The sequence below is a fragment of the Wyeomyia smithii genome, chromosome 1 (assembly GCF_029784165.1).
Source record: "Wyeomyia smithii strain HCP4-BCI-WySm-NY-G18 chromosome 1, ASM2978416v1, whole genome shotgun sequence".
NCBI lineage: Eukaryota > Metazoa > Arthropoda > Insecta > Diptera > Culicidae > Wyeomyia > Wyeomyia smithii.
In genome coordinates, this window is record NC_073694.1 from 113,930,723 (window position 1) to 113,993,100 (window position 62,378).

The 62,378-nt window shown below is 38.0% G+C and overlaps 4 protein-coding genes across 4 annotated transcripts; 3 read left to right on the forward strand and 1 right to left on the reverse strand.

Annotated features, from left to right (window-relative positions):
• Positions 1-6,858: 6,858 nt before the first annotated feature.
• On the reverse strand, positions 6,859-8,457 carry LOC129717100 (uncharacterized). The gene is made up of 2 exons (XM_055666944.1): positions 7,851-8,457; positions 6,859-7,541 (listed from the first exon to the last, which is right to left on the reverse strand). Exons 1-2 carry the CDS (start codon positions 8,455-8,457, stop codon positions 6,859-6,861), a joined length of 1,290 nt encoding a protein of 429 aa, XP_055522919.1.
• Positions 8,458-29,661: 21,204 nt separating this feature from the next.
• On the forward strand, positions 29,662-30,537 carry LOC129717101 (uncharacterized). The gene has a single exon (XM_055666945.1). The coding sequence runs from the start codon at positions 29,662-29,664 to the stop codon at positions 30,535-30,537; it is 876 nt and encodes a 291-aa protein (XP_055522920.1).
• A 233-nt stretch (positions 30,538-30,770) lies between these two features.
• LOC129717102 (uncharacterized) lies at positions 30,771-31,865 on the forward strand. The gene has a single exon (XM_055666947.1). It carries the CDS (start codon positions 30,771-30,773, stop codon positions 31,863-31,865), a length of 1,095 nt encoding a protein of 364 aa, XP_055522922.1.
• A 2,351-nt stretch (positions 31,866-34,216) lies between these two features.
• Positions 34,217-34,855, forward strand: LOC129717103 (uncharacterized). Its single transcript, XM_055666948.1, has one exon. It carries the CDS (start codon positions 34,217-34,219, stop codon positions 34,853-34,855), a length of 639 nt encoding a protein of 212 aa, XP_055522923.1.
• The last annotated feature ends 27,523 nt before the right edge of the window (positions 34,856-62,378 follow it).

Sequence of the window (62,378 nt, forward strand, 5' to 3'; positions counted from 1 at the left end):
AAATTTTTTTTTATTATATTATAAAAGTTCTTTCCTTATTTCTCCGGGTTCAGTAACTTTTTATGTGGTCCTAATGTGTAGTTTTTGGAGATATTAAATTTATAATTATATTTCCGTGTTTTTTCGTGTATATATATATATATATATATATATATATATATATATATATATATATATATATACATATATATATATATATATATATATATATATATATATATATATATATATATATATATATATATATATATATATATATATATATATATATATATATATATATATATATATATATATATATATATATATATATATATATATATATATATATATATATATATATATATATATATATATATATATATATACATATACACGAAAAAAACACGGAAATATAATTATAAATTTAATATCTCCAAAAACTACACATACAAAAACTACACATTAGGACCACATAAAAAGTTACTGAACCCGGAGAAATAAGGAAAGAACTTTTATAATATAATAAAAAAAATTTAGCAACTAAACAATGATTGGTACGGTGTCTAAATAAGTTAGAATTTTTTTTATTTCTCTAAGTTCAGTAAACATTTTTTGGTTAGCTTATACTATATAGGTATGTAGTTTTCGAAGAAAAAAAAATCTGGTTAATGAAAAGTGAGTTTTATGAGATATTAAATTATAATTATATTTTTGTGTTTTTCCAAATGACCAAATGACCTATGCACACTGTTTCCAAAGCTGCAAAAACGTGATCGAAATTATTTTGACCCAAAAACATTGATTTTGAAGCCGTAACGTCTTCAGCAAAGTTGTTCCATTAATTATTCTCCATGTTAAAGAAGTTTCAATTACATGATTAATCCACTCAACAGTGAGCAACGAATTTTACTTTTCTCATTCTGGAATATAAAAATCCACTTTTTTCAGTAATGCTGTAGAAAATTTTAAAAGAAACAACTTTGTGGAAGACATCATACTTCTATCTATCTATTTAAATGGAGTTTTGTGGAGGTTTTCTATATATTACTACTAAAACTCTTTTTTTGCTATTTAACTTTTTATAGTGATTTTCTAAAATTTTCGAATGTTCTACAAAATTGTTTGCTGCAACGGAACAAATAATATCTCCGAAGAACGTTTATTTTTATCTCACATGTACTTTTGGGTGTTGACGATTTTTACTAGAATAATGTGCTAATTTACACTAATTACTCTTAAATCAAAAAAATAATGATTTTGGAGTTGTAGTGTCTTCAGTAAAGTTCTATAAATTATTTTTCACTTTATAAAAGTTAGAATTTTGTAATTAATCTACCTGAAAGTAAAAAATGAGTTTTATATTTTTCATTTTTGCATATAAAAATCGTAGCACGTTTTGTAAGAAACAACTTTGTCAAAGACACTATACTTGTATCTGCTAACTTAAATTAACTATTGTTAAGTTTTCTCTAGAATGCCCCTTAGAATCATTTTTTAATATAACTTTTTATAGTGATTTTTCTAAAATTTTTCAATGTTCTACAATGTTGTTGACTATTATAAAACACACAAGTTCACCGAAGGAAGTTTATTTTTATCTCTTAAGTTTATATAGTTATTAAAGATTTTTATTGAAGTAATGCACTTATTTATTTACAAATATCTGCTCAGGAGACAGCGAGAGACAAATGCCTATATCTGGATTAAATGATGTTTTACTTATACTTAAATATAGAAAAGGTATAGTCTGCAGATATTTGCAGATTTTAAAGATATCTGTTAGTAAATTAGTTCATTGTTTCAATAAAAATTGTCAATAACCGATGAAATATGCGAAATACAAATAAACTTTCTTCGATGAAATTGTTTGATTTGTGATAGCAAACAACAATGTAGAACATTGAAAAATTGTAGGAAATCACTACTCAATGTTATATTAAAAAAATTGATTTTCAGTGGCAATCTGTAGAAAACTCTACAAAAGTCCATTTCAAAAGGCAGATAGAGGTATGGTACCTTTGACAAATTTTTTTCTTATAGAATGTACAACAACTTTGCCGAACAAAGTGACGGTTTATATGCAAAAATGAAAAAAGTAAAAATTGCTTCTCACTGTTAAGGGGATTAATCACAAAATTGCAACTTCTACAAAATAAAGAATAAATAATGGATCAACTTTCCTTAAGGCACTATGGCTCTAAAATCTATTTTATTGGGTCAAAATAATTCCGATCACGTTTTTGCAGCTTTGGAAACAGTGTGCTATGGTCGAATATCGACCATTTTTGATTTGAATGAAACTTTGCACACGTAATTCGCTTAGCAAACTGAGCATTTTTCACATATGGAGAGATTTTTTACACCCATAAGTTATATTCTAAAAGGGCGTATGCCTTTTGGCATAGGTTTTATTCGAAGGATTGTAGCCCAGAAACCGTTGATTGCATAGAAAATTTGTCTGAGAATGAATTGTAGGGAATTGAAAATGCATCATGAAAAATTATACACAGTACAAAAAAAAATTAAATTTCAATTTAAAAAAAAAGAGTTGATTTTTTTTTTACTTAAATAAACTTGATGTTAATATGCAACTTTAAAAAAAAAGTCCAGGATGGAGAAATGAAAAATAATTTTTTATGGTAGATTCATTCCTTTATGAAAATTATAATTCAAACATTTTTCAAAATATTTGTATTCCGATGATTTTAAAAGATGCAGAGAATCATTTTGAATCAAAAAGCTCTTGGTAGTTAACATTCTAATGGCATCGGTTTCCGAGTTATTTTGAATTCAAGCTCGAAAAGTTATTAAAATTTAGGAGAATACACGTTTTTCTTAATTTGTCCGTGGTTCTCTAGCAAAAACCATACGTTCATTGGAATGCTTGATCAAAAATATACAATTCATTCTTTGACAACAAAACGATTGGATAAATAACTCAGGCGCTGTACCTTAGCCTACCTACACGTTCACCTTTGCCAAATGTTTTATAAAAAACCTAAATCAATCCACTTAGCGGTCAGACCCAGCCTTTGTCATTCAAACTTTTATTTATAAAAATAGATTGTGAAAATTTGTACGTAGGAATTTTTGGTCCCGATAAAGGTTCCTATGATAATTTGAGACCCCTCCCTCTTCTGGAAAGGAGGGGTCCAACACAAATGAAACATAAATTTCTGTACAACTTAAGAACAAACCAAGCAAATGAAACCGAATTTGGCATGTGGATGTTTTTCGAGGTAACAAATATGTCCATATTGGTTCGACGCCCCTCCCTCTTCTGGAAGCACATGTTTCTGCACAAACTTCTGCACATCTCGAGATCAAATCAACTAAATTAAGCCATATTTGGCAGGTGAATGTTTTTAGTGGTAACAAACATGTTCCATGATCGACCTCAGGCAACATTTTGGATTGTAAAATGGCAACTTCCGCTTTCCGGAAAACAGCCAAAAATGGCCGATTTCCACCCAATATAATAATATCCGGATAAAGAATGATACACAGGAGCTAAAACCGACCACAGATGCCATTTTGAATTCTAAGATGGCGACTTCCGGTTTCGGAAAAACAGCGGCAAACGGCCAAATATAACCCAATATGGGTATTTCCGGAATCGTAATGATGTACTGGAGCCACAAATCGACTTCAGACACCATTTTGAATTGTAGGATGGCAACTTCTGGTTTCTGGAAAACAGCCAAAAATGGCCGATTTCCGTCTAACATGAGTATCTCCGGATCTAGAATGATACACAGCAGCTAAAATCGACCACAGACCCCATTTTAGATTCTAGGTTGGCGACTTCCGGTTCCTGGGAAACAGCCGAAAATGATCGAATTACACCCAATATGGGTTTCTTCAACCAGAATGACGCTCAGAGGCCAGAAATTATCTTAAATACCATTCTGAAATCCAAGATGGCGACTTCCGGTTTGTGAAAAACAGCCTAAAATAACCAAATACCATCCAATTTGAGTATCTCCGGAACCAGAATGATGCAATGAGCTAACAATTGACCTCAGGCACCATTTTGAATCACTAAATGGCAACTTATAGGAAACAGTCGAAAATGACCACTATGGATTATTCCGTAACCGAGCTATTGTGCTATTGCTATGCATAGAAACTATATGCATAGAGCTATTGTGCTATTACTATGCATAGAAACCAAACATTGACCCTTGACACCATTTTGAATTTAAAGACGACCACTTTTAGTTTCTGGAAAACAACCAAAATAACTAAATACTGTTCGCCGGTAAGAATCGAACTATACGTATGGAAAATGTGGAATTAACCGCGGAAAGAAATAACTCGTCGAAGTAAACTTAATAACGTGTTTATTCAAGTACAGTCTTTAATAGAATGAAAGGTTAGTTTCTCGTGGTTTTATTCCGGCTGTCTCCTCACACATACATGTTTTCGAAGGGTGTATTCGCGCCCTATGTAACTCAGTTGCAGTATTGCCAACACTCCTCCTCGCGAATTCACTCTTTACTTTGTTGGTTGCGAATAAGACCAATGCGGGTGGCAAACTTTTGTATTTTTATTGATCCCAGTGGTTTGGTTAGGACATCTGCTAACATCTCATCCGATGTACAATATCGAAGCTCGATCACTCCTCTAGACACAAGTTCACGAGTGTAATGATACTTGGTATCGATGTGTTTTGACCGTTTCTTCTGCTGATCAAAACTAGCAAACTGCAGGCAACTCTTGTTGTCCTCATAAACCACAGTTGGTTGGGTTTGTTTTTCATTTAGCTCCCCCAATAAGCTTCTCAGCCACATCAACTCCTGCGCAGCCTCAGCTAGGGCAACGTATTCTGCCTCCATTGTCGAAGTTGTTACACAAGGTTGTTTCCTGCTGACCCAACTAATGGTAGCTCCTCCTATACGAAACACAAAACCGCTGCAAGATTTTCTATCACTGCTATCTCCGGCCCAATCGGCATCGCAGTAACCAATAAGCTTGAAATCTGCCCCGTTCTCACCTAATTGCAACTTGTATTCCACTGTGTACGCAAGGTAACGGACAATCCTCTTAGCTTCCGTCCAATCTGATTCTGATGGACAGCTGATTTTCCGACTCAAAATACCAACACACGCTGCGATGTCCGGACGGCTATTCGATGATACGTACAGTAGAGATCCGATGAGGCTATGATACTCACTGTTGTCCTCCATCCTTTTATTGTTTTTCAGCTTAAAGTACCCAGGATCAATCGGGTACTTAGACTTTTTCGAGTCTTCCAACCCGAAACGTTTTATGATTTTGCGTATGAAGTTCGCTTGACTTAAGTTGTAAAATCCGTTGCTGTCCTTTTGTACACAAATTCCCAAGAAACAGTTGATATTTCCAAGCTTCGTGATTTTCAACCTCTCTTGCAGTGCGATCTCAACAGCATCAATTTTCTCCTCCTGTTTGCATACTACGAGAATATCATCCACGTATATAAGTAGATAAACCCACGTTTCGCCATCAACGCGCTTTTTATATAAGCACGTATCCGCTTTGCATTGGCTGAACCCAAGTTCTGCCAGGATGCCTGTTATTGTCTGATGCCAAACTCTGGCCGCCTGTTTCAAGCCGTATATGCTTTTCACTAATTTACAAACTTGATTCGACCTTTTTTGCATGATGAAACCAGGGGGCTGGCGCATGTAGATCTCTTCGTTTAATGTCCCATACAAATAGGCGGTTTTTATGTCAAGATGCTTTACCATCATTTTATGATTTCCAGCTATTGCTAACATCAAACGAAATGTCGATTGCATCGCAACCGGGGCAAAAGTCTGGTCGTAATCTGACCCGAATCGTTGCGTATATCCTTGGGCTACCAATCGAGCCTTAAATCTTTGAACATTTCCATTTGCATCTAACTTTTTTCGAAAACCCATTTGCAACCAACAATGTTGCGATTTGTCGGCGGATTAACTAGCTCCCAGGTATTATTCGAGATCAACGATTTGTATTCTTCATTCATAGCTTGCAGCCACTGGTCCTTTTTATCACTTTCAATAGCCTCTCTGTATGTCGTCGGTTCATTCAGCTCCATCACCATTAGACCAAGAACGTAGTCATTGAATCTAACCGGCGGAACGCCTCTCGTCGCTCTCAACCGAGAAACCGGTTGCGTACCGCTAGCACTAGCTCTGTCACTATCACGTTCATCTGATTCTTCTTCGCCTAACTCAAGTTCTTCGGCGGTATCGTATTCCTGCATCTCGTCTTCTTGAGCAAGTTCGTCATTTTCATTTTCTGTCGGTTTTAAAACAATCACTGTTTCATCGTTCAATTCACTGTTGTTCATTCGTTTCTCCTGTTCTTCACTACCTTTATTCATTTGTATATCTTCTATAAATTTCACGTCACGACTGATCGTAATCCGATCATCGTCCTTATCAAGAAAACGATATGCTTTTTGTTGTTTTGAGTATCCCACGAACACTAATTTTTGAGCTTTCACTTCCATTTTCTTCCTTTTCTGTGCAGGAATCTGCACCCAAGCCTCACTGCCGAAAATCTTCAAATGTTGGTATGATGGTTTTCTGCCATACCACTTCTGAAACGGACTAATTCCAATTGACTTTGTTGGTAAACGGTTCTGAATATAGGTCGCTGCAGAAACCGCTTCACCCCAATATTTCTGCTCCAAACCGGCTTCCAGCAACATACACAATGTCATCTCTTTCAAATAACGGTTTTTTCTCTCTGCCAAGCCGTTTTGTTGAGGTGAATAGGGAACTGTAAAGTGGCTCACAATACCTTCACTCTTCAGATAAGCTTGTCCTTTCCTGTGTATTCACCTTTCCTGTGTATTCACCGCCATTGTCTGACTGGATAACACGAGGCGTCTTATCGAACTGCGTTCTACAAAACTGTACAAAATCTTTTAATTTTGCTGGCGGCCTCCGACTTCGCCTTCAACAAGTACAAAAACGCCATTCGGGTAAAATCGTCAATGAGAATAAGGAAGTATTTATTTCCGCTAGGGGTGCTTATCATAGGTCCACTCAAATCCGTATGTACTATATCTAACCTCTCTTTCGAACCTCGAGCGACTTGCTTCTTGAATGGAGCGCGAGCCATTTTTCCTTCTAAGCAACAGCGGCAGATTGTTTTTAAACCACAGTCGATAAGCTTCATTCCTTCGGCGTGACCATTGGCCGAAATTACTCGAATCACGTCGGGGTCACGATGACCGAGACGACGGTGCCAGGTATGCTGGCAATTCACGGTATGTTGCGACTGTACACTAATCATCGCTTGCTCCGGAGTGCACAATCCGTATAAATTACCGCGGCGAGTCGCCACCGCTGACACCTCCCCACGTTGGTTTCGAATTTCACAACGATTGTCAGTGAATACAACATGGAAATCTTTCGATGCAAGTGTACTCACCGAAATCAATCCACTCGTTAACTTCGGGACAAATAATACATCGCGCAACACAATTTCAACGGTGTCACCTGCACCATTAACACCAACAATCGATCCTTGGCCAGAGCCAATAGCCTCAGCTTTTACGCCATCCGCTAGCAACACGCTTACTCCTTCAATTTTTTTGAGCACTGAGAAAAAATTTCTGTCACCTGTCATATGACGGGACGCGCCGCTATCAACGCACCAACAATACTGTTCACCGTCACTGACAATTCAAGCAAGAGGGTTATTATCGACACTCATTTGTTTAACCTTTACTTCTTCCTTTTTCTTGGATTGACCCAATGTTTCCGTTTTCTTTGCCGAATATGAACTAGCCCCCCTTTTGAAACTATGACAATTTCGCTTAAAGTGTCCTGGCTTCTTACAATGGAAGCAAACTGGAGCTTCTTTATTCACATCACTAACGGTACTCCTACTTTTGCGAAACTCCGTTCGCAAAGCTTTTTCACCGCTTACACTTGCTGTTCCGTTCCGCTCTCGGCGTTTCTCAGCTTCGGCGAGCAACTTTGATTTTACCAAATCCAACGTTAATTCATCTCGCGGCCGCTGCTCCAATGCTGTCGTTAGAGGGTCGTACGTATCAGGCAACGAACACAAGAGCATCGCCACCTGCCATTTCACCGGGATCGCTTCACCGGCATCTGCAATACGTTGCAGCAAATCTGTAAATTGTTGTAGGTGCTGCTCCATATCGCCATTCTCCCCTAGCTCTAGCCGCGTAAGTTTCTTGAGCAGGTAAACATCAGAAACTTTGTCGTGATAGTCCTTTAATGCTTTCCAAGCATCTTGAGCATTGGTGCAGTTTCGGATCAGACTCGTTTGATTGTCTTCTATGCACAATCCAATCGTGGCTCGCGCTTTTAGATCTGCTTTGGTCCATGCTGCCGTTACGGGTTCCGGCTTCGGCTGCGAAATGACATGCCACAATTCATCGCGAATGAGCAGCATTTCGATCTTGAACTTCCAAGACTGATAATTTTGGTTGTTCAACTTCGGGAGTGAAAAACGTGGCTGGTCCGCCATCGCGAAAAAAAACTCACTCACGGGATCACGAAAAAAAAAACGAAAAAAGGGTAACCGACTTTCCGACACCGATTCTATTCGCGGTTTACTCGCTGGGCCAATAACCTGTTCGCCGGTAAGAATCGAACTATACGTAAGGAAAATGTGGAATTAACCGCGGAAAGAAATAACTCGTCGAAGTAAACTTAATAACGTGTTTATTCAAGTACAGTCTTTAATAGAATGAAAGGTTAGTTTTTCGTGGTTTTATTCCGGCTGTCTCCTCACACATACATGTTTTCGAAGGGTGTATTCGCGCCCTATGTAACTCAGTTGCAGTATTGCCAACAAATACTTCCCAATATGAGTATTTCTTGTGTAAGATTCATGTCAGAAAATTTGCTGGAAATGACCGAATACCACCCATTATGAATATATTCAGAATTGAAGTGATGTACAAAAACCAAAAGTCGAGGATGTTGTCATTTCGATAAAACCAATCATTTCGAACGATTTTTTATTTGACTTTGATCAAATCCTATGGCCGATTCGTCATGCATTTTCAGACTTTAAACACATCGCCAGGAATCAATGAATTTGGAACGTTCAAATAGTACGATACCACATTTCATTTATGTTGAGGCCACATATATCGATCAAAGCAGGTATAGTTTTAAATAGTCTTTGAATTTCTTTTCTTTCCATAACTTTTGAGCCCCATATCAAATTGTTATGAAGTTTGTTATTTGTAAGTTTGAGAGATGACTCGTTCGTATGACACTAGTTATGTTCAAATAATGTAATGTAATGTAATGTAATCATGTAATCTTTGAGATAATAGACTTTCGTTGTTTTATCAACAGTTTAATACCTAACGGTTGCTTAAGTTCGATTATAATCAAATGAATTTGGAACGTATAGGGCAGCCAAACTTTGACACCACGTGGTAAATCATAATTTATCAGTTAACCCTTAACTAGCCCGTTCATCTGATAATACTATTGATCAAATCGGTTGTGTACTTTCTGAGATAATAAAGTTTCGTGATTTTCACAATTCGGTACTTTACAGACGAAGTTACAGTCCGATTACAGTAAAATTCAATAGGTGTTACGAGGCAGCTAGACTTATTAGTTGACACTAATTTTGTGGAAATCGGGTCAGCCATCTCTGAGAAAAGTGAATGAGTTTAAGTAGTCTTCGGAATATGTTCCTTTTAATAGCTGGATTTCACATTTTCAAACATAACAGGCAAAGTAATAGTCTGATAGCAAAACAAATCAATAGGGTCTTATGGGGCAACTAGACCTTCCATTTGACACTGATTTTATGAAAATCGGTCCAGCCATCTCTGAGAAACATGAGTGAGATTAGGTAGTCTTCAAAACACGTTTCTTGTCATAACTTTTGAACCACAAATTCAATCTTTATAAAATTAAAAAGTTAAGGGTTTTTCAGGTAGCCCGTTCATTTGAAACCAATTTTTTTCAAATCGGTTGTGTAGTTTTCGAGATAATGATGTTTCTTGATTTTTACAGTTTGGTACATAACCTCTAAACTAAAAATCCGGTTACAATGAAATTGAATAGGGTCTTATGGGACAACGAGACCTTTCATTTGCAATTAACTTCATGAAAATCGGTCCAGCCATCTCTGAGAAAGAATAAAAAGTGAGTGAGAATAAAAATCTGCACATACACACACACATACAGAAAATGCTCAGCTCGTCGAGCTGAGTCGAGTGATATATGCCATTCGGCCCTTTGGAGCACTTTTATACTTTCGGTTTTGCAAGTGATTGCTATACCTTTCTAGGAGAAAGGCAAAAATATGTTTGTCGCGCAACACTACCTACTTGTTCACTAATAACAACTGTTTGTAAAATACGCTACCAATATCCTATAATATCTGTTTTCGTATATAAATACGATTGCACTTCTCTAGAAGGGTTAGTAACAGTTTGCATTTTAAATTATAAACTCTTTCCTGATCATCGGTGCTCATCAAGCTTTCGCAAATTAAACGAAAACGTTATTGCAAAATTAAAAATATTGAACTGTCAAGCTCATTTTAATACGTCTTTATCAATTTGTGATTCGTGTAGATTATATTGTATCGAAGTGAAAGATGAATTTGATCTCGAAGAGCATCCACACAATTCATTCATGGAACCATCAACATCAGGATGTGCAAGAAACATTCTACCGACGGAGTTGCAACCATCTGCATCTGTATACGAATTGGCGGAGATACCATGGGTGTAAAAAATCTCTCAATCTGTGAAAAATGCTTAGTTTGCTAAGGGGCCATCCACATACCACGTGGACAGATTTTGAACGATTATTACCCCCCCCCCCCCCCCACCGTGGACAAATGCTCATATAAATTCTTTTTGCCTTTCTCATAGAAAGGTATAGCAATCACTGAAAAAACCAAAGGTATAAAAGTGCTCCAAAGGGTCGAATCTCGTATATCACTCGACTTAGTTTGACGAGGTGAGCATTTTCTGTATGTGTGTGTGTGTGTGTGTGTGTGTGTGTGTGTGTGTGTGTGTGTGTGTGCATGTATGTATGTAACGGTCTCCCAATCTCACTAAATTTTCTCAGAGATGGCTGGACCGATTTTAATGAAACTAATTGCAAATAAAAGGTCCAGTTGCCCCATAAGACCCTATTAAATTTTATTGCAATCGGATTTTTAGTTTCGAGGTTATGTATCAAAATGTGAAAATCACAAAACTTCATTATCTCAGAAACTACACAACCGATTTGAACAAAATTGGTATCAAAAGAACGGGTTTGTCTTTTAAACCATTTGTAAGTTAATTTCATAAGGATCGGACATGTGGTTCAAAAGTTATGTAAAGAAACGTGTTTCAAAGACTGTTTAAACTCACTCACTTTTCTCAGAGATGGCCGGACCGATTTTCACAAAATTGGTGTCATACGGAAGGTCTTGTTGCCCCATAAGACCCTATTGAATTTTATTATTATTGGGCTTTAACCTTGTCCGTTATGTATGATAATGGGAAATCAGGCTATAAGAAACAGGTTTCTAAGACTGCTTGAACTCACTCACTTTTCTCAAAGATGGATGGACCGATTTTCACAAAATAAGTTGCAATAGAAAGGTCTAGTTGCCTGATAAGACCCTATTGAATTTTATTATAATCGGACTGTAACTTTGTCTGTTATGTATCAAAATGTAAAATTAATGAAACTCCATTATCTCAGAAACTACGCAACCGATTTGAACAGAATAGGTATCAAATGACCGGACTGTCTTCAAAACCTCTAAATAACGAATTTTATGGTGATTGAACATGTAGTTCGAAGGTTATGACAAGAAACGTGTTCAGAAAGCTTTTTTAAATTCACTCGTTTTGCCAAAGATGTCATGACTGATTTCAACAATCTTAGTTTTAAATTGAAGGTTCAGTTGCTGTATTGGTACCCATTACATTTGATTATAATACTGGTTGACAAAATCGAAAAAAATGCTGCTCTAAAGCTCACAATAGTTGCCCTAGAAAGAAAAAGATTCACAGGAAAAGCTATAATTTTCATTGCCTTTCTCCTAGAAAGGTATAGCAAACACTGTAAAAACCAAAGGTATAAAGGTGCTCCAAAAGGTCGAATCTCGTATATCAATCGACTTAGTTTGACGAGCTGAGCATTTTCTGTATGTGTGTGTGTATGTGTGTGTGTAACGCTCTCCCAATCTCACTCGATTTTCACAGAGATGGCTGGACCGATCTTCATGAAATTAATTGCAAATGAGAGGTCTAGTTGCCCCATAAGACCCCATTGAATTTCATTGCAATCGGATTTTTAGTTTAGAGGTTATGTTTAAAAATGTGAAAATCACGAAACATCATTATCTCAGAAACTTCTCAACCGATTTTAACAAAATTGGTTTCAAATGAACGGGCTACTTAAAAACATTTAACTTTTGAGTTTCATGAAGACTGAACGTGTGGTTCAGAAGTTATTTAAACAAACGTGTTCTGGAGACTGTTTAATCTCACCCATGTTTCTCAGAGATGGCTGAACCGATTTCCACAAAATCAGTGTCATTTGGAAGGTCTAATTACCCCTTAAGACCCTATCGATTTTTTTTGCAATCGGACTATTACTTTGCCTGTTATGTTTAAAAATGTGAAATCCAGCTTTGAAAAGAAACATATTCCGAAGACTGCTGCACTGCTTGCTCTGCACTCACTTTTCTCAGATATGGCTGAACCGATTTCAAGAAATTAGTGTCGAATGAAAGGTCTAGCTGCCTCATAACACCCTATTGAATTTCAATATAATCGGTCTGTTACTTTGTCTGTAATGTATCAAAATATGAAAATCACGAAACTTCATCATCTCAGAAAGTACACAACCGATTTGAACAACATTGGTATCTAATGAACGGGCTAGTTAAAGGTTATTTGATGAATTTCACAGTGATTAAACACGTGGTTCAAAAATTGTGAAAAGAAACATGTTCCGATGACTTTTCAAATTCACTCGTTTTCCCAAAAATGACTGGACTAAATTCAACAATCATAGTGTCAAATGAAATGTTTGACTTTCCTATAGGTTCCCATTTTATTTGACTATAATCGTATTTTTATTTCAACCGTTATGTATTAAATTATAAAAAACGAAAGTCTTTTATCTCAAAGATCACACGACTTATTTTAACATATCTAGTGTCATTTGAACAGGTTGTCTCTCAAACTCATAAGTAAGAAATTTCATAGCAATTTGATATGTGGTTCAAAAGTTATGAAAAGAAACGAAATTCAAAGACTATTCAAAACTGTAACTGCTTTGATCAAAACATATGGCCTCAACAAAATTTAAATTTAGTATTGTGCTATTCGTACGTTCCCGGTATTGTTCGTGATTGAAGTGTACGAAATTCAAAGTCATTTCTTTTATTTCGCTATTTCTTCAGCACGAATTTTTACTCCTAATTAATAATTTTTTTATCTTTTTGCCTTTCTCCTAGAAAGGTATAGCAATCACTTGCAAAACCAAAGATATGAAAGTGCTCCAAAGGGCCGAATGGCATATATCACTCGACCCAGTTCGACGAACTGAGCATTTTCTGTGTGTGTGTGTGTGTATGTGAAGATTTTTATTTTCACTCACTTTTCTCTAGGGTTTGCAATCCCGGGAACGATTTCCCGGGAATTGCCTTTTCCCGGGATTCCCGGATCCCGGGAATAGGAATATTGATTCCCGGGATCCCGGGATTCCCGAGCTCCTCGGAAAATTTTCCATACAATATTGCAATAAAACTAAATATCGTATCAAAACACGAAACTTACGTCGTAGAAGTGTAGAGTAGCTTCATAGTGTGCATCATACGAAGCATATATTTGCTTGAAACGACGATCAATATTTGCTTGCCGTGTAATATAAAATTATTTGCTTAATTTATTTGTCAAAAATACGTGCTGTCTTATTCAGTAAACGATAAATTAAGAAATATTTTCTTCGTTTCATGTCTTTTTTTGCTAGTGACTAAGCTACTACTACTAAGCGGATAGTTGCTTGATTTTTTCTTTGTTTATTGACAAAAAATTTTGAAACCTGGAAATTGATAAAAAAAATTAAAACCCGTGAATCAATGCGACCAGAAATAAATAAATAATGAAACTCAGTCAGTGTAACTTGGGTCGTGGCTGCGATTTCACATTAAGAGCCAGTTCGCGAGAGCCGCAACCGCCTTTCTGAGGGACGTTGTTTTGATATTCTCCGATTGGGCTGAAATTTTCAGCGTTTGTTTGTCTATTCAAAGTAGAAAGTTTTGCAAAATTTCAATTTTTTTCTTTGAGGTTAAGTGGGGTAAAACGGCCCTTGAAAATGTTATGTCCAAAAACGTCCAAATACTAAAAAGTGCAATAACTCCTGCTAGACTTGATGGATTTTTCTAAAAATTTGTGGTATTATTCTACACTAAAAGTACTTCAAAACGCATGGTAACAATACAGGGTAAAGAGGTAAATTGACGAAAAAAACGCATTTTTCTTTTGAAAATTGTCAATTTCAGGGTCATCCTACTCTTTTCAACATCGCTAGAAAAAAAAATTAATATGGCGTTTTGTAGAGCAACTCAAGAGCTTTGATGTCATGTATAAGCCAAGTGTGCCAAATGGGGTAAAACGGCCCTAGAAAGTTTTTTTTTTCAAAAAACCGTCAAAATCACTAAAATCACTGTAGTTTCTGCTAGACTTAAAATATTTTACTAAAAATTTGGATTATCACTGTACCTTACCAGAGCTACCTACTCTATCAGAAGATAGGCTATTTGAGGAAAAACGTTCCTTGAACTCGATAGATTTACTGAAAATTTAGATAATTACTCTAAGTTAATACGAACTTAAAGGCAAGATGACAAAAATGACAAATAGATTTACATAAGGGGCCATCCACATACCACGTGGACAGCTTTGGGGGGGGGGGGGGGTTGGCTAATGTCCACGGTCCATACAATTTTTTTAGAATTTATATGGACAGTTGTCCACGGAGGGGGAGGGGGGTCAAAATCGTTAAAAATCTGTCCACGTGGTATATGGATGGCCCCTAACGAAAATAAATATTTTTCTTGAGAAATACTTAGCGATTTTCGGGGTGCTATTTTCTTTACAGAAAAGGTACAGAACCAGAAGTTAGCATTTTATAAACAACTACAAAGCTTTTATTTGGCATAATATCCAGATGCATCTTTTAGGAAGTGACTAAAAAGGACTAAAGTTTTCCTTGACTTCACGAAAAGCTTCAAACAAGGTAAAAGATATTATCGACATTATGGTCGCTAAAATAAATAATTCCAACCGAGTACCTACTTATCCGTGGAGCAAATAAAATCGATATTTGCACGATTCTCTGCAATAGTTATGTATGCAAAACTTAGCGTAAAGGAAGATGGAGCTTTGATGAACGTTGAAGAACATCATGAGTAAAAATTGTTAAGCACTAATGTTCGAAGTCATGATTTTTCAAAATGATTGTTCATTTTTGTTGATACAACAGCAACCAGAGTAACATTTTTTTGGCCAACACTCAGGAAAAAGCGAAGAATGAGACCGATGACAATTAAGTTAAAAATAATCAAATTAAAAAGATTTAAATTAAATTTAAAAACAATCAAATTAAAAAGATGAACATGAAACTCAAACCAAAACTTACTTCATTTGCTTTAACAAAACTCGAAATATTGCAGTCTTTCAGCAAACGTCTCATCGATATTGTCTTTTACAGGGTTTGATGCTTTTCTGGAAACCTAGTGAAAAAGTCAAGAAAAAGTTCAGTCCTTTTTAGTCAGTTTCCAAATGATGCATCTGGAATTGATATCAAATAAAAGCTCTTTGGTTGTTTTATAAAATGCTAACTTCGGGTTTTGGACTGTTTTTTGTTGATACTTGTCGCCAAGTATTTTCGAAGAAAAATATTTTTTTTTCGTCATGTAAATCTATTTGTCACTTTTGTCATCTTACCCTTAAGTTCGTATCTAACTAGAGTTATAATCTAAAATTTCAGTAAATTTATCAAGTCTATCCCGAGTTATTGCAGTTTTGGTGATTTTGACGCCATTTTTCGAAAAAAAATCTTCAAGGAACGTTTTACCCCAAGTTGCATATCTTCTGGTAAAGTAGGTAGTTCTGGTGAGGTACAGTGATAATCCAAATTTTAAGTAAAATCTTTTAAGTCTAGCAGGAACTAAAGTGATTCTAGTGATTTTGACAGTTTTTTGAAAAAAAACCTTCTAGGGCCGTTTTACCCCATTTGGCACACTTGGCTTATACATGACATCAAAGCTCTTGAGCTGCTCTACAAAACGCCATATTCAGATATTTTTTCGTCAATTTACCTCTTTACCCTATATTGTTACCATGCGTTTTGAAGTACTCTTAGTGTAGAATAATACCACAAGTTTTTGGAAAAATCCATCAAGTCTAGCAGGAGTTATCGCACTTTTTAGAATTTGGACGTTTTTGGACATATCATTTTCAATGGCCGTTTTACCCCACTTAACCTCAATGAAAAAAATTGAAATTTTGCAAAACTTCCTACCTTGAATAGACAAACAAATGCTGAAAATTTCAGCCCAATCGGAGAACATCAAAACAACATGCGGTTGCGGCTCTCACGAACTGGCTCTTAATTACGACGGCATTCAAATGCTCTAAAATCTGGCTGCCAAACACTCAGCTTTATCTTCAACAAACTAAAAGTATTGGACTCTTCAGTTTCTAATGAAATGTAGCAAGAGCTGGAATCGGTGATTTAGAAGTATTTTAGAAATCAGACACCAGCGGTGATTCAGCGATTTTAAGCAAAGTTTTACAGAAGGGAACTACATTATTTGGGCCTAACGTAAAATTGTCAGCGGAACTGAGGCGATTGATAGACGATTGTTCGAGAATTTCTGGAATTAATTTGTATAAATTTTGGTCTTCAATTGATAATTAAATTGTAAACGATTGTTTGAAACTTTTTATTAATAAACTTTATTCGAAATCTCATTTTTGCTAAGGATTTTTTCCTTTCCCGGTTCCCGGGAAATGAGATTTTTCATTCCCGTTTCCCGGAAAATCTATTCTCGGGAATATTGCCAACCATACTTTTCTCAGAGATGGCTGGACCGATCTTAATGAAGTTAATTGCAAATAAAAGTTCTAGTTGCCCCATAAGACCCTATTAAATTTCATTGTAATTGAATTTTTATTTTAGAGGATATGTTTAAAAATGTAAAAATCACGAAACATCAATATCTCAGAAACCACACAACCGGTTTCAATAAAATTGGTATCAAATGAACGGGCTATCTTGAAAACTCTTAAACTTTGAATTTTATATAGATTGAACACGTGGTTCAAAAGTTATGACAAAAAACGTCTTCTGAAAACTGTTTAATTTCACCCATGTTTCTCAGAGATGGCTGGACCGATTTCCACGAAATCAGTGTCATTTGGAAGGTCTAATTACCCCTTAAGACCCTATTGATTTTTTTGCAATCGGACTATTACTTTGCCTGTTATGTTTAAAAATGTGAAATCTAGCTATGAAAAGAAACATATTCCGAAGACAACTTGAACTCACTCACTTTTCTCAGAGATGGCGGAACCGATTTTCACGAAATTAGTGTCAAATGAAAGGTCTAGCTAACTCATAACACCCTATTGAATTTTCCTGTAATCGAACTGTAACTTCGTCTGTAATGTACCGAATTGTGAAAATCCCGAAACTTCATTATCTCAGAAAGTACACAACCGATTTGATCAATAGTATTATCAGATGAACGGGCTAGTTAAGGGTTTACTGATGAATTATGATTTAACACGTGGTTTCAAAGTTTGGCTGCCCTATACGTTCCCAATTCATTTGATTATAATCGAACTAACCAACCGTTATGTATTAAATTGTTAATAAAACAACGAAAGTCTATTATCTCAAAGATTACACGACTTATTTGAACATAACTAGTGTCATACGAACGAGTCATCTCTCAAACTTAAAAATAACAAACTTCATAACAATTTTATATGTGGTTCAAAAGTTTTGGAAAGAAAAGAAATTCAAAGACTTTTTAAAACTATACCTGCTTTGATCAATATATGTGGCCTCAATATAATTTAAATGTGGTATCGTACCATTCGAATGTTCCCGGTATCGCTAGAGATTGTATTGTTCGAAATTAAGAGTCATTTCTTTTATTTAGCTATTTCTTGAGCATTTACATCACGTTAAATTTCATATTTTATACTTCAATTACAACATCATTATTTTAGAACCCAAAAAGTGAATACACATTTATTGGATTGAAGCGTTCATGTAAATCTACTTTTACAAATAATAAGCTTGAATGAGAAAGGCTGGGTCTGACCGCTAGGTGGATTAATTTAGTTTTTTTGTAAGGACCGTGGACATTCCACAACCGAACCCACCGCCCCCCCAGCTGTCCACGTGGTATGTGGATGGCCCCTAAAACAAATACGTGTGCAAAGTATCATTCAAATAAAAAATGGTCGATTAAATTTTCGCGTAATTCCAGGTCATTTGAAATGATTTTGCTCACTAAACAAACCAACATTCTAACTTTATTTTTTTATTGTTTCTGAAAAAAATAAGTTTTTGTTTCTCATTTCACCTTTTTTCCTGTAACTTTGCCAAAGACGTCACACCAATCAAACCGTTGTGGCTCTGAAAATATTTGTAATCACTAATATTTGTTGCTTGCGTATCGCGCTGCAACAAGAAATAGCCGAAAGATGGTTGCTTTCCGAATCCTTAACGGCCAGTTTATCCGTACGAAGTATGATCCGTTTATAATTCCTGCATGTGTACGCATGCATGAGTTTTAATTTAGGGTTAGGTTTTAATTAGTTAACAATATTTTTACGTTTTAGTGCTCGATTATCTTTACTGTCTCTGTATGTCGTTTATTTTGTCGCTAGTTGCTTCCACGTAAATTACTATCTGTATATTAAATTAATTTGTAAGAAATACAATAAATTCATTGAAACTCGCTTCTCACCGTAACCACTCTGCCGTATACACTTATTTCCATAAATTACTATCTCACTGTGTTAATATTTAGGTTTATATTTAGAATCCCTTCACCAGATTGAATATTTAAAATAATTTATAATTTTAGGATCTTCGAAAAATTAGCTCGTAACGCTATCGAGTTCGCTTAATTTCTATATCTGCAAGTCAGCAGATACGCTGACGTATCTATAATTTCTCTCTCGCTCTTTCCGCTCTACGGTCATTTTGACGTCTCTTTCTGCATGTGTGATGGTGCTAGCCAAAAAAGTAAGTAAAGTAAGATGGTGCTATGAGGAGGTGCACACAGAACCACCTAGCTTTGATGACACTCCCCCTAGTTCGCTGACTCCGCCTCTGAGTCAGCTTTATTTGTCTCATGCTCTATGTCAAGCACTGCACCCTTGACAGCTGGTCTCTCGTATGTACCAGTTGACGTTTTAATGGTCACGGTCCGTACCTGTCCATCGCGATTCACTGTACCAATGACCCGTCCCTTTGGCCAGCAGTTCCTTGGGGAGTTTGGATCGACGATTAGAACGATATCTCCTTCAGCGATTGGCGGCACCCTCTGATGCCATTTCGAGCGCCTGGTAATTTCTGGAAGGTATTCTCGAAGCCACCTAGTCCAGAATTGGATTGCGAATTTTTGGAACAAATGCCAACCACGTCTCAAAGCAAGAGAGTTCTCATTGAGAAGTGACCATGGCTTGGCTCCATCTGAGCTTCCCAAAAGCCAATGGTTTGGAGTGAGAGCTGGACTGGCTTCGTCTTCCATGGGTACGTGAGTGAGTGGTCGTGCATTCAAGATACCCTCTTCTTCGATCAACGCGTTCCTGAACCCTTCATCACCTGGGCGGGGAGACAGGTGTAGCTCAGATAAAGTTCGCTTAACAGACTGTATGAGTCGCTCCCAGCTCCCTCCCATATGGGGAGCTGCCGGAGGGTTGAAGCGCCAGGATATCTTTGAGGCCACGAACTCTTGGGCCTTTTTATGTTGGTCAACATTTTCCAATGCCTGCTTCAGGTCACGGTCCGAACCAATAATGTTTGTCCCCCGGTCACTATAGAATATGGCTGGAGTTCCTCGGCGCGCAATGAAATTTCTTATTGCCATTATGCAAGAGTTTGTGGTAAGTGAGCTAGCTACTTCAATGTAAACAGCACAGATAGATAGGCATATAAAAAGAACTCCCCATCTCTTCTCAACTCTCCTCCTCCCTATTGCTACTTCCATAGGACCAAAGTAATCTACCCCGGTGTGAGTGAACGGACGAACGAACGCTGCTAAACGACAGCGAGGCAGAACAGCCATTTGTGGCGTGGGCGAGCATCTCGCAGCATGCAGTGTAGGCAATCGGATCTTATTTTCGCATATACTCTGCGTAATCGACTGATGCAGAAACTCTGTCGGATCTCATTAATGACCGATTCATGATTTCGATGGTGAAACTTTTCGTGGTAGCTTTTAACAACAAGGTGTGTGACAAGATGTTCTCGAGGAAGTATTATGGGATTTACAGCATCCCGAGGCAGAAATTCGCACTGTCCGGTTCTGCCTCGCATACGAATCAAACCATGTTCATCGACAAAGGGATTAAGTTTATAAAGCGGGCTTCGTTTGGGAAGTAGCCTGGGGTCGTTTTTCATTAGAACAGAATGCTCTTCTCGGAAGCCGTCCTGTTGCGCAGCACGGAAATGGAAAACCTCAGCATTGCGGATTTCTTCGCTGGTTAGACCACCACTAATTTGAGTGAAGCATTTCGGACGTGCGTTCCTCAGAAACTGAATAGCGAGTGCTGTTGCTCGGACCATACCTCTCAGACTTCGAAGGTGTTAATCGGAACTGCCATCCCCTGAGTCTCGGTGTGCACGTGAATATTCGCTCGTAGTTCATCCATAGGTTCAACCATTTTGTCCGGTGTCACTGGCAATTCTTCCTCGCGTTGATAGAAAAAGTCAGGTCCTTTATACCATTTGCTGTCACTCGTTAGCACTAAACGACATTTTGGTCCCACATCCGCGACGTTCCACTTCGTAGGAACCCAGTTCCAATCAGAAACGTTAGTCAAATCCAGAATTTCACTTACACGTATAGCCACAGTCTGTATCTACTTTGATCAGCTCTTATCCACGGAAGCGCGTTCCTTGAATCTGACCAACATACATATTTTGTAATGCTAATGGTTAATCTTTCACTGATAAGGTGGGCTAGTCTTGCCCCAATTACCGCCGCCTGAAGCTCCAGTCTTGGGATGGTGAGATATTTGAGCGGTGCTACGCGGGTTCTCGCGCCAAAAAGTGAGCATTCAACTTCCCCTTTCTCTGCATAGCGAAGGTATACAGCAGCCGCCATTCCGTTCTCACCGGCATCGACGAATAAATGCAACTGAATTTCCGTTTCATGACCAGCTGACGTTCGGAGTCTGTAGCATCGTGGAATCTTTAATTTCTCTATTTCGGGTAGAAGCTTAAGCCATGTCTGCCATTTTTCAAAGCATTGCTGATTGATCTCGTCGTCCCAACCAGCACCAGATCGCCAGATCTCTTGGAAAAGCACTTTTAGATACATGAGATAATGTGCTGCAAGACCTAGTGGGTCATATATAGACATTAGGGTGCCAGCCAAAATGGTCATCTCGAATTGCAAAAAAAAAACCTATACAAAATGTTCACCTGCTCGATAAAACACCCTGTGCAAAATTCAGCTCAATCGGCCTTAAAATGGTGTAGCGCAAAGCGATTGAAGTTTGGCCTTTTTGAAAACCCAAAAATCACGTAAGGGGGGGGGGTTTACGTGAAATTTCGATTTCCGAAATTTTTTTTGATGCCAAATGACATAAAAACACATGAAACGTCGAGAACTGGTGTCTTCAGAAATTTTTTTGCAAAAATCGACTCTCTGGGACTTAGTCATTTTTTCAATTGTGGAAGGCGGAGCTCTAAATTCTTAGAATTTATGTTTTGAAATTGAGCACAAGTCTCACTAAATAACCACTATAATGATATACACTATAACTAGCATCAAATACATTATGTTACATTGGGGTGGTTCATTTATTCGGTATAGGGTTGTTCATAATATTGTGAAAAAATGAGTATAAAATGAAATAAGAAGCACTTAGGTTCGTTTGATTAGTGTGACATCTTCGACAATGTTGTAGGTAATAATTCTGTCTTACCATAAAAATTACACTTAAAAAATTATTTATTCGAAAAAAATAAAAGAAAAATTAAAAATTAGTTATTCAAAAGAGCTCATAATTTAAAAATCTGATATCTTCAATAAAACCTACAAAAGATTACCAAAATAATGAAACCAGTCCGATCATTTAGAAATCAAGAAAAAAAAGTTATCATTTTTTGAAAAAAAAAATTTTTTTCAATTCTTTTTTTTAAAAGGCATATTTTTTTTTTGGAAGGACAAAATATTATCTACAACTTTGCCGAAGACACTATGCCAATCAAACAAATCGTTTCTACTGTGGGCATATTTTTAATTTCCAAAAGAGCACTCTATGAGGAATTAAGAATATTTTTGGTCAAAACGGTTTATTTGATTGGCGTAGTGTATTTGGCAAAGTTGTGAGTAATAATTTTATCCTTCCAAAATAATGCAGCCTGTGAAAAAAAAAAATAAAAAAAATTGTAACTTTTTTTCTGATTTCTCCATGACCGGTTTTTCGTTGTTTAGGTAATCTTTCGTAGTTTTTATTTTAAAAAAACAGTTTTGTTTAAATGGACTGTTTTAGATAATTAATTTTTAACTTTCTTTTAATTTATTTTTTAAATTATTAATTTGTTTTTAGAGTGTATGTATATATTTTTTTTGAAAGACAAAACTATTACCTACAACTTTGCCGAAGACGACATACCGTTCAAACGAACCGTGTTGGCTCTAAAAATATTTGTAATCATCAATACCAATCCGAAATAGCATTTTTCAATAGCTTTTCAAAAGTTAGTTGTGTTTTAAAAAATTAAACCAATAGCACAAAATGGCATCTTTTGCCTATAAAAACGTCTATGCAAAGTTTCAGCCAATGGGCACGTTCACGTTCTGATGGTGTAAACTTGACAGAAAATGTATGGTCGAACCGTCAATACGACGTAAACCCAAAAACAACGGGCCAATTGTGTTGCGTATCTGATTGAGATCCCTATACTCTCATAATCACTGAATAACATCGATACAGTCTATTGTCCGATTATATAAGCCAGAGCACTGTGTGTTCGATCAAGTGTTGGCAGAGGACATTATTTTGGTGAATAAAACGACTAAACATTTTTCAAATATTCAACATTTGAAAACATTTTTCAAGTATACAAATTTCATATACCTCCCGTGTGTGATTTTGCAAATGACATGAAGGCATTCAACATTTTCCGCAAGACACAATCTTAATTTTGGTTGAGATATTTTTTATTTGCACTGAGTAGTTAATTGAAACATTTTTTTAAATTTGTTTTGTAATGTCTTGCCATTTTACATGGTATTTTTTCCAATTCAACATTGCCACCCTAACGACAATGAATGATATAACAAATATTATATTTTCAGGAATTTTTCTAGTGGTTTTCAGTGAAAAGTGATATTTGTTATTTAATACTCATTCTTACACAATATTATGAACCACCCTATGTCGAATAAATTGAAGCTGTTCAACATGGAGTGATTGGGGCGGTAGCTGAACCTCACTAACCGTTCGAACGTTCTCAACGTGAAAACGCTTACCCTTAAGTCCAGAAATATCCAACGCTACCTCATGTGAGTTGTTTTCCGAACGGTGTGTACCTCCTGTCCATTTGAGACATAACGGATTGGGCTCTCCTGAAAGATTCAGCTCCTCAGGTAGGTCTTGGTCCATTGCGTTAACGAGGATCCGTCGTCAGCGTAACAATGTACACTGTTACCATCACCATATACTACGACCGGAACATAGCGAAAGAGGATGGCATTGGATCCTCCCTGATGAGTGTTGCACGCCTGTGCTTCGTTTTCTTGATCATTATTAGCTGTTGAAGACGTTGCGCTCAGCTCTTTGTGCAACAGGGGATCATGCTTAAAAGTGCATCCATTTATTCCGCATTCCTTTGACATACACCCTCTTTTAAGCTGCTTCAGACATTTGCGGCAGACTCTGGCCTCGCGTATAGTTGCCCACTTTCCATCGTAAGAAAGATTCAAAAAACGCTTGCATTTTATTAAAAGTGCACAGTTACCTTTGCAGACAATACAATCATCGTAGGTTTCTTTTGCTCGCCGATCGTCTTATGCGTATTTTTACTCGGTCCAGGTAAATCTTCGTTACGCCAACTAGGCTGTTCAGCATGTGTGTTAAGGGGCCATCCTTATACCACGTGTACAGCTTTGGGGGGGGGGCTGTGTGATGTCCACGGTCCATACAAAATTTTTAGAATTTATATGGGCAGTTGTTCAAGGGGGGGGGGGGGTGAAAATCGTTAAAAAACTGTCCACGTGGTATGTGGATGGCCCCTAATGAAGGGTTTTGTGTTCTTACGCGTGTCATGACATGGGATCTCCTGAATTTTTCTCGGCTCCGAAACCAAACAAGCGTCTTCGGTGATGTTGTATAGCCAATCACTAAAATCTACCAGATTCACCTTTCGTAAACCTTTCATATATCTCGCCGGCTCTAACTTCATTGAGGTGGGGAGCTTACCCACAAGATCGCTTAACAATGAAACATCCCGCCTATACTCCTTCCGACCGCAAGCGTCAATAGTTACTACAAAATTTTGCACCGCTAGTGCGAAATGGATGGGTTTGTCAATCGAGTCAGCTTTCAGCGTCGGCATTGCTAAAACTTTATCTCGTACTGAATGTATTATGAATTGAGGCTGACCGAACCTAAGTTTAAGAGCGTCCATCGCTCTCGGCACCGTTGATGGATAAAGCGAATAGCTTCGTACTGCTGGAAAAGCTTCACCCTTCAGGCAACTTCTCAGTCTAATCATTTTTTCATCACTCGTGTAACCACACATCCGTGTCGTGCTTTTATAGGTTGAGAAGAAAAGTGGCCAATCCTCAGGATTGCCTGTAAGGATAGGCAAATCTTTAGCGACAATTTGGCGCGCGGCGAGTGATTACGTGACAGGCTAAAATTGAACTGGTTGCTGGTTGCAATCGTTCTCCGCTCGATGACGTGCTTTCTCCTTGGCGTAGACCGCTTATTTGAATTGAAGTGAGGCAAATTGTGTTCTGTTTGTTGTTCCTGTCCTTTCTCTGAAGAAGAGTCATTGCTGTTTTTTGACTGTTCCTTATTGTTTGAGCCAATACAATATTGCTCTCAGGATGAAAAACGATAGGAAGCCAACAGCTCGAACGGCGTCTTTGCTCGGTTGAGCCCTTTGGAATGCCGATTCCAGCTGCTGCGTCACGATTCGAAATGGACTGTAAGTAACGACTTTGGCAATAGAAATGCACGAAAATTCTAACTCCTCAATGTAATCTTTATTTTCTCTTCTCCACTTAAACTGTTACTTCTTTACATTTCGACGGTTATAAACAAACTTATGATGTACGATCGCCGGCGCTCGTCCATTTATATGCGCGGATTTTCTTTTCCCCTCCTTCGTCCTCGCATAGCAGTACACTGGCGTTTTTGTTGTTGTTTGTTTGCGCAAAGATTTCTCTCGTCGCGGGATGATCCATTGAGCTTAATTAAGCGTAATCTTGAACCTTGGAATCATTTTTTGATTCAACATCTTCTGCTTCTTCTTCTTCATTCAAACTTGCCAACTCCTCAAGAACGCTGAATTGTGTTTTTTTTTCCTTCATCTAATATTTATTTGACACGGCACAAATACAAATTAATCTTCAACGGCTCCAATTATATCTGATTTCTTACTCTCTAAAGTATCTTAATAACTAAAAGCAATCTTTTTATCCTCGCTCCCGATTACGAGCTGAAATTTGATCTAACTTAAGCTAGAATGGTTTGTTATTTGATGGTTTTCCATTGCCGTAGGTGGATTGTTTCATTGAACCGGGGCGAAGGACTTATCAATGTCTTCAACCGGTATCGCAAGCTATGGTGGACTTATGGAAAGTGATTCTACGAAACCGGTTTCGGCATGGTTTCAGTATATTTCACAAAGCAAAATAATATCGAGTATGTCTGAGCCTTCATAGTAATGCGCTAATATCTAAAAGTGGTAGTCAAATTATATCTTATATTGAATAAAAATGTCTCTGAAATCGATTGGTAGGTGCCTGATCTACGTAAAATGTCAGCAACATGTCGATTTTGCCCCAATTCCCCTACAATACTAAAATAGGTTCTTCACGACGTTAAATTACATTTCTGAAATCAGTTTAATGTAATATCAAGAGTGTAAGCCATACTCAAAGATACAGTAACAAAATTGTCTTCACATGAGCCTCCCCCTTACGCGGGAAGAGGGTTGCATTTTTGGCCAGGGCCGGTCAAAACAAAGAAATCTCACGTCAGCTATGAGACAGAATCAACGCGTCTCCGATAAAGTTAAATGCGACCCCCTTCCTCGCAAAAAGTAGAGGATCATGTGAAGTCAAATTGTTATTGTACCCTGAGTATCGCTTACTCTCTTGATATTACGTTAAACCGATTACAGAAAAGTTAATTTAACGTCGAGATAAACCTATTTTCGTATTGTAGGGGAATTGGGGCGAAATCGACATGTTGCTAACATTTTACGTAAATCAGACACCTACCAATCGATTTCTGAGACATTTTTACTCAATATAAGATATAATTTGACTACCACTTTTAGATATTAGCGCATTACCATTTATGCTCAGACATACTCGATATTATTTTGCTTTGTGAAATATACTAAAACCATGCCAAAACCGGTTTCGTAGAATCGCCGTTTTAAGCTCAGTTTTTGTCCGATTTAAGATCTGTTTTTTTTAAAGATGGGTACGAAGCTGCTAATATGTGGACAAACTCTTGGAATTTTGATATTTGGTCTTAAAACAAAATGGTGTTAAAAAAACATTGAAAATTTCTGATTTCTAAAAAATTCAAAATAGCGCCATTGTTGCACCTTAAGTTGGAATATGTTCAAACTCGGGGGAATTTATTTTCGCATCAAACTTCATCAAAAAATCATACATAGAAGCCAAGGCAAAAAAATTGTTGCACTGTGTTATTTACAATTATTGCAGTTTTACATATTAACGTAAGAGTAAGGGTGATAAAAGACTATAAGTAAGGGTGACAAAAGACTACAGGAAAACCACTGCTGAACTGTTCAAAAAAAATTTCTTATTGCTAGGTCAGTTAATTTTGTGTATGCCGAACCTAGCCGGGTATGAAATATGATCCTTGCACTTCGAGTGCAATCGATTGCGGGTCGCTGAAGGCGAGCAGTAAAGAATGAAAATAACTAATGGTCGCTTCCTTCAAAATGGGAAAATGCCAGTCGCTGCAATTTTAAAACCTAAAAAAATCCAGCTGAAGCATCAAGTTATCTTCCAATTAGTTTACTCTCTTCTATAAGCAAACTTTTCGAAAGAATGATTCTTAATAGAATGATGACACATATCAATGAAAATTCAATTTTTGCAAATGAGCAGTTTGGATTTCGCCACCGTCATTCAACTACTCATCAGTTACTTAGAGTAACTAATTCGATTCGTACTAATAAATCTGAAGGTTGTTCCACTGAGCTGCTCTTCTAGACATAGAACAAGCATTCGACAGTGTTTGGCATAAAGGTTTGATAGCTATAATGTCCAATTTCCGTTTTCCTCTTTACATCACAAAAATGATACAAAGCTACTTGAAAGACCGCACTGTTCTGTTAGAGCTGGTGTACCTCAAGGAAGTATCTTGGGCCCAGTCTTATCTAATATTTCTACTTCTGATCTTCCTGATTTACCATCAGGATGTGAGAAATCTCTGTTTTGTGACGATACAAGCATTTCCGTAAAAGGAAAAAGCCTTCGTGTCATATGCAGTAGGCTGCAGAAAAGTCTCGATATATTTACTTCATATTTGCAGAAATGGAAGATTTCTCCTAATGCATCAAAAACACAATTGCTTATTTTTTCCCATTAACCAAGAGTTTCTTTTCTCAAACCCACCAATAATCATGTTGTTAAGATGAACGGAGCAATATTAAATTGGTCTGACCAAGTTAAATATTTAGAGCTTATTTATGATGCAAATCTCACCTTCAAGGAACACATTGAAAATATCCAAACAAAGTACAATAAATATATAAAATGTTTGTATCCTCTTATCAACAGAAATTCTAGACTTTGTCTCAATAATAAACTTTATAAACAAATATTTTGACTTGCAATGTTATATGCAGTCCCCATCTGGACAAGTTGTTGTACAACCAGAAAGAAGATGCTTCAAAGGATTCAGAACAAACTTCTGAAAATAATATTGAAGCGTCCTCACTGGTTTAGCACGAATGAACTACACAGGCTTACTAATGTGGAAACATTAAAAAATATGTCAAACCAAATTATCAATTTGCAATCCTCAATTACAACGATTAGCTCACTTTTTAGTCAGTAAGATAGGAGTAAGGTTAGGTTAAGGTTTAATTTCAAATCCCCTTCGTTTTGCCTTTCTCCTAGAAAGGTATAGCAATCACTTGCAAAACCGAAAGTATAAAAGTGCTCCAAAGAGCCGAATGGCATATATCACTCGACTCAGCTCGACGAACTGAGCATTTTCTGTATGTGCAGATTTTTATTCTCACTCACTTTTCTCAGAGATGGCTGGACCGATTTTCATGAAATTAATTGCAAATGAAAGGTATTGTTGTCCCATAAGACCCTATTCAATTTTATTGTAATCGGATTTTTAGTTTAGAGGTTATGTATCAAAATGTAAAAATCATGAAACATCATTATCTCAAAAACTACGCAACCGATTTGAACAAAATTAATTTCAAATGAACGGGCTACTCGAAATACCCTTAACTTTTGAATTTTATATAGATTGAATTTGTGGTTGAAAAGTTATGAAATGAAACGTGTTCTGAAGACTGTTTAATCTCACTCATGTTTCTCAGAGATGGCTGAACCGATTTTCGATTTGTTTTGCCATCGGACTATTACTTTGTTGTTGGTGTCCCACTCTATTGGAGCGGGCGTATTCCCCCCGGCGCGATGCAAGTAGCTCAGTACAAACATGACAACCGAGTGACAGAAGGAACTGCATCAACTGGCTGCGATTCTAATTCGCGGTTAATTTTGGCTTGGGTTCGAGTCTATAAAAGCGCTTAGCGCAGATGATTTCTTCTTCTCATTCGTTACTGGCTCTATAAAATTTAGTATGTTCATTAGAATTAAGTAAAGTAGTTAATAAAGCAATAGTAATAGCACGGTGTTGGTGTAAATTGAAAAAAGTGTATTCTTCACCGATGTGAAATCCCGTCCCCCGCGAGTGCTGGAAAAATACGTTTGGTTGGAAGCCGTTTCATTTCCATCCATCCATCCAACCAGCTTCGGACCCTTAAGAGCTATCGGACAACTGGTCCTTCGAACCGGATGAAGGTACCCAATTACCCAATCCAATAGACATCAGTCATCGCTATAAGAAGTTAAAGCTAATTACGGATTGCCCAGCAGGAGACGCCATCTTTCTAATTGGCGTCGGTTTATCACTAGAGGAAACCCCACGGAACTGTTTATACAAGGCCCGGCAATATGTGTCGATTTATGGAACAGCACCGGGATGATACGAAATTGGCGGAGTTCGACGTACGACTGGAGCAGCTAGATCGAATGTGGGACAGAATGAACGAGGCTAATAACGACGTTGAGTCCCACGAAGAATCGATTGCCGATACGGACAGTTTCGTGAAGGATCGCATCGACTTTGAAAATCGGTTCTACGAGCTAAAAACATTTCTCATAGGTAAGCAAAGGGAAGATTGTGATCAAACCATATTAAATCAGACTACTCGCTCTCTCGATAATCCCCCCACCTCCACCCCTCATGTGCGGTTGCCCCAAATTACCCTTCCAAAATTCAGTGGCAAAATAGACGAATGGCTTACGTTTCGTGATCTCTTTACGTCACTAATTCATTGGCAGACTGATCTTCCTGAGATAGAAAAGATCCACTACTTGCGTAGCCAGCTAGAAGGGGAAACGCTATCGGTTATAGATTCTCTCCCTCTTATTAAGGCAAGTTATACTGTCGCGTGGGAATTACTAACGAAGCGATATTCAAATACGAAGGTTCTCCGCAAACGACAGGTTCAAGCTCTCTTCGAGTTACCAACGGTTAGGAGAGAATCGGCTAATGAGTTACATACCCTTCTGGATACTTTCGAAAAAACTATTAAGTCACTTGATCAAGTCACCCCTCAACAGGCTGATTATAAGGATATGCAATTGGTTCATCTTCTATGTTCGCGCTTGGATCATGGCACGCGTAGAGCATGGGAGGAATTTTCTTCGTCTAAGGAATCGGATACGGTTAAGGAGCTGCTTGAGTTCTTACAACGTAGAGTCAGAATTCTGGAATCATTGCCCAGCAAGTCCAATGAACATAAGGTAGAATATGTACAACCTTAACATCCAAAGGGACCAACCTCGGTTAAGGTATACAGTGCATCGATTCAACAGTCATCGGGTAGCAGTAAATGTGTTTGCTGCTCGGATAATCACCCTCTCTATCAATGCCCATCGTTTAAAAAAATGATCGTTTCCGACCGAGATGCACTACTTAGAAATCGTTCTCTGTGTCGAAATTGCTTTCGCCGTGGTCATCATGCGAGAGAATGCAGTTCCAAATTTACTTGTAAGCAATGCAAGGGAAACATCACACGCTAGTGTGCTTCAAGGGTAAACCAACCGATGAAAAACCGAACGTGAATAATGAACCAAAACCGTCACCGACAGCTTCGGGTGAAGAGCTAGCTGAATCCAAAGTGGTCAACTTGGCGACTACTAGCAGGGTGGCCTGCAACGCAGCGGTTGGTTCATCGACGGGTGTATTTTTGCTCACTGCGATTGTCACTCTGGAAGATGATCGAGGTGAACAGGTTCATGCCAGAGCATTGTTGGACAGTGCTGCTGAATGCAATTTAATCAGCAATAGAGTGCGGAAACTACTTACGGTTAAGGAACACCGATGCATGGTTGAAGTCGTTGGCATCCAAGGTTTGGCTACCAGGGCCCAGGGCAAAATTACTGTGAAAGTACGTTCGAGATTTACGGATTTCTCCCAGCCAATGGATATGTACACTCTCCCGAAAATCGCTGCACAAATGACTTCATCATCGGTCGATATAAATAAATGGGAACTACCCAGCGAGATCGAACTGGCAGATCCAACATTTTTCAAAGGTGGCTCAGTTGACTTGGTGTTGGGAGCTGAAGCCTTTTTCGACTTTTTCATAACTAGTCGTAAAATCCGATTAGGGGATACCTTACCTTCATTGGTGGATTTGGTGTTTGACTGGGTTGTTACGGGCAAATGTTTGGTGGATAGTCCTATTAAGTCTGTAATTTGCGACTTCGCAATCAGTAATAAGCTAGATACTTTACTGGAAAAGTTTTGGGAAACTGAAGACATCGATCAAGATTACAATCACTCTCCCGAGGAGGCTACGTGCATGGAATATTTTACACGAACTACACAACGGCAAGGTTCTGGTCGATACACGGTGTCCTATCCGAGGAATAGTGAGGTGCTATCCCAGCTTGGTGATTCGAATGTTATAGCAGAGCGGAGATTCATGCAGTTGGAGAGACGTTTAGGACGAGATCAAAAGCTGCGAGAGCAATATGCAGCCTTCATGAGCGAATATGAATCCATGGGCCACATGCATATGATACCCGATGAACACAATGCGAACGTTAAGCGATGCTTCCTCCCACATCACCCAGTGGTGAAGTAAGACAGCACAACTACTAAGGTGCGGGTGGTGTTTGACGCCTCCGCAAAAACATCTACCAATATTTCTTTGAACGACAGTTTGCTGGTAGGCCCTGTTATTCAGGAAGATTTGCGCTAAATTATACTTCGGAGTCGTACACGTCAGATTATGGTAGTCGCCGACATCGAAAAGATGTTCCGGCAAATCGAAATTCGCCCCGAAAATCGGCGGCTTCAGTGCATTTTGTGGCGTCCCTCACCTAACGTTCCGATTTCAATATACGAACTAGCGACTGTTACGTATGGCACGAAGCCGGCACCATTTTTGGCAACTAGGGTACTTATGCAGTTGGCTTCAGATGAGCAGCATCGATTCCCACTGGCCTCGAAATCAGTTAGGAAGGATTGTTATATGGACGATGTGATAACAGGTTCGAACGATCCAGATACAGCTAAAGAGCTGCGAGTGCAGTTGCTGGAGATGTTACGCCGAGGTGGATTTTGGTTACGGAAATTTGCTTCTAATTGTGAGACCGTGCTGGAAGGTTTACCGGCAGAAGACCTCTCTATACAGGTCGACGATGGAATTAATCTAGACCCTGATCCCATGGTTAAAACGTTGGGTTTAATTTGGATGCCGAAGACAGATATTTTTCGGTTTCGCTTTCACATACCGCCTCTGTCACCGGACGTACACTTTACGAAAAGGAAAATTCTCTCAATAATAGCCACTCTATTCGACCCGTTAGGACTTATCGGAGCAGTGATCACTCACGCTAAAATTTTTTTGCAATTACTTTGGCGGTAGGAAGATCAAGAGGGGAATGAAATGTCTTGGGACTTCCCATTGCCAACAAGGATTGAGGAAGAATGGCGGGTATTTCACCAACAAATCCCGCTCTCGAATAATCTGCGTATCGACCGTTGTGTTATGCTATGCAATCCAATTTGTATCCAAATACATATGTTTTCGGATGCTTCTGAAAAGGCTTTCAGAGCCTGCGCGTACGTGCGTACCGAAGATTCTTCCAGTAGGATTAAGGTTGTAATTTTATCGTCAAAAGCCAGAGTTGCAGCGTTGAAAACCCAATCGATCCCCAGACTGGAACTGCGGGGTGCATTAATGGTAGCTGAATTGTTTTCAAAGGTGAGAGACTCAGTCAGGTGTTTGGCAGAAGTTTTCTTTTGGACTGACTCAACAACAGTGCTACGTTGGTTGCTTGCGACACCTTCAACTTGGAAAACGTTTGTGGCGAATCGCGTGTCCAAGAATCAATTGCTGACTGAAAACTGCCATTGGAATCATGTGCCCGGGGAACATAATCTAGGAACATGTGTCTAGGGGAGTTAAGCCAGAAGACATTATCAACAACAACTTATGGTGGATGGGACCCGAATGGCTATCCAAAGGTACGCAACATTCGCCGATACCACAGACGCTGTCACCTGAGAACCTGGAAGAGGAGAATAGATATGTGGTGTTGGCGGTGGCTCCACAAAATCCTAGCTTTTTTGAATGGTATTTAACACAGTTTTCCAATTACAACGCTTTAGTTCGACGAACAGCATACTGGCGGCAAAACCTGAGCAATCGGTGGCTGAGAAGTAAAGAAAATCGACAGGATGGACCATTAACAACAGCAGAGCTTCGACAGGCAGAATACAAAGTCATTCAAGGGTCCAAGCAGAAACATTTCCCAATGAGCTCAAGGCACTGGCGAAGAAAGAATGCGTACCACGTTCATCACCCCTGCGTTGGTACAATCCCTTCATTGCGAAAGATGGTTTATTGAGGGTCTGGGGGAGGTTAGGACAATCGAGAGAGTCTGATGATGCGAAGCACCCTATTATACTTCCCGCAAAACATTTGCTTACCAAATTGCTCTTCCAATGCTACCATATGAAACTTATGCACGCTGGTCCACAATTATTATTGAGTACTGTTCGACTTCAATACTGGCCCTTGGGCGGAAGAAATGTAGCGAGAACAGTTTGTCATCAATGTATGCGGTGCTACCGTATGCGACCCAAATTGATTCAGCAGTTTATGACTGACTTACCGGCATCGAGTGTAACGATGGCGAGACCATTTTCGTCCACAGGGTTCGATTATTTTGGGCCAGTTTATATTAAACAAGGATATCGTCGCAATGCGATGAAGGCGTATGTCTCTGTCTTTGCCTGCTTCACGACGAAGGCAACACATTTGGAGCTAGTAACAGACCTTTCGACGGCACGATTCATCCAGGCTTTGCGAAGATTCACCGCACGTCGAGAAAAGTGTGCCACGTTGTGGTCGGATAACGGCACAAACTTTATTGGAGCCAGAAACCAGATGGAGGAGCTTCTCAAAAACCTAAAGACTAAAAGGCCATGGAGTGCGCGGACGAGGGCATGCAGTGGAAGTTTATTCTACCCGGAGCACCACATTTCGGTGGCCTGTGGGAGGCTGCTGTACGGTCGGCGAAAACACATCTTCTCAAGGTGCTTGGGAACTCGACAGTCTCATACGAGGATATGACAACGCTTTTGACGCAAGTCGAGAGTTGTTTGAATTCACGGCCACTCAATCAAATGTCAGATGATCCCGAAGATCTGGAACCGCTTACACCAAGTCATTTTCTGGTAGGTTCTGCGCTTCAATCCATTCCATCAGCAGACTATACACACACAAATTATGAGAGGCTTAACATGTGGGAAGCGGCACAAGAAGGGCTACAAAATTTCTGGCGTAGGTGGAGAACGGAATACCTTAATCAGCTTCAGGGACGAGGAAAGTGGTGGAAACCGCCAGTCGAAATCACGCAGGGAAGCTTAGTAGTAATTCGGGATGATAACCTACCACCCACACGTTGGAGAATTGCACGAATCATTGAAACCCACCTAGGGCGAGACGGGGTGGTTAGAGTAGTTACCTTTCGTACGGCGAACGGGATAGTGAATAGACCGTTGGACAAAATATGCATTTTACCGATGGCAACAGAGGACGATGAATTGAATCAGAGCTACTAGTTGGCTGAAACACGGGATGTTTCAGGGGTGCGAGGATGTTGGCGACCCACCCTATTGGAGCGGGTGTATTCCCCCCGGCGCGATGCAAGTAGCTCATGACAACCGAGTGACAAAAGGAACTGCATCAACTGGCTGCGATTCTAATTCGCGGTTAATTTTGGCTTGGGTTCGATTCTAAAAAAGCGCTTAGCGCAGATGATTTTTTCTTCTGATTCGTTACTGGCTCTATAAAATTTAGTATGTTCATTAGAATTAAGTAAAGTAGCTAATAAAGCAATAGTAATAGCACGGTGTTGGTGTAAATTAAAGAAAGTGTATTCTTCACCGATGTGAAATCCCGTCCCCCGCGAGTGCTGGAAAAATACGTTTGGCTGGAAGCCGTTTCATTTCACCGTTGGCTGATGTCCATCCAACCAACTTCGGACCCTTAAGAGCTATCGGACACCTGTTATGTTTAAAAATGTGAAATCCAGCTATGAAAAGGAACATATTCCGAAGACTACTTGGACTCACTCACTTTTCTCAGAGATGGCTGACCCGTTTTCCACCAAATTAGTGTCAATTAATAAATCTAGCTGCCTCATAACACCCTAATGAATAAATTTTACTGTGATCGAACTGTAACTTCGTCTGGAATGTACCGAAATGTGAAAATCACGAAACTTCATTATCTCAAAAACTACACAACCGATTTGATCAATATTATTATCAGATGGGCGGGCTAGTTAAGGGTTGACTGATGAATTATGATTAAACACGTGGTTTCAAAGTTTGGCTGCCCTATACGTTCCCATTTCATTTGATTATAATCGAACTTAAGCAACCGTTATGTATTAAATTGTTAACAGAACAACGAAAATCTATTATCTCAGAGATTACATTACAAGAAATTGAAAGACTATTTAAAACTAAACCTGCTTTGATCGATATATGTGGCCTCAACATAATTTAAATGTGATATCGTACTATTTGAACGTACCAAATTCATTGATTCCTTGCAATGTGTTTGCAAATGCACGACGAGTCGGCCATAGGATATGATCAAATCGTTTGAAATGATTGGTTTTATCGAAATGACAACATCCTCGATTTTTGAACCAGAAGTCGCCAACCTAGAATCCAAAATGGGGTCTGTGGTCGATTTCAGCCTGGCTGTTTTCCTGAAACCAGAAGTTGCCATCCTGCAATTCATAATTGTGTCTGAGGTTAATTTTTAGCTTCTTGCAACATTCTGGCTCCGGAGATACTCATATTGGATGGTATTTGGTCACTTTGGGCTGTTTTTCAGAAACCGGAAGTCGTCATTTTGGACTTTAAACTTGCCTGTGAAATCAATTTCTGTCATCTGGGTGTAATTCTGGTTCCGAAAGCATTCATATTGAATGGTATATGGTCATTTCCGGATGTTTGCCAGATCCCAGAAGTCACCATCTTAAAATTCAAGATTATGTCTGTGATCAATTTTTAGCTTCTGTGCATCTTTCTGGTTCGAAGATACTCATATTTCATGGGAATCGCCCATTTCATGCTGTTTTCCAGAAACCGGAAGTTGCCATCTTACAATTCAAAATGTTGTCTGAAGTCGATTTGTGGCTCCAGTGCATCATTACGATTCCGGAAATGCCCATATTTCATGACGGCTTTTGGAGACAATTTCTGGATTTTGAATGTCATACTGGTTGAAGAAACCCTCGTATTAGGTAGTATTTGGTCATTTTCAGCTATTTTTCAGAAACCGGAAGTCGCCATCTTAGTATTCAAAATGGTATCTGTGGTCGATTTTAGCTCCTGTGTATCATTCTAGATCCGGATATTATTATATTGGGTGGAAATCGGCCATTTTTGGCTGTTTTCCAGAAACCGGAAGTTACCATCTTACAATTGAAAATGTTGCCTGAAATCGATTATGAAACATATTTGTAACCACTAAAAACATTCACCTGCCAAATATGGATCCATTTAGTTGATTAGTTCGAGAGATGTGCAGAAATTTGTGCAGAAACATGCGCTTGCAGAAGAGGGAGGGGCGTTGAACCATTATGGACATATCTGTTACCTCGAAAAACATTCACATACCAAACTTGGTTGTATTTTCTTGATTGGTTCTCGAGCTGTGCGAAATTTGTGTTTTATTTGTATGGCACCCCTACCTGATAGAGAAGGGAGGCGTGTCAAACCATTATGCGCATATTTGTTACCGTCTGCCGGGGTGAGATTAAGCCACGGGGGTGAGATTGAACCAAAACGGGAAATGTTTGTATGTAAAATTACTTGAGATTTCTAGAACCTAATACCCCAAATTCAATACTTTATGAAACGTGACATATTTATTCACAACTTCAAATAAAATATAGATAATATCAGTGGACTGTTTCACTTAAATAATATTTCAAAGTACAGGGTGAAAAACATGCGCAAATAACGTTATCCAAAAATGTCCAAGGCAAACCAACCCGTTCGGGAAACCTCATCAACTTACTGCTCAGTTGGTACGTTAGGATGTCGTCTTGAATGTGTTGAGGAAATATTATGCATTAAATCTGTGATGGCTCAGAAAATAATGTTTTTCCAAACTGTACACTTTTCTAGCCCTTTTGGGGTGAGATTGTGCCAAGCTGTGATGAACGGTACAATGTACGGAATTCATATTTACGACAAAGTTTTATCAGTATACACCAAAACACATGCATTGTTTACATAGGATGTGTTGTCTAGCCAAGGTATTATTTGAAATAATGACTAAAAGATTGAGAACAGTAAGCTAACAAATGTTAGATGGAAATTTACACTGACTGATATTACTTATGGAATGTAACAAAATTTTGTACACCGATTCTATATTAACTGATGACTTTTCCAGCGAGGAAGGAGGGTTGTGGGTACGTTTCCAGCGGTTTTGAGATCTCCAACGGAAAATACAGTGGTCAATGACGTATAACAATTGAAACGAAAAGTCTTCTCAGGCCTTATGTCCTAACGTTTTCTCTTTCTAAGCTACCTGGAGACACCACTATATGTATGGAGACTGTCTATAAACCACGTTCTCATAACTGGTTACTCCAGATATCGATTTGATCCAGTCATACATTTTTCTATAATTCATATGAAACCTAGTTTCTGGTCAACCCCCTACAGCCCCTTAATAGTCCACGTTGTTCATGGTCGACCCTATATTTACTGTTTTATCATGTTATTTATGTGAATTATTCGTAGATACACTACTGTTCATTTTTCAGGTGTTGAAGTCAACTTTTTGTTTTTGGCACAATCTCACCCCATAGAAGGGGTGAGATTAGGCCAAAGTTCATTTAATTTTAGCAAAATTATAGTTCATTGTAACTTAACCATATTTGCGGCAGTCGTTAACTAAACATTTAAGTGTGCATTGACGTGATTTGGATCAAACTCATTGCCTAAATGTGTACATTACAAGCTAAGAAACGAAAATGTATCCTTTTTTGGCACAATCTCACACCGGCAGACGGTACCATGCTAAATTTGGTTCCATTTACCCGGTTAGTTCTTGAGTTGTGCAGAAATTTATGTTTCATTTGTATGGGACCCCTCCCTTCCAGAAGGGGTCTCAAAATATCATAGGAACCTTTACCGGCACCAAAAACCCCTACATACAAATTTTTACGTCGATCGGTTCGGTAGTTTTCGAACCTATATGGATCAGACAGACAGACAGACCGGCTTGCATTTTTATATGTACAGATTATAACATCAATATTTTAGAACCTAAAGAGTGAATATGCATTTATTGGATTGAAGCGTTCATGTAAATCTATTTCTACAAATAAAAGTTTGGATGAGAAAAGCTGGGTCTGACCGCTAGGTGGATTAATTTAGGTTTTTCTTGACAAGAAGGTTCACAATTTTCCTACAATTATATTCACTTAACTGCGGAAGCATTGTAATTGGTTTTAATGAAATAAACCTTAAAATATATGTAATAGTGTTGATATGTCACCGTTTGTGGCAGAACACACAGTAAAAATTCTGAATAAATATTAGTAACTAGTTGAACGTTCCCGGCGATGCTCGGGCTCAAAGGTTTCAAAGATAGATTTTTTTTATATTTCATTGCTGCATTAGCTCAACTCACTTCAAAAATATAATTTACATCTTATACTTCCATCATCACTTTAAGAAGGGTGTCGAACGTCTTCGTCAGTGGTAACATTGGATTGTTTTTTGTGATTTTGGGCTGATTTACAGAAACTGGAAGTCACCATTTTGGATTTCAAAATGACGTATGGAGTTCCACTTTCGAAAGTATTGAAATTGTTGGCCAAATATCACTTTAGAAGTCATAAATTTGCATGTTTCATGTAGTTTTGTGAATAATATATCAAATTTAGTAATCAGATACTTGTTATTTTTCTTCAAATATCTTTTCTGAACGTTAACAAACATTGTAATGAAAAAAAAACACGTGTCATCGCTATAAAATGACGTATGGAGTTCCACTTTCGGAAGTATTGAAATTGTGGGCCAAATATCACTTTAGGTTATTTTCCTGAAACCCATTTTCAGGAAATTTTACCCGGTTAGGTAGGTCGCCATTTTTTAATCCACAAAACTTCGTAGAAAATAAGAAAATAAAAGATTTTTTATGCTTAAGCTGCCTCTTAATCGATATTCAAACCAATGAATCGTAACCTGTCCTCCAGCTAAATGTCCCATGAGTTCTAATTTGTATTAACGTAAAAAAAGTAAAACAGTAAGGTTAAAAGCTGAATGACCTTCTGGTTAAAGGCTCTCTAATAAAAATCAAATTCAAATTCAAAAGTACAAAAGTAAATCGAATGCCGTAATATGTAACTATTCACAAAACTACGAAAATATCAGAAATGTAAAATGTTTATGCTCGAGACATGGATTATTCTGCAAAAAAAATTGTAGATGTTGCAAGAACAACGAACATTTTATTGAAGAAAAAAAAACAAATCATTGAATTTTGATTCAGAGGCAAATTGCGCATAAAAAGTCAAAATTTCGCATGTATACGTATAATACGTATTAATTTAAAAAAAAGTATTTTAAGGTGATTTTTCTGTATTCTGTATGCTGTCTGTGGTCCTCGTGGCTTTGTGGTTAGCGATGACGATTGGGAGCCAACACACGGTTGTGATATCCGGTTCGATCCCCGATCATGTCGAGAATCTTTTCGAACTGCAATTTTTTTTCGACTCAGCTCTGGGGCACGGTGTATCGTTGTACTTATCCTACAACATGCAAAATGTGCAAAAAACAATAGGTAGTGAATTTTCTCAACTAATCTGGTTGATCGAGAACGATATTAGAAGGCTGCAATATTGTTGTGCTGTATACAGAAAATCATCTTCAAACATACATTTTATATTTTAACATAAACAAACATTTTAATGAAAAAAGAATCACATGTCATCGCTTTGAAATTAGATTTAGAGGCAAAAGTCATAATTTTGCAAGTTTTACTTAGTTTTGTGAATAAAAGATCAAGTTTTAGTAAACAGATACTTGTTGCTTTTCTTCAAATGTCTTTCCTGAACGTTAACAAACATTTTAATAAAAACAAAATTACATGTCATCGCTTTAAGTTTTGATTTAAAGGCGAATTCAGCATAAAAAGTCATAAATTTTCATGTTTCACGTAGTTTTGTAGATAATATCTCAAGTTTTAGTAATCATATACTTTTTATTTTTCCTCAAATGTCTTTCCTGAACGTTAACAAAAATTCTAATGAATAAAGATTCACATGTCATCGCTTTGAATTTTGATTTAGAGGCAAATTCAGTATAAAAAGTCATATTTTTGCTTGTTTTACGTAGTTTTGTGAATAAAATTTCAAGTTTTAGTAATCAGATACTTTTGATTTTACCCCAAATGTCTGTCCTGAACGTTAACAAACATTTTCATGTAAAAAAACCCACATGTCACCGCTTATTTTTTGATCTAGAACGATTTAAAATGATGGTGGTGACTGTACACAACTGAGACGGAGGCAATAAGATCAAGCGTTACGGAATTCCATTTTTATATAGTAGATTAATTAATTCCTCACAAAACATGCTCCATATTAAAAAAAAACTTATGGTCGCTTGGGAGGCAAGTGACACATGTGTTTCGCTATTATGTAATTGTGTGCTGTTAGTTCGAGGCGGATGGCCTTTCAGTTTGTTTAGGTGTTTGGAATTTGATCCTACAGGGTTGAAGCAAATATCTTAAATACCAATATAGTTCACTTATGTGAAATTATGAAGACAAATTGAAAATGACAGAAGCGTTAGTCACCTTTTCGACCGCTAGGTGCGCCACTTCTGATTTTGTTCTACACGACATGCGAAAAAGAGTAACTTTTGACAATAATATTACCCTAATGGGTACACTGAAAAAAATGCAGATTTTATTGTGAAGTGGACTCGGCCGAATATTTTATAATAATAAAGTTCGCCTATGTATGAGGCAATCTATGGGTAGTGTTCCACGGTTTGTACGTTTGTCGACCTCCGACAATATTTTGAGTTGTAAAATGGCGACTTCCGGTGACTGGAAAACTGCCGAAAATGACCAAATACCACCTAATATGGGTGTTTTTTAACCAGAATGACGCTCAGAGGCCAGCAACTGTCTCCAAATGCCAGTTTCAAATCCAAGATGGCGACTTCCGGTTTCTGAAAAACAGCGGCGAATGACTAAATATGGGTATTTCCACGATTGTTATGAAGCACTGAAGCCACAAATCGACCTCAGACAACATTTTGAATTGTAAGATGGCGACTTCCAGTGATTGGAAAAGAGACGAAAATTACCAAATACCACCTAATATGGATGTTTCATTAACTAGAATAACGCTCAGAGGCCAGAAATTGTCTCTGAATACGATTTTGAAATCCAAGATGGCGACTTCCGGTTTCTGAGAAACAGCGAGATATGACCAAATACCACCCAATATGGGTATTTCCGAAATCAAGATGATGCACTGAAACCACAAATCGACCTCAGACAACATCTTGAGTTGTAAAATGGCGACTTTCGGTGACTGGAAAACTGCCGAAAATGACCCAAAAACAACCAAATATGGGTGTTTCTTTAACCAGAATGATGCTCAGAGGCCAGAAATTGTCTCCAAATGCCGTTTTGAAATCCAATATGGCGACTTCCGGTTCCTAAACAACAGTGGCAAAGGACCAAATAGCACTTATTATGGGTATTTCCGGGATTGTTATGATGCACTGAAGGTACAAATCGACCTCAGACAACATTATGAATTGTAAAATGACGACTTCCGGTGAATGGGAAACTGCCGAAAATGACCAAACACCACCCAATATGGGTATTTATTTAACCGGCCGATTCCATCCAATATGAGATGCTTCGATACAAGAATGATACACGGGAGCTAGAATCGACCACAGACACCATTTTGAATTCTAAGATGGTGACTTCCGGTTTCTGTAAAACAGCCGAAAATTACTAAATAACACCTATTATTGGTGTTTCTTAAACCAGAATGACGCTCAGGGGCCAGAAATTGTCTCCAAATGCCATTTTAAAGTCCAGGGTGGTGACTTCCGGTTTCTGGAGAATAGCCTAAAGGGACCAAATACCACCCAATATGAAAGTTTCTTTAACCAGAATGATGCATGGAGCTAAAAATTGACCTCAGACACCATTTTGAATTGTAAGATGGCAACTTCTGGGAAACAGCCGAATACTACTGCATATGAATATTTCCGTAATCGAAATAAAGTATAGAAGCCAAGCATTGACCCTGGACACCATCTTGAATTTGAAGATGACCACTTTCAGTTTCTGGAGAACAACGAAAATAACTGAATACCAACCAATATGAGTGTTTTCGGAATAGAGGTGATGTACTAAAGGCAAAAGTCGAGGATGTTGTCATTCCGATAAAACCAATAATTTCAAACGATATAAACAAATAGCAAGAAATCAATGAATTTGGAATGTTGAAAATTATTAAATTAAACACTAAAATAGGCGGGATGAAATTTGCCGGGTCAGCAAGTAAATACATAAATATGCTGGTTAAAGCAAAGCTGCAAGTGATGAATACGAAGATTAGAACTCGAGAGCAAAAAATTCGGAGGGTTAAAAAAAAAACAAAAAATACTTTCAAAACGAAGAAAACTAAACATTAAATAACAGTTTTTGCATAACAGTTGTTGTCACTAATTATGTTTGTTTTGTTGAATATCTTTTATATATAATATAATAAAGCTTTTAAACCAATTACAACATTATATCTATCCATACTTAAATTGTTAAATTGATAGAACATTCAAGTGTTATCTAAGCTAAGAGTTGCACAACAACCATATACGACTATTGACAACCATTGTGCGGTTTTTTTTTATCTTTTCCACGAGGTAATTGAAACATTCATTTAATTGTACACTTCGTGGCCTGATTATCAAGCTTGAGCTTGACGGCCGCACATTTCGTAGTTGCTTCCCGTGATGGATCTGAGCTAGTGAAGTTACACAGGGAACCACGTCTATAGCAACTTGGGATTAGTTTACCATTTACACGTCGTGGCCTGATTATTTGAATATTTCTTCTTCGTGCCTCGATAAGCTACATCTATTATATTATCAATATTTAACTCCCGGAATGGCGTAAGTTTTACATACAAACAATATACGCACGAAATCTACAACATATTTTTTTCTGTGAAAGTATGAAATCTAAAATTGAGTAAATTCAGTTTCGTGTGTGAGAATGTCACACGCTCACAGAAATTCAACAACAATGCACAGTGGTACAGTAAGGCAATGTAGGCGGAATGAGTTTTTCGATGCGATTCTGTGGTTTTAGAGTAAAATTTTATTCTAAGAACTTGTTTCTTATATTTAGTCTATTTTTTTATGTGCAAATAAAAATATTGGGTGGTCCTGAAATCGACTAAATAAAAAAACTAACTTTTTTATTTGCGAAAAAAATGTATACCTTTATCAGCATAGTTATAGATCAACTAATTTTAAGCAACTTTCGGTATTTCTTCACAATATACATATTTGATCTTTCGAATGATACCAAAAAATATTATTTATGTTTGCCCTTAACGGAGACATCAATATTTTAGAAGGGCCTATTTTTAAAATAGAAATAGTGAAAACGCTTCATCTGTACAATATATCGACAATGTTTTTTCGTCAAAATTGGCGTATTTTTGATTAAAGTTACCGAAGAAAACTTTGTTTTTAAATTTGAATTGAAAAAACAGAGCGAAAAGAATGTTTTTGGAAACCAAATTTAATGTCTACAAGAAAATTTTTTACAAAGTTACTTAGAATTAGTTGATCTACAAGTTTGCCAAAGAATGTTTACAATTATAAATGCAAATAAAAACAAGTTAGTTTGTTTCTAGTTCGTTGATTTTAGGACCACCCTAATTTTCATTTGCACAAAAATAGACGACTATGTATAAGAAACAACTTTCTACAAAAACTATGGCTTTAAACCGCAAACCAAAATCGCAACGAAAAGCTCATGTCCGCCTAAATTGCCTTACTGTACCACTGTGCAATGAGTTTAGTTACCTTTTTCACCACAAGAGGGGGTGTTTCCTGTCTGTCTTCACGGAAATATATGGGAAATTCGAGAGTGAACTATATTGTTATTCTAAGATATTTGATGCAACCCAAGGCGATACGCAAACAACGATATTGTATTCGCTCCAGTTTGATCAAATGTGTGTTTGCTGCGGAGCGGAAGCAGAAACACCCATACTCAATAACAGACAATATCGTTGCTTGGTAAAACCTTATAAGGTCTCCCCACCATTGTCCGGTTATTGTACGAAGAAAATTCACTCTTTGTTGACATTTTTTCATCAGATACCTCACGTGACAACCCCAGGTGCCTTTAGAGTCGAACCAGACACCAAGATATTTGTGTACCAAAACCTGAGAAATCGTTTTACCCATTAATTGCGGTTGGAGCTGAGCAGGTTCATGCTTCCTAGAAAAAACTACTATCTCAGTCTTCTCCGGAGAGAATTCGATACCTAGCTGTAAAGCCCAAGCAGACAAATTGTTCAAGGTATCTTGCAATGGTCCTTGCAAATCGGTAGCTTTGGCTCCTGTAACAGAGACCACGCTGTCGTCTGCAAGTTGTCTTATCGAGCATGAATTTGCCATTCGCCATGTTATTCACATACAAGTTGTAAAGAAGGGGGCTTAAACTTGGGAAGACCCATGTAGCTAATGCGAAGAGTTGCCAAATCGCCATGCGTAAAATGCATGTGCTTATCGGACAACAAATTGTGCAAAAAATTCTTCAAAATTGGAGAAAATCCTAGTCGGTGAAGTTTACCCGAAAGAATGTCAATAGAAACGGAGTCAAAAGCCCCCTTAATATCCAAGAACGCAGACGCCATTTGTTTTTTTGCGAGCATACGCCAGCTGAATATCTGTTGAAAGCAACGCAAGACAATCATTCGTCCCTTTGGCACGGTGGAAGCCAAATTGAGTATCTGATAGTAGACCATTTCATTCGACCCAGTGGTCTGAACGACGGAGTATCATTTTTTCCATCAATTTCCGGATACAGGATAGCATTGCAATCGGTCTATAAGAGTTGTGATCAGGAGCTGGTTTCCCTGATTTTTGGATGGCGATCATCTTCACTTGCCTCCAATCCTGCGGTACAATGTCTTGCTCCAGGAACTTATTGAACAAGTTCAACAAGCGCCTCTTGGCATTGCCGGGTAGATTTTTCAACAAATTGAATTTGATTCTATCTAACCCAGGCGCTTTATTGTTACAGGACAAGAGGGCGAATGAAAATTCTACCATCGTAAAAGGTGATTCTATCGCGTCGTGGCCCGGAGACGCATCGCGAACGATGTTTTGCGCAGGAACAGAGTCCGGACATACTTTCCTGGCAAAATCAAATATCCACTTACTTGAAGACTCCTCGCTTTCGTTGACCGTTACGCGATTCCGCATTCTTCGGGCTCTTTTCCAAAGAATGCTCATTGATGTCTCTCTCGACGGCTCGTCTACGAACCGACGCCAATATCCGCGTTTCTTTGCTTTAGCCAAGCTTTTAAACTTGGTATCAAGCTCCGAATAACGTTTGAAGTAGTCGGCATTATCTGTATCCCGGAAGGCCAAATACGCTTCGGATCTTTGCGTGTAGACATCGGAGCACTCTTGGTCCCACCACGGAGTGGAAGGCCGTTCTTTGATCGTCACGCCGGGTTATTTTTCGTTTGAGCTTGCAACGCGGCGTCGAGAATCAAGCCCGCGAGGAGGTTGTATTCTTCAAGTAGTGAATGATGTTGAATCGACTCGACAGCTTCTGAAACCTTTTCCCCGTATAACTTCCAATCGATATTCCGTGTGAGGTCATACGGAATATCAATTGGTCGCGTGCGAGTTGACCTGTTAGTAATTGAAAATAGAATAGGCAAATGGTCGCTACCGTGGGGATCGAGGATTACCTTCCATGTGCAATCCAACCGACGCGACGTCGAACATAGAGATAGATCCAAAGCGCTTGGGCGCGCTGGAGGTTTCGGGACACGTGTCATTTCCAGTGCTTGAGAAGGGATCGAAATTTGATTGTGACTGCGATGAATGCACATGCTTTTTTCGTTTGATTTGAACGGCAGAAACGATCGGTTGAACGAAAAAAAGTTTTTCTCTTTCTTTCGTGTGACGATTTTTTTTTCTAACGATAGCGACCGCAGTTTCGGAGAAGCCGATTTTAAAACTCTCTCGCTCGATCATTCACAATGTATGTTGAACGGAGCAAACTAGAGTATGATCGGCAGCATGTGGCGTGTTTTTTTTCGTTTCTCTCGTTCTTGACTGGTTCTTGACTGGCTGTCTGAACGGTCAAAAAACGGTCGATGAATGCTTTTTTCGCTGTATCGGATGGGATTGGGGCACTGCTTACAGATGCACATTATTTTTTGGTGGAGAAGTTTGTTGTTGTTGTTGATGTTTAGCGATAATTGCTTGAGAACAAATGAGGTGGAGATATAGTTTGAATATTTCTTCATGCGAAATGCTGAAGTCCGTCGTAGTTATACGTCGCAAAGCGCCGACAGGCACAAGTAGTGTTTTTACTTCTGCCAACGCGGCTAGCATTATACCATATGTTGCGTTGCGCGCGGCTGTAATTTATACTTTTCCGAAGCTTATTCAGATTCTTGCTTCGCTTATATCATTGGCCCAACAGATAGGCCGATATACACTCTATTCTTTTTATATCCATCGTTATCAGTAGGCTAATTTTCCTTCCTTTTCTGATTCGTTATGCATAAATAGTGGAAAATGTCAATCCTGATGCCCTGACAAATCACGTTCTACAATTGAGTTGATAGTTCTGTGATGTATTGGTTGAATTGGCAGAAACATTAGAGGCCACCTAAATTGAATTGTTGAAACTAGTTCAATTTTAGTTGTGAGTTGTTAGTTGTTTCTGGTACCCAGGAGCGGATTAAGGCGAAGGCGAAGCAGGCGGACTTCAAAATTGATGTTTGTTGCATGAAGAGGATCATCAATAATGTATGGAGAACACTATTAATGTATAACGAAAAAGAATTTCTCGCATACAAATTGACGTGAAAAATTAGCCTCCTGAAACTATCGAATTTTAAAGTATCTATCTGTTAGGCCGATGATATACAGGTCGGACTCGATTACATAGAGACTCGATTATATGTTGACTCGATTATACAGGTAAGTTCCGTTTTTGGCATGTTCCGTTTTTGGCACATTCCGATTTTGGCAACTTTTGTTTCCTTTTGCATACTTTTTTTATTGAAAATTCATCCAGACTATCATTTGAAAAGGTCTGAAGTTTGAACCTCTTTTTCATATATCGATATATCTAAACAATGAAAAACCAAAAAAATGATTTGAAAAAAAAGGTCATCTCAGATTTTTTTAGACACTAGTTTTGTAGATAGACAATTCAAGATTGTAAAAAATGTTTAAGAAAAACGCATGCAATTTTTTGTAAATAAAAGATAATTTCCATGTTTTCTTCTTGTTTATATGAATAATGAATGTTTTGTCTCCAACTTCAGAAACATAAATTACTTAACAAAATGTAGAACAAGACAAAAAAAATACTGTTTTTCGAAAAAAAATTCATTAAAAAAGTAAGCTATAAAATATTTGTTACATCCAATTTCCTCAATTTCGAAAAAAAAACAACATTGATGCGAAACATTGCGAACATTGAATCACGAAAATATAAAAAAATATTTCTTCACATTTTATTTGGTGAATAATATTTCTTAAGATAAAGATAATCGACTAGCTTTACTCAAAATTTTATAACAAATTATCAATTACGGCCTTTTGTGCGATTTTAATTTTTGAAGATAAAAATGCTACAAGAACAAACAGCACTGTTTTTCCACGTTGTTATCTTTCTACATACTTTGGACGCTGCTCCGTGGAATATTCTGTTTAATTCATTTGGTTATAAATTACTTCAAAAGATCGAATAATAACAAAAGTTCTTTCACAAAGCTACCTCTCTCAAACGTAATTGAGCATTTCACTCAATAATACCCAATGACTCTTCAGCAGTAGGACAAGAAGAAAAAGAAAATATGTGACTAATCCTTCGATGCGCCTTAAGTGATCAGTTGAATTTCCACTCGTGAGACAAAATTAAAGACACTTTAGGGTGAATGTAATGTCTAACTAATATTCAAATGTTGTTTACCAATATTCAAAATGATAAAAAAAGCAAAAATATGCTCAGAAAAAAATGTTCCGTTTTTGGCACTGTTCCATTTTTGGCAACTGAAAATCGAGAAGCGTGTTGCCAAAAACGGAACATACCTGTATATGATTCTTTTATATATAATTTCAAACTCGATTATACTGCCGTTCCAAGCATAGTTGTCCCAGCGTGCATGAGGTTTGTGTAGAACATGGGACTACTATGATTGGAACGGCAGTATATAGAGCAGCAAATTTTTTTTTAAATTTCAAATGTACGATACGCTTGATAGAAAGGGAAAAAAATAGAAAACAATAAAAAATAATTTAAAAACTTTGAATTTTTTAAAAGAATTTGAAAATTAGAAGGAATTATAATATTTCAAAAATAAAAAAAGAAATTAAGAAATTTAGAAAAATAAATAAATAGTTTGAAAATTTTAAAAAATTTGAGAAATTAAAAACAAACGAGTTGACAAATCAATATATACTGATCTTACTTTGTCTTTCCATTCGACAGCAATTACACCAGGAATAACAAGATATATGTATAAATTTTATAAGAACTGTGTTTTCTAGTAGAGTCTAACGGAAACCGATAATTATTTCTTTTGCTTTTTTGAATCACTCTGCTTAGACGCTCGGTATAGATTTTCCAAATTTGTGTTTGGGGGGATGAGTCAAAAATAAAATTCTTCCTATTTATTCGAAAATAATAAAACATTCATGTAAAATGAATAAAAAACATTTTTTCTCTGATTCGATTATATATAAAATTCGATTATATATAGTGGAAAAAAATCGGAGACTATATATAATCGAGTCCGACCTGTACTTAGCGATGCGAAAATCTTAGTTAGCTTCGGACAAAGTACACCACCGCCGCGACGCGAGCTACGCAACATAAAGTGCTAACCGCGTTGGCAGATGTAACTACACTACTCATGTCCAAACGCGATGCTTTGATTTCCATGGATGCTTTGAGAGATGTATGAAGAATTAATCAAACAGTTTCAACACCTTACTTTTCCATAATCGCTAAACATTAACAACAACAACAACAACAAAAACAAGCGTCTCCAGCCACCAAAAGGCTGTAACAGAATAAATGCATCAGTAGCATACAGCGACTGCCGATCAATGATTTTTTTCCCGGTCGTTCATTGCCACTAAAAATCAATGGATATTGAACAAAAGGAAAATGCGAAAAAAATCGTCATAAAGTAGTGCGAACAGGATTGCGAGGATTCTACACTAGAGAGGAAAAGAGATGATCGTAATGCCCGTTCGTTTTATTTTGCAATCGGAAAACGAAATTGAACGCGATAGCTCGGAGAGACGAACGGTGTACGAAGTCTCGCACAAAACGGATAAAATGAAATTGAATGACTAATATTTTTGTGTTCGGTAAAAAAAGGATTGATCGGAGCACTGGTCATTTCATCGTTGTTTAAAATAGTTATGACGAAGTCATCGCAAAGGTTATAGATCAGAGAAGAAAGGTTATCATTGTAAGGGGAACCCCAAGCCACGCCATGAGAGTAAAAGTCTCCCAAAATCAATCGTGGCGAGGGAAGAAGTTCTATTAAATCAAAGAGCAGCTGTTGCCCAACCTGTTCTCTGGGGGTAATATATTTATTGAGGCAACACAAAGCTCTCTACCGTGTATTGTCATTTAACATGCGACAACTTCGTTGCCTGGAATCGAGGGGAGGTTAATACGATAGAAAGAATAGCACTTTTTAATCCCTAGAAGTACTCCTCCATATGGAGTATCTCGATCAAGGCGAATAATATTATAATCATGGAAGTTGAGATCAGTATTCGAAGTAAGCCAAGTTTCACAAAGGGAAAATGCATCGCATTTGTTTTTTTATCAAAACTTTAAATGAATCAATTTGTGGTAAAAAACTTCTACAATTCCACTGTAAGACAGAGATAGCATCCTTCATATAAGCAGATGAATTAGGCATCGAAGGATACAACCGCTGCAAGGAGGGGCCATTATGCAGTCAACTGCTTCAAAAATGATCTAACCATTGGGAGGAATGCTGTAAGAAAAATTTTAATTGGATCGGGTACATTGAAAGTTTCAAAAATCCAGTCCACAATGTCAGAAAATTTCATAAGTCCAGAGTTTGTTTCATCAACTGGATGTAGTGCTGGAAACTCCTTCTGGGACTGTAAATTTGCAAGCCCAGGAGGAGTTTGCTTCGGTTTTTCCGCAGCATTGTTTGGTTTGTTTGTAACTTTCATTTCAATTTGGGAAATCTTAGGACCTTTTCGGGGAAGTTTAGGAGAGGAAATATTTTTCCTCTTTCTTGACTCCCCAGGATTGGCATAAGATGTTCCCGCTGGTGAATCGTCAGAAACGGTTTTATCAGAGGACAACAGATCAAAGGGGTTCGATGTTATGGTAGAAGTGGTCACGGTCTTCTTCAGCATCTCAGCGTAAAATCGCCTTGAACGCTCCTTAAGTGACCGCTTGATTTTATCTCTGCACCGCATGTACACCGGGCATGTGGAAAGCTCATGCTGATTTCCCCACAGTGAATACATTTTTCAGCATTAACACTGCAAGAATCTTTCGCATGATTCTCCCCACACTTGCTACATCGTGCCTTATTGCAGCAGTAGGCGGCTGTGTGGCCTAACTGCTTGCAATTGGTGCAATTCATAACACGGGTACGGTCGATTGAGACGTGGCCAGAGAGTGCAGATTCGGCAAACGTAACACGAAACGAGTCTGACGGAGTGAAAACCTTTTTACCGCTGACGAGAGACATGGACCGCAATCACTTACAATCCAATATCTTCACCTGAGTTTCGGTATTTTTGAAGCAGCCGATGGCGCTTCCCAGAATACACTCGACAGTCAGACTCGAATTGGTTATCACATCATCTCCGTGCGGGTACATACACGCGATACTCGCGAGTAAATAGCTCGGAGCAAGCTATATCATTGGCCTGCTTCAAGTCACTGACTGTGACACGGAGCTTGTTTGGCCTTACTTTCGAATTTTCGGTCACATTCTTGTAGCGTGACGTCAGATCTTTCGCGATTTGCAAGATGTTAAGCGATTTTAATTTTAATCCTGCTTTTGGCCGAAAGTAGACAAAAAAAGAACTGCGCCCTGCTCCGTCTGGATAAAGCCTGGGCGAGGGGGACTGAAGAATTAACAGAATAAGGGTTGGCAGGAAGGACAGGGTCGGGGGGGTTCGCGGATGGTGGCGCGGGAGGCGAGGGATCTACATCCATCGCGCTAAATCTAGCGCACTAGCGCCGACAAGAACACGTACCTCTTTACTTTTCCCTTCCAACGGGGTTGGTTGTCCGATCGTTCGAAGCTGCAGCCGTTAGCTGCAGAACAATACAGCCACACAGCAAGCCGCGTGCGGAATCACTTCAACGCAGCGACACAACTCACTCGTCAGATGACCTTGAACGCGGATAATCTTTTTAAAATCGAAGGTGCAGCCGGTAGGTTCACAACAATACAGCCACTGCTGTGAGCCGGGTATTGAATCACTTCAACGTAGTGACACAGATCACAAGTTAGTTTGCCTTGAACACGGATTATCTTCTCTTTTGTTTGGCTATTCGTACACACAGACCGAATTATAATGGAACGACCACTTTGCACGTCCGTTTCTGTCGAGTCTTCGACGCGGAAAGACGCTGAATTGTTGTTCAATCAGCTTCTTCTTCTCATCTAGAAGTGTCTGCTCAGCTTCGAGCTTCTGTAGTTGCAATTCTAAACGTTGTATAGTCTTTATAGATGACCGTCTGGACGACATTGACAGTGAATCTGTCGATTTTATCGTGTCTTTTACCCAATTTTTTGGTGATCCCTTTTGCTCTCAAATGAAGCGCATTGTTTCGATACGCTGCTGGCGTTTGCTACATTTGCCGTTTCGGGTTGTTTATCGAATTTACGGTTTCGGTTTGCCCCTTTTTCGCTCTCAGCACACAGCCACGGGATCATCTCGATCTGACTATCAACACCAACGCAATCAAAGTCATCACAGTCGTCACACTGTACCACACGGTTATAGTCTGCGCAATAACAGGAGCGACAACTCTGACCGACTTTTAGTGAACTTGCGCGGGAAGATTTAGAACGGGTATTTTTGATCGAGGGAGTTTTTCGATTATAAATATTCGTGTTGGGGTTGAGACGGAGTTCTTTATTTGAAGCCACCGCTTTAGAGCTGAGAGTTCTTTCATTACGCGTGCATATAGATTGAGCTGAGTAATTACCTTTATTGGGAGCAGTGGATAAGGATCCGGACTTGGTCGACATCGTGTAAAACAAATTAAAAATTTGTTGCTTGCGTACGCGCTGCAACAAGAAATAGGTTGCTTTCCGAATCCTTAACGGCCAGTTCATTCGTACGAAGTATGATCCGTTTATAATTCCTGCATGAGTACGTATAAGTTTTAATTTAGGATTAGGTTTTAATTAGTTTACGTTTAGTGCTACGATTATCTTTTCTGTCTCTGTATGTCGTTTATTTCGTCGCTAGTTGCTTCCACGTAAATAACTATCTGTATGTGCGTTCTGTACGGTTGTCCCCTATCTAAATTTTACATTGTTTGTTAGTAAAGTGTGTAGGTAGACTTGCGAGTTGTTTGGGGCATAATGTTTAATGTCTTCGTCATTAAATCGGGTAACAGACTAAGCATATTCTGACCGTTCTGCGCCAAAAAATCATTTCTATCAAACTTAGTTTGCAAGCCTAACAGAGTTTTTACACATAACTGAACTGGGATTGTGAATAGTAATACCGCTTGCTAGCTTCTCGTTTGAAAATGGGTTGCGCCACCAACTTTGAAACCCCATATTTTTTGAACAAAAAATATCACCAACTCGAAATTTTCAGGACAATTTAGAAATTTCGTCAAAAATACTTGTGATTTTTTTCAGATTTTTCAGTGCCCCAGAACATAGTTTTTCTACATATTGTTTTAAATAGTTACTATTGAAAAAATATTTTTTCGTTCAGAAAAAATATTTTCAGAAAATACAACTTAGGATGCATCTGCTGTGAAAATTTCATTAAAATCGATGCAATATTCTTAAAGATATGTTTATTTAAAAAAAATTTATCTAAATTTAAAATGACAATAACAACTTGAAAACTTACTCAAATTCAGTTAAAATTGGAAATCAACTTCTCGAGTGAAACTCTTGAAGTTTTTAAAGTTGAAAAAATTAAACATCACGTTTCTTAGTGATCCGTTTCACGAATTCTGACCCAAAATTAGCTCTTAACGCTATCGAGTTCGCTTAAATTCTATTTCTGCAAGTCAGCAGATACACTGACGTACCTATAATTTCTCTCTCGCTCTTTCCGCTATACTGTCATTATGACGTCTCTTTCTGCATGTGTGATGCGCTATGAGAAGGTACACACAGAACCACCTAGCTCCGATGACACAAACATACATTTTTACATAGCTTCTTATAAACGAGTCGTGATTCAAAAGAAAACCTGTACTAATCGTTGTGTAGTTTCTGAGATAATGAACCCTCGTGATTTTCACATTTCGATAAATAACATGTAATAAAATATAATAGGGTAGACCTTCCATTTGAGAAAAATTTTGTGAAAATCGGTCCAGTCATATCTAAAAAAATGAGTGGGTTTGAACAGTCTCCGGAACCCGTTTCTTTTAATAACTTTTGAATCACATGTTTGATCATTATAAAAATCATTAGTGAGAGATTTTCAAGGCAGTCTCTTCATTTGACACCAGTTTTGTAAAAATTGGTTGCGTAGTTAAAGGAGATAATAAAGTTTCGTTATTTTCACATTTTGAAACACAGTGCCCAAACTAAATGTAAGATGACAATGAAATACAATAGCACCCTATCAAAGACCTTTCATTTACAACTGATTTCGTGAAAATCGGTTCAGCCATCTGTGAGAAAAGTGTAGTAAGTTTAAGCAGTATTTGGATTTTGTTTCATTTTATAACGTGATTTCACATGTTTATAAATAACGGACTAAGTCATAGTCCGATTACAATGAAATTCAATAGCAACCGATGGGGCAACTAGACTTTTCATTAGACACTAATTTTGTGGAAATTTTTGGCCATCACTGAGAAAAATAAGTGAGATTTAATAGATTCTGGATAACTTTTCTTCACATTACCTTTGAACCATATGTTTAATTATTACGAAATTCATAAGTTAAGGGTTTTGGGGGCAGCCCGTTCATTATTATACACTGATTTTATTGAAATCGGTTGTGCGGTTATTAGAGATATTGATGTTTCGTGATTTTTACATTTTGATACATAACCTCTGAACAAAAAATCCGATTACAATGAAATTCAATAGCAACCTATGGCGCAACTAGACCTTTTATTTACAATTAAATTCATGAAAATCGGTCCAGCCATCTCTGAGAAAAGTGAGTGAGAAACAGAAGTTGCGCATACACACACACATACACTCATACATAAAATGCTCAGTTCGTCGAACTGAGCCGAGTGGTATATGACATTCGGCCATTGGGACCATTTTTATACCTTTGGTATTTCCAGTGATTGCTAAACCTTTCTAGGAGAAGGGCAAAAAGTTGACGGGTTGCTTATTAACTTCATGAATCATGCAAATCAGTAGATCACCATTAAACATTATATTTCAGTAAATAACTGTTTATTCAGTTATTTATTCAGCTATTACATTATCAAGAAATTGAGCAGGTAGCCTTATATTCGGCTGATGTCCAGCATATCCCAAGTACCACACAATGGTCATGATATGGGCACAGCATCCTAACGTTTTGCCTTTCTCCTAGAAAGGTATAGCAATCACTGGCAAAACCGAAGGTATCAAAGTGCTCCAGAGGGCCGAATGGCATATATCACTAGACTCAGTTCGACGAGCTGAGCATTTTCTGTACGTGTGTGTGTGTGTGTATGTGCAACTTTCAATCTCACTCGATTTTCTCAGACATGGCTGGACAGATTTTCATAAAATTATTCTGAAATGAATGATCAAGTTGCCCCAGAAAACCCTTTTTAATTTTATTGTAATCGGATTTATAATTTGTATGTTATTAAACAAAATGTGAAAATCACGAATGTTCATTAACTCAGAAACTACACAACCGATTTTAACAAAATTGGTTTTGAATGAACGGGTTACCTAAAAACAGAAACAGAAACGAGTTCTGGAGACTATTTAATCTCACTCATATTTCTCAGAGATGGCTGGACCGATTTTCATAAAATCAGTGTCATATGGAAGGTCTGGTTGCCCGCTAAGACCCTATTGATTTGTTTTTCGGATTTTTACTTTCCCTGTTATGTTCGAAAATGTGAAATTTAGCTTTGAAACGAAACATATTCCCAAGCCTACTTAAACTCACTCACTTTTCTCAGAGATGACCAAACCAATTTCCACAAAATTAGTGCCAAATGAAAGGTCTAGCTGCCTCATAACACCCCATTGAATTTTACTGTAATCGGACTGTAACTTCGTCTGTCATGTATCAAAATGTGAAAATCACGAAACATCCTTAACACAACCGATATGAACAATACTGATATCAGATGAACGGGCTAGGGTTGACTGATGAATTATTATGATTGAATACGTGGTTCAAAAGTTGTGAAAAGAAAGTCATATTTGAAATAGAAAAAAAATCTACTATATATAACACAGTGCAACATTTTTTTTGCCTTGGCTTCTATGTATGATTTTTTGATAAAGTTTGATGCGAAAATAAATTTCCCGGAGTTTGAACATATTGCAACTATGTATGATTTTTTGATAAAGTTTGATGCGAAAATAAATTTCCCGGAGTTTGAACATATTGCAACTTAAGGGGCAACAATGGCGCCATATTGAATTTTTGAGAAACTGGAAATTTCTTATGTTTTTTCGACGCCATTTTGTTTTAAGACCAAATATCAAAATTCTATGAGTTTGTCCACATGTTAGCATCTTTGTACCCATCTTTTGAAAAAAAAAAACAGATCTTATATCGGACAAAAACTGAGCTCAAAACGGTGATTCTACGAAACCGGTTTGGCATAGTTTTAGTGTATTTCACAAAGCAAAATAATATCGATTATTTCTGAGCCTTAATGGTAATTCGCTAATATCTAAAAGTGGTAGTCAAATTATATCTTATCTTGAATGTAATGGACAAAAGGGTGCAAGGAAAATTCCCTGTGTGTGTACCCGGGCTGAATGTGGACTAGTATTTGCAAACCGTCGCTATATTTTTTGCATTAAACAGAACACCAACACCAAGAAACTGCAAAACGAATTATTGGCAGTTTCGAACCAGATAAAATCGTTAAAAAACGTAATAACAAATAGTAAATAAATTCAAGATATTGTATGAGGAAAATTAAAACGTGCTTGCTGAACGGCATCGCCTATTAGGCGGAGCAAGGAGAAGGTGAATCTTTGGACGTGCCACAAATCGACCTTAGATACCATTTTGAATTGTAGGATGGCAACTTCCAATTCCAGGAAAACAGCCAAAATAATTGAATACCACCCAATATGGATATTTCCGGAATCATATTGAAGCCAGCAAAACCCAAATTAATCCACCTAGCGGTGAAACCCAGCCTTTCTCGTTCAAACTTTTTATTCGTTGATATCGATTCAAACGAACGCTCCAATTTTTTGAAAAAAATACACCTTGATAATATTGGCTGGATTTATTTATCACTTTAAATAATGAATTTTTGGTAGCCAACAGCACGCCATATCAAATTTTATGATAGTAGCTTCTGGTTTCCGCATAAAAAGGACAAACATTACCCGAGGTGAGTTTTTCAGGAACTGGGATAGTGCTAAAAGGCCGGGAGTTAACTCCACACTTCATTGAGCGGTTTTGCGATATATACCTCCAGTTTCTGGACTCCTAATTTCGAATACTTTATTCACGCGCATTACCGGGAACAATCAAATAGTACAATACCAACTTTTGAACCACGTGTTCAGTCATTTTGAAATTCATCAGTTGACCCTTAACTAGCTTTGACACCAGTTTTGTAAAACTTGGTTACGTAACGTTTGCGTTAAAAAATAGACAAAATACGACGATTTTTCATGGGTTTAGCTTAACACGCACTGTCGAAACTACGCATGCAGCATCAATCATAATAACCAACATGGGCGTATCCAGAACTTCGATTAGAGGGGGGGGGGTCAATTTCTTCAAAATTTTAGAAGTAAAAAAAAGGTATTTTGAAGTATAGAATTAAATACTAGTAGTTAGTGATCAACACGGATTTGCCCGGTACTTTTGCCGCTGTAATGTCCTTAGTCAACTAAACTAACTAAAAAACCTGTGCAATTCCACGCTACATAGGCCAAGCATTTCAATCAATTATTTTTGATCTGGTTGATACTTTACACTGATGTTTCAATGGGCTAAAATTGTCGTTTTGTGCTAACGTATGCGTTAAAAATGGACTTTTTTCGGATGGTGGTAAAAAAATAACTAAGACAGATAATTTAGTTTCATAAATTTCCTATGGAAGGAAATTATGTTAGCTTACTTGCAAAAAAATCTACGATGCCTTCCGGCAGTTATTCGGAACATTCGCCATGGCGGACGAAAACATGAGTGTAGGAATGTTTTTTAATTCTTTTTTGTTTGTTTTATTTATCAATTCCTCCTGAAATTTCGCAACAAAACTGTTGAAGTAGATCTCACGCTTCAGGCTTGCCAGAAATCTTCGATGAGACGCAACTTGGATACCACATCGACATTTAGCCGTTCCATCTCCTCAAACGATCGTCTCGAATAGTGAGCCACTCCAGATTCGGCCAAAACACCGTGTCTTCGGCCTTTTTTGGTGAACGACGCAACTTCCGGCAGGTACTTCGTACTAGTGCTGGGACTATCCGGATGTTCGGCATCGGATATCCGACAAATATCCAAAATCCGGATCAAACGGATATCCGGATATTATCCGACAGGGCATCCGAATTTTCGGATAGTCGGATATCCGGGTATCCGGATTTTGCATCCGAACATAGTTTAAAGAGAATTATGTAAAAAATCACTTACGAGGGGATGGGGGATTGTGAAAAAAGCCATTTTTAGTGTTACGGTTTTTTTTTTGACGGTGTTTCAAAAGACAGAAAAAATTACGGATATCCGGATACCCAAACATCCGACTATACGATGATCCGTATCCGAATATCCGAGTATCCGGATAGTATTCGTTTACCCATCCGTGATCCGAGCTTCGGATATCCGGATCTCGAGTATATCCGGTTAAAAGTCCCAGCACTACTTCGTACTATAAATTCCCCCGTTCACGGCCAGTCCGGAGCGAAAGAAGAGCAGCTTCGACATCCTCTTCTCGCTGATTGTGAGCCACAGCAGCACCGTCTTGGGGAACTTGGTGTGTGAAAGAAATTTCACCTTAGTGCTTACTTCTTTCGTGTTAAAAGTAAAATACAAAGTGCCCTACCAGTCGTTGCCATCCAGGGTAAGACAGGTCTCGTCGTCCATCACCACCGCCACGTCGTGAATTGCCGGGAAAATCGATTTGACCATCTTATTCAGGCGCTGCCGCTGCTTCATTGCCTGCAGCTCTAAGACTAGTGAACGGGTATTGGCCGTCCATGTTCGCCTGACATGTATGTCCATGTTCGCCAAGCACTGTTTGATCGGTTGCACAGACCTCCAGGCCAAGCGCACGTAGCGATGTAACCACTTTTCCCTCGGTCTTCCTCTTCAGTATCCTTTGGAGCTTCTTGTCGCTCAGGGTCGTCGGCCGTCGGAAACAATGCTCTGATTGGTGTCCAATAGTACCATGATGTCGTAGATGCCGGAACGGGCGTATCTGGTGTCCACGAACTGCCGCACAATCAGTGTTGCAAAGCTCGCACTCTTTTAACCTATACCGTTCACACGCGAGCATCCGTTTGTACTACCACACATGCATGAGTATTCTCATACCGATCCCTACCACACATCTTCGCCCGCACAACAGCGTTGCTTCGAGAACGTGTGGTAGCCAGTCAGTCATCGTTCGCACTCGCACGCTCGTACCAGCAGATGGTACTTTATTCGCGAGTGCTCACCATCATGCCACGGTAAAACAAAGACGATGTATTGACGAAAGTGCGAGTGGATTTTATGCAAACGAGGCGCTAGGTGCTACGTGAACGAATAATGCGATTGTGTTTTGCTTTCCACTTACACACTATTCGGCCGTAATCATACTGGCGCGTCCTGCGTTGAGAAGACGGTTCGCCTTGCCGTGGGTTAATGTACAGCTCTACTTAGGACTGTACCTTAACCCACGGTAGTGATGGGAAAGTAATCGATTTTTATCGGTTTTTATCGATAATCGCTTCATATCGATAATATTGTTAACTTTCAGCACTAACGATGATTATCGATATGTCGCAGGTCAGGTGGCACAAAGCATGCGAATTATTTGTTGCACTTGAAAAATATCATATAGTAGTTATCCCAAATAACCAATTATTGTTCCTTATTTTCTACTGGACGAATAGACTTCAGTAAAATTTACGAGTGAACAAACATTATTCCCACTTTTGGACTTGGAAAACTTGGAGACAATCGATGTTATCGTTAACGGTTTTGCTCAATATTTCACATCACTTATTACCCACGGTGAGGCGAACAGTCTTCGCAGCGCAGGGCGCGCCAATGTGCTTTTGGCCTTCGTATCCAATATTGGGTTGATGGCTAAAAATATTATTTCATTCAGGGATACCAGATGTGCAGATTTGTCTGCAAAATGCAGATTTATGGATTTCGTTTGTAGCTTCATATTGCTTCGCAGATATCTACAGTTTTGTTTTCTAGTTTCAGCAGATTTTCGTCGGATATTTGCGCAGACTTTCTCAAAATGTGTGAAGATATTTGTAGACTTTTCGCAGTTAAATCGCAGTATTTTTCCTGAACGTAAATTAACATTATCTTTAATTTGAAAAAAAAAACGCAAATCCATGTCACAAGTTTTGTTCCCCAAATAATCAATTCAAACAAAATATTTTTTACTCTTAGGTTTAGTAGTTTTATGTTTACCCTTAGCTTCCCACGACTTTTTTCGATGATTTGAGCAAGGGAAAAAAATTTTCGTACGAAAAGTGCTGTTTAATTTGTTGTTGTTCCCCTCATAGGTTGTTAGTCCATCTAGTCCATCGAAGTTGCATCTCTCTGGTCATCTGCCAACATATTCAACTTGTTTGCATCCAGCGCTCAAAATGGTCAAACTAATAAAAAAAATGATATTGGGGACCAACATTTCAAAATAAGTGGTTTCGAAACTTAAAAAATAACCTGGAAATCAGAGAAATGATCTTAAATTATTATTTTTCAAATTGAAAGTCTTTTACTGCACGAACATGTCTTGCAGAAACCGTTGAAAAGACAACAATTCTATTTTTAATTTCCTTAAAACTTCTCAAAAATAAAAAATATTTCCTAAAATTTTCCCAAATCCTTTTTATTAGGATATCTTCTAAAGAATTTTTGGTTTTTATTTCTCCATGGTCATCAATGTACAGTTTACATTATGCAGTTTTTAAAAAATACATAATTATTTTTCAAAAATCAGCTCTTTGGAATGTTTAATTTAGAATATTTTTAATACTCAACTACTGTAAACAACTTTGGCGAAAACATCGCACCAATCAAACAAATCGTTCTGGTTACGAAAAAAAAAATTCAGATATTATAACCTCTTCCGTGTTCAAATAATCAACGTTGCAACATTTGGCAACTTAGAATTCAAAAAATAAGCTTTTTGAGATATTCAAAGTATTTTTTAGTAGCCAACTGTTTAGTGCACAGGGCGATTGCAGGGCTAGCGCTACGATCCTGCAGACACTTACAGTCTCTCTCGAGCCGAGACACGAACCTACGACGACTGACTAGTTAGGCCAGCATCGTAAGACCAGTTACAAAACAACAAGCACCTCCGTAAAACATTGATTTGTGTTGTGCCGTGTCAAATAAATGTTGTGTGCAGGGCCTAACAAAGTCATTTTCCATTGATAATCGTCAGGTGATAGTGATACTGTTTACCTTTGCTTTCGATTGAAAATAATTTGTTTCTCTCTCGAGCACTTCAGCTATCAATATCAATACAAGAGTATTCGAGTAGTTTTCATATGACAGCTGATATGCTCGAAAAGGAAACAAACGGTTATCAATTGATAGCAAAGGTTAACAGTATCATTATCGTTTGATTGTTATTCAATTGAAAATGTCAACAAACGAAAACTGCATACAATCGAGGAAACACTGAGAAATATCGAGTAGAAGTTAGCTGCAACGGTGCGACCCAATATAAACACACCTCAAGATATTTGGTTTGAAAGTTTCTTAAAAAAAGGTAGTAGTCATTGCTTGTGAATGAAAATTATTGTTTGATAGTTCTTTAGAAAAGTACAAAAGCGGTTTGTGCTCGGCAATCGACTGCGCCAGGCGTTCGAACTTGTCCTACTGGATGGTGATTTCATCAAGACGTAACACAGACATCGCAAGCATGAAGATTTTATGTTCCATGTGTGAATCGGCAAAGTGTTTCAACAGCAGGAAAGCCTATTCTTTTATGGAAAGTTGATTAGATTACAAAGAAGTAACATCTCGTATGCGCCTTTTTCGACTGGAAATTCATAGTTAATCGAGCGATGGATGCTCTTGCAATTGACCTCGAACCAACTTTGGTGTCGTTGCTGGTGGTTCAGCAACACGAATGCTAATCAGCTAATAAGCCATATGTACACTGCAAGGAACCCAGCTTGTTCTTACGAAATGTGCCTTAATAGGTCAGATCCAGCTT

Coding starts and splice junctions, on each gene's coding strand:
- LOC129717100 (XM_055666944.1), bottom strand. CDS start 8,457: ATGGCGGACCAGCCACGTTTTTCACTCCCGAAGTTGAACAACCAAAAT. Junction 7,542..7,850: donor GCGAACGGAGTTTCGCAAAA/GTAGGAGTACCG, acceptor AAAAAATTGAAG/GAGTAAGCGTGTTGCTAGCG.
- LOC129717101 (XM_055666945.1), top strand. CDS start 29,662: ATGTGTCGATTTATGGAACAGCACCGGGATGATACGAAATTGGCGGAG.
- LOC129717102 (XM_055666947.1), top strand. CDS start 30,771: ATGCAAGGGAAACATCACACGCTAGTGTGCTTCAAGGGTAAACCAACC.
- LOC129717103 (XM_055666948.1), top strand. CDS start 34,217: ATGGAGTGCGCGGACGAGGGCATGCAGTGGAAGTTTATTCTACCCGGA.